Below are 72,089 nucleotides of genomic sequence, written 5' to 3' on the forward strand. Positions count from 1 at the left end.
CCGAAAACAACATTTAGAACTCATGAGGGTCATTATGAATTTTTGGTCATGCCTTTTGGCCTTACCAATGCACCTTCAACATTTCAAGGTTTGATGAATTCAATTTTCAAACCATTCCTTAGAAAATTTGTGTTAGTATTTTTTGATGATATACTAATCTACAGCAAGTCTTGGAAGGATCATGTTGAACATGTTGACAGGGTGCTACAACTATTGGAGGAGAAACAATTATATGCAAAAAGATCCAAATGTTTCTTTGGAGTACAAGAGGTGGAATATCTGGGTCATATTGTATCTCATGAAGGAGTTAAGGTAGACCCTAGCAAAATTAAAGCCATTAAGGAATGGAAAATCCCCACATCCATAAAGCATCTGCGAGGATTTCTCGGGTTGACAGGGTATTATCACAAGTTTGTTAAGAATTATGGGAGAATAGCAGCACCTCTAACAACATTATTGAAGAAAGATGCATTTTCATGGACTCCAGAAGCAACAAAGGCCTTCAAACATCTTAAAGAGGCAATGTGCCAAGCACCTGTCTTAGCTACACCGGACTTCACAAAAACCTTTATTGTGGAATGTGATGCTTCAGGAAATGGAATTGGTGTTGTTTTAATGCAAGATGAAAGACCCATTGCTTTTGAAAGTCGTCCAATCAAGGGAAAGTTTTTACACAAAGCTATTTATGAGAAGGAAATGTTGGCAATACTCCATGCACTTAAGAAATGGCGACCCTACCTAATGGGAAGACACTTCAAGGTAAAAACGGATCATGATAGCCTTAAATACTTTTTAGAACAAAGATTATCCTCTGAAGAGCAACAAAAGTGGGTCACAAAGATGTTGGGTTATGACTTTGAAATCATCTACAAAAAAGGGAAGCAAAATGTGGTGGCAGATGCACTCTCAAGAAAGGATGAGGATGTGGAAGCATTGTTGTGCACCATTTCTATTATCCAACCAGATTGGATAAACGAAGCAAGGGAGGAATGGAAGAATGACGAAGAAGTGTGGGCACTTATTCGAAAGTTACAACAAGATTCCAGTACGTCTGATACATTTAGCTGGAAAAATGATTCGTTATGGTACAAAGATCGCTTATACCTCTGTAAGAATTCCCAGCTAAAACAAAAGATTCTTATGGAATTGCACACTTCTCCCTTAGGAGGGCACTCAGGATTTTTAAAAACTTACCACAGGGTTAAGAAGGAATTTTTTTGGGATGGCCTTAAATCAGATATTCAAAAGTTTGTGGCGGAATGTTTGGTTTGCCAACAAAATAAAGTTGAAACAATTAAGACACTGGGTCTATTACAACCTTTATCCATTCCAAGCCAACGTTGGGAGGAGGTTTCAATGGATTTTATCACAGGTTTACCCAAGTCTGAGGGAAAGAGTGTCATCATGGTGGTAGTTGACAGACTTACCAAGTATGCACACTTTTGTGCATTATCACATCCATTTAAAGCCAGTACAGTTTCTACTGCATTTATGGAAACAATTCAAAAGCTACATGGAAACCCAAAGATTATTGTAAGTGACAGAGATCCCATTTTCACTGGAAATTTTTGGACAGAATTATTTTCTTGTCTTGGTACTCAGTTAGCTCATAGCTCATCTTATCATCCTCAATCTGATGGGCAAACTGAGATAGTAAACAAATGTTTGGAAGGATATCTTCGTTGCTTTGTATCTGATAAACAGACACAATGGGTCAAATGGTTGCCTCTGGCTGAATGGTGGTATAACACTTCCTTCCATATAGCAAAAAAAATGACCCCATTTATGGCACTTTATGGGTATCAGCCACCATCCATCACATCATATTTAAGAGAAAATTCTAAGGTTCAAGCAGTGGAACATCACATCGAACATCAACAACAAGTCCTCCAACTCTTAAAGGATAACCTCGTGTTGGCACAGAATAGAATGAAACAACAGGCAGATCAACATCGCAGCGAAAGAAGTTTTGATGTAGGTGATTGGGTATTCCTACGACTACAACCATATAAGCAAATGTCCCTCAAGCAAGCTAAGAAGGATAATAAATTATCACCAAAGTATTATGGTCCGTACAAGGTGTTGCAAAAGATTGGTACTATGGCATACAAATTGGAGCTTCCTGCAGCTTCTCGATTGCACCCAGTTTTCCATGTTTCATGTTTAAAGAAGGTTATAGGCGATAAGCTCCCAGTTCAAACAATATTGCTAGAACTTGACAAGGAAGGAAAAATTATATTGGAACCAGAAGCAGTCACAGAAACAAGAACTCGACAGCTACGAAATCGATCAATTTCAGAGTATCTTATCAAGTGGAAGAACTTATCTGCTGAAGATTCCACATGGGAGGATGAGAATTTTATACAGAAGCATCCAGAACTACTCAAGCGTTGAGGACAACACTTTTTTGAAGGAGAGGGGCATGTTGGGTCCCTATAATACTAATTATTACCCCATTACTATTGTAGTTTTACCCCTTATTAATATTGTTGTGCCCCTATTGTCCCCATATTGTTATTACTGTGCCCCATAGAATCCCTCTATTGTTATTTTTGTGGCTTTATATTATTATTGTTAGGTCCGCTGGGTTATATTGTGACTCCTTAGACTCCTATATATAGAAAGGAGGTTTTGTCATTTGAATCATCCAAGAATTGTTCATTTATGTAATGTAAAGGAGGTTGCCCCCTCGAAGAGGCTGAATTTTAAGGCATTGATCTATCTTTTCTATCTTTTTCTTGAGCTGGTTTCATAACAGAATCTCTTTCTAGGACTGAATTGCTTTAATCCAACAATGGATAAGATTGAGGGATTTCTATTAAATCAAGGCCAAAGTTACAATAAGACTCACATGCATGTTCATTGAGGAAATGATTATAGATTGTTCCCCTTATAAGCTATTCTTAGGTAAATGTCATTGAGTTCTTCAAGCAGCTACTGCTTTTCTTACATCTGTAGACTCATAAGAAAAAATGAGTATGTTGGTTGGCTTCTAGTATTTTTATTAGCCCCTACTTTGTTTCTTCCAATAAATGAACATCATTTAGCACAAATTTTCGAAACATGATACATGAAGTGAAGATGACATCCTTAGGTAACTTTAGCCTTTTCATTGTTTTTTTGTGTACACTTCCTTTCACATTGTTGCACACCCAAATGAGCGTCACTTTATTTAATTCCTTGAAAGAAATCACAGGTGGGTTTTAAAGAGGCACCTTTCCATCAGAGAATTTGTTCACTTAGTCGTTTTCACGTAAGCTTCCTTTGATTGAGATCGATTTTCCCTTTAATTCCTTTACAGAGCTAGAATGCTAAGTCTTGAAGACATAGAATCATAACCCTCCTTTCACGTAAGTGCATATCTTCCATTCTTTCAAGCAAGTGATTATATTATCTTTGTTTAAAGGTAGTGTTCTTATTTTCTATTGCCTCGCGAGAGCTGGGCTCTATACAAGGTGGGAACCAAAGCGAAATATCAATCTTATTATTGAGCCAAGTAGGGCTTGATTGAAATGCTTGAAAGTCATAGGTTCTAGAGATACACTCCTTCTTAGATAGAGAATTAATGAAAAAATTCTTTATTAGAGAAACTCTTCACTTCAAGCAAGTGAGCATCCTTCTGAAAGGCCAGTTCTCCTTCTCTTCTATTGCCTCGGAAGAAAGAGTTGGGTTCTTATTCAGTCAGATTCGAGTGGAGATCAGAGCAACACACATTTTTCTTTTCCTTCTTGAGTATTTATTTTTATTTCATCTTTGTTTACACATTAGTGTGTTCAAATAAAGAGGAAAACAATTTTTTCTTCCCTATTCGATGGTTGATCCCTTGTCCAATGGTCATAGGCCTTATTGTCACTACCTCATATTATCTGGTACATAGGGCTTTGCATGTTATTCCAATTATAAGTCATACTACTTTTGTTGATGGCCAACTTGAGCTAGAAGATCCCTTAAGAGAATAAGAAGGCCCCACTCCAAGTTCTACCTCCATTTAGATCCCATCCCACTCCATTATCTTGTGGACTACTCAAATTAGCTCGAAGGTGTAGCCCAATTTAGCAAAGAAAGAGAAAATACCACATAGAATCCCCTAATGAAGGAAAGGCCAAGTCTAACATAAAGGTAATGCGAAGGAAAGAGGATAGCCCGGGATCTTAATTTTTTCTCTATTATTTATATAATGCACAATGGTTGAGCTACTAACTCCAACATTGTAAACTTGGAGGAATACAACTCATCCAACATAGTAATTCAAAGGAGTACAACTCATAGGAGGACTTTTAAGCTTGTTTAATCATTCACACATTGTTTTTTGAGTTTGCCACATAATAGGATAAGATGCACTGCTAATCTATATAATTTCGAAAATGGTATTTAGTTAGCCACTAAACATGGTGTTGTAGCGGCTACAACATTCCTCCAAAAAATTTCCTTAGCTTTGTTTTGGAGCCTCCCTACCAACCATCCTTATTAGCATGTCTTGCACTACCCAGGTCCTTATGCTTTCAGTTGAGTTTCTTTGGCTTAACAACTTATGTTCGCTAACTTGTTTGTCTTTTGCCAGCACGCTGACCTCCCATGACTTGGTCTCAAACCAATTCTTGTGCTAACTTGGAAAACTGCATAGCACTGGAGGGTAACTAGCCTTGCTCTCCAGAATTGTGCAGTGCATCCTGGTAGCCAGCACTACTCTCCATAATTGTGTAGAGCAGACAGGTTGCCTTCCCCAAGAAAACTGCGCAGAGCAGCCCATCACTGGGCTTTCTCTTAGAATTTGCGCAGTTCTAACTGGTAGCCTTGGCTTCAGTCCAGAAACTGTGCAGAGCTTGACGGGCATCCAGAGCCACTCAACCCAGAAACTGCGCAGAAGTCATTTGATGGCTTGTTGACCATTGCATGTGCTCACAGGCTGACCGGTTCCCTCCAGGACTATGCAATCTTGTCTTGCATACATGCGCAATTTTTCCCGAAAAAGGAAAAAACAAAAAGAAAAAATCATCCCTAGATTTTAGGGATCCATTTTTGGCAGCGGGGAGTTACATACAAAATCCATTTTAGAAACCTCCCGCCAAGTGTTTTTTTCCTAGATTTGTGGCATGCACGTCATAAGCCTAGATCTTGACAAAACTATTTATTCCATGTCTCAAAGCTCATTCTTCACTTTCGATCTTGTAGCTCTGGCATTCCCAATGCATCTAGGAACCTTCGGCACACTCATCACAACTTTTTTCGGGTAAGTCTGCTTTTCATGTCTTTTGCTACTTTTCTGTCGCTTTTAACATTTCAGTTTGCGTGAATGTTATTTGCTTGCTTTTTTTCAACTCTTGTTGTCATTTCAATGCATGTTAGCTTGTAAAAACGTTGTTTTGAGTTTTGCATTGCATTTCCTTGTTGTCGCATGCATAACACTGTTTCTGCACTAACGTTTGTCGTTATGGCAACTCGCTTTACACACTTCATTGTTTTCCCTTTTCCCTGAATCTTGCACTGAATGTAATCACATGCATGTTCATTCACTCATATCTACACCACTTTTTCACATGCATTCATTCGTTAGTGATTTTCAGTCGCACGTCGGCAGGTCTGAGTTGCCTTGGCTCAGACCTTGCCTTGCCCGGCTTGCACTGCGCATTTCTAGGATGGAAGGCCTTGCCTTGCTCCCAGGAATTGCACATAGCTTGCCTCACACTGGTGTCCCACACTGTGCTCTGCGCAGTTTTGAGAGGAAGTGCCTCAGTTGGCCCCTGGGATTGCACAGTGCAATTTCCTGGGTAGCAATCATGCTGACTGAAATTACACATTGCGTAGTTCCAGTGCTCAACAGACCAAGCTGGAATGTGCTCTACACAGTTTCAGCAGTCAGTGATCTCACTCGCAGCCTGGACTGTGCTCTGCGCAATTTTAGTGGTCATTCAGCTCATTGGCAACCTGAACTATGCTCTGCGCAATTCCAGTATTCAGTCTCCCAACCTCTTCTAGATAAAACTGCGCAATTTTCCCAAGCAGTCACCCAGGTGTGTTGCATGTCAGACATCGAGTTGCCTTTGGCTTTCAACTGAGATTTTTCTTGCCATGAGAATTGCTCTGTCTCCAAGTAACACAGGTTTTAATCAGTCTCTCAATAATACAGGTACAATGGCTTCCAAGAGAGCAGGGTCAAAGGACACCATTGAGAGCACAACTGAAGATGTGGTCGAGCAAGTGTCTATGAGCTTGCCCATCTATGAAGACACTAAGTTCTTCATATACAAGGAGATCAAGATCACATGGCAAGACATCAATGACATCTTTATAGGCACCTTTGAGGAGAATCTGGAGGACCGCAGAGTCTATGTCAACATACACAAGTCTAGCTTGTACTGGGTTGCATGTAGGTATCTCGTGTTTCCATGTGCGAACATGATCCACTAGATTGTCTCGCATATTGATCCAGAGACAATGGTATTGAGCAGTGTCAGTGGAACAAAACTTGTTACCTTCAGGGCAGAGAACTTCCAGGAGATGTATCACTTGCCGCAGTCGGTGAAAAAAATGGATGCACTCTTCACCAATCCCAGCAGCAACACAAACTCAAGAGACATCTTGAAGAGTTGGGTGAGAGAGTTGTCTAAGTTTAGGACGACACCTAACCAGGTATACAAGACAAAGACGCTTTAGAAGGCTTATCAATTCTTGGTCATCTTCGCATGCTGCTTATACGGCCAGGAGAGTACAAAGACCTTCCCGCAAAGTTGGGTGATTGTGTTGGATCAGCTAGCGAACGAAGGAAGACCTTTCAATTGGTCCGACATGTTGGCTCTCTAGCTGAAGGGGCAAGTAACAAATGCCCAAAATTCGTCCAAGGGTCAACAAGAAAATCTCTTCATGTCCACCTACATTCTTGATGCAATCTGTGCCCGTCAACAGTTCCCTGGCTTGGGTTGGGCATGGACACCTTCATAACACTCTGTGCACATCTATTGCAAGTTGTTCTCTGAGTGCAGTTTCGATGGAGTTATACTACAGCTATCAGACCACTTCATCACCCCGGTGTATAGGATGACCTTTGAGCAGGATCTACCTTGCATGTCACAGGCAGTGATGGAGGCATTGGTTAATATAACAAATTGGTATGCTTCACCCCTTGGCACCTTCATGCGAATGTACAGTGTGGAGAAAGCTCCACATGTGTTACCGAAGTTTTCCATGGACAAATTGGTCATGTAAGAGGTTGCATACCCCATCTCGACAGAGTTGTCAGCGAGATTGCACATGAAGAAGGCACTTTGGCCCGCTCTTCCTTTGCAAATCAGGTTGTATGGGACCTAGAGTCTCAAGCATGCTGAGGCCGAGATGGAGGAATTCAAGAGATTCACCTTCAGCGCCAAAAGTTTCAATCCATACGACCCACATTGTGTAGTGAAGGACCACTGTACGAGAGTGTATCATCCTTGGATCCACGAGGCATGCCATTGGCCTGAGGAAAACCCATGGAGATACAGATATAACTACTCAAGGCTCAATGAACTAGTTAGAGTGGTTGTAGAATGGTTAGAAACACACAAGGCAGCAACACTTGAAAGAGCAACAACAACAGCAGCAGCAGAGAGCAGTGGACCTGCGCAAGACAAAGGTAAGAGGAAGATTGATGAAAGCGTAGAGGCAGAGCAAAGCTACAATTTTAAGGAAGATCCACTTGTAGAAAGAGTAGCTTTGGAGATTGAAGCAAAGAGGTGACAATGCAATAGAAGAATTGTGCAAAGACAAAGGGAGAAGCAAAGACTGTAGGAGGCGAGAAGAAGTTGCAGGGGGTGGAGAAACAACTAAGGGAAGAACAAGACTTGCATAGAAGGGAGAAGGAAGCGCAGAAAAAACAGGAACAACAAGAAGCGCAATGTGCACACGTTGAGGAAACTACATAGATACAGGTTAAAGAAGCAAAATAACTGGTAGATAGCAGACATGGTGATCAGTCACAGGGGCAGGACTTTTCTCAGGAGACTGAACAGATGTTGGAGCAGATGGACCCGAATATGTTTCAACCGAAACAAGATTAGGACAAAAACCTCATGCCCAAGGAGCAAGAGGTCACTGCATATGCTTCACCACATCTGGAAGCATAGCAACTCCCAAGTGATCAAGGAGACACCATCATCCTTGAGGACAATCCAGAAGCAAAGGTGCACAACATATCCTTTGACGAGTCACAACATAGATTTGTTCAATCGCGCAGATTGCCCACTCCGGATGTCCATGCATCTCCTGTGCATTTTCAAAAATGATTGATCGTGTCTGATGTGCATAGACATCCAACTGCATTCGCTGATGCTACAAAGGCATATGCTAAAGCCACCAACTCAAATGTGAGATTCTTGATAGCTGAGAATGAGTGCATGGCTAAGGAATTGCAAGCAACAAAGCAAAGAGAACAAGCTACAGCATCCGCCAAAGCAGAGTGGAAGAAAGTGATACTTCATGAAGTATCGTCTCTTAAGATAGTCATGCAGAAGTTGTACTTCAGGTTCGTCACGTGCATAAGTTAGTGGTCCATCTTAATGGTTGGCAGCGGCGCTATGATAGAAGGGCACACATCTTGACAGACATACACACTACTGTCAACCACATGAAGATACGGAGAATGAGGTACAAGGGAGCCCCGTTGTACTTGCCAAAGATGATGAAGCCAAAGGAAATGGAGTTGAAAGCACGCATCTGGAGTCAAATCCAAAACTATGAAGAACTCCCACAGCTCATCACTAGCTTACAAGTTTCACATGCACGAGTGTCCAAGAGTATGGATGTCATTGTGCGCATGCATGCGATCCCATCCATTGGCACACTCACCGAGGTGAATGCAAAGATCCAAGTCTGACTGGAGCTAGACATGTACTTCGAGTAGTTGATGCACATAGCCACCAACGAAAATTTGTAGATAAGAGCAAACACTATGCACAAGCATGTCGTTGGTTCGACTGCACTCAAGACCATGATGCGCATGCTACATGACGAGTTTGGTTTCAGAATAATGTCACCACATAGTACGTAGACACCATAGTAGACTACCAAGCTTGACATCAGTTCGCCACCAATGATCACCAAGAGGATGTCGACGAGTTAATCTTCTCACAGTTGTCTGAGTCTCAGGGATGTCTTGTATGGCCAACTCAAGCCCATTTTTGTCTCACATGGGTACATGTGTAGAATGTATTGTAAACATGTTGTAAAGTGAAAGACCAAGTGTCAATAGTGGAATGTAAACAGTCGTGTAAGTTGAAGAGTCATGAAGGTAGTTGAAGAGTCATAAAGGGGAATGTCAAGGGTCACCCCACCCTTTGCTATATATAGAACCTCATAAATCATTGTCGGGGCTTTTGGGAGCCAAGCTTCTAATAGGTATAACTTAGAGAAAGTTTAGGTGTATTGTAACGAGCCTTGACTTCTCCACAGTGCAGACCAAGTACATCTCTTTGAAGGAGCAGGCGACAGTGACTGTAACGTTCACATATTGGGGCTAGTGGTTGTGATCATGTAGCATAGCCAACATGTTTCATGCATATATTGTTATTGTAGTTCGACTATTCTGGTTACTCTAACAATGTATGTATTTGTAACTTACGCATGTATGTATGGACTATTCCGTATATATTTGTATGAATCTTATCGAAGCATGTTGTTGCTTTAACTCATCACTTTGGATTGTCGACTATTCTTCTTTCCATCTTGTGATGCTTTTCAGCTCGTGTGTTCCCTTTCAAGTTGTGTACGATTACAGGGTTCTAAGGGGCACACTCCTCTCAGCTTCTGTGTGTTAGAGCATTTCCATGCATCTTCCCTGGCTCGCTGCAAGGTCACACCCTTGGTTCCAACAAAGACATCTTGCTTACCTCTGCGCGCGATCGCAGTCAAGGCGATACCATACTACCCACTGCTGAGACTCCTACTCCAAACGCTCTGAGGTCTATTTGGGACTTCTTACTGAGGAGATCCCCTGACATGTTGGCAGGTCCAGCACCGCCAACACATGGTCATCTTGTTTCTCCACTATAATAAACATAACTTAAAATGCTTTAGAGCTAGCTAAATAGGGAAGAAAGCATTCATTGTCACAATTTGAAAACTTCTCAAAAATTACTCTTGCTGAAAATTTTGTATCATAATAATCAAGTATGAAATTATATATATTAAATCGGTTGAAAATGGAAGTCATGGTGAGTGCTTTAAGATAAGTTTGTTTTTGGATGTTCTAAATAGCAAATATGTCCCTCCTACTTGTGCTATCACTTCTGATGTTAATAAAACAAAGCTTGATAATTAATTTTATAATGAAATGGTATAATCGATTATAAAAAAATCTTCTCATTGTCTTTGAAAAGAGATGTCATTGCCTTTGCATTAAACTTAATTTCACCTTACTAATTGAATAATGATGACTGTAAATAAATTATTCTTAAATGAAAAAGCTATTTAAATATAATGGTGACTAATTGAATAATGATGACTATAAATAGATTATTCTTAAATGAAAAAGCTATTTAAATATAACCATACATAGTGTACATTATAAATCTTCATTGTTTGGTGGGTGGGAATAATGATCACTGTAAATAAATTATTCTTAAATGAAAAAGTCATTTAAATATAACCATACATAGTGTACATTATAAATCTTCATTGTTTGGTGGGTGGGTTTTGAGTGGGTTGGTCCGAGTGGAATTCAATCACCATTGGGTGGGTTGTTGAGTGGGTTGGTCCGAGTGGAATTCAATCACCATTAAATTATTTATTTGATTTTTGTGGATTTCTTATGACTTGGTAACCAATTAAACCCTATCATACATAGTGTACATTATAAATCTTCATTGTTTGGTGGGTGGGTTGTGAGTGGGTTGGTCTGAGTGGAATTCAATCACCATTGGGTGGGTTGTTGAGTGGGTTGGTCCGAGTGGAATTCAATCACCATTAAATTATTTATTTGATTTTTGTGGATTTCTTATGACTTGATAACCAATTAAACCCTATCACATGCACTATGTGGGAGCACATTTGGAAAACAATTATCCAATATGTACAAATTACCATCTTGTTGTTTTTAAAGCGAATCTGGGTAGTCTTGTCTTGTCACACATATTCACACTATTAGAAATCCATTTCACAAAAACAAGTCATGAAACTGTAAATTAGTAGGAAGATTTCTTAAAATTAAAAAAAAAAAATTGATCTGTAAGGACTTTCAAGGTTTTCATTCAGATAAACACTATTCTCATATGAGAAAGAATTTATAATCAAAGAACATTGGGATAACTTCGGTATTCTTTTTTTTGCTGAAGCAAGAGTCGTACCTTCTATTTCATTAAATCTTAAAACAACTTACATAATATACACCATTCCCAAAGGAACTGTGGGCCACAGAAAAAGCATCCGCTTATAGCCTATGGCCTCGAGCTAAAGGCTTAAACTACAAAGTTCACAAAACTGCTAAGTCCACAAAATGCAAACAAATCAAACCATAAAATTTGGAGTCGGACCCGGTGATGAATTAGATAAACCACTAAACGGATTTTAGGTCCGGTAGGGGGGATAACTCTCGAGCATGTGGAGCGCGCGAAAGCCACTGATTTCCATCAAGACATGTAACCTGCCCGGAAGATATTTTTCCTGATCCGCGCCATTATCCTTGACCGTTGATCCTCCATGCCAGATCCTACGACGGAGGATAATATCGCACTGCCAAGTAGCCTGTCGGTTACTCACGCAATAGCCAACCTAGACCCACAAACAAGCTCGCTTGTTCCTGACCGTAGATCTGTCCTGCATGATCCGATGGCTGAGGATCATATCGCATGGGCCTAACACATCGAAGAATAGCGTGCGATGAGGGCGGTATTCCTTCCCCGTACTATGCCACGTGTTGCTTGGTGAGTGGAATCGCTCCCAACTCCACAAAACCACTTCCTACGTGAAGGGCGTGCGATGGACGCCAAACCACCTCCCGAGCAGTATTGAAGCCGCCGAAAGGAAAACAAGGGTATCAGGCTGTCAGAAAGCCGGAAATCCGACCCCTTTCAACAACCCTTCTCCATGGTCAAATGAACCCATGCATAATGAAAATCCATCTAGTTGGCCGACCATTCGCAGAACTGTATCTACTCAACAACTCCCATCTGAAACTTCTGTGATTGTACTGTGGAGGGTTGGGGAGGCCGACAGTAACCTGCATCCCTAGAATGATCTGACTTCGGAGAAAATACTGCGTGAAGAGACCAAATCAACTAGACACCGCCCCTGTGTCTTTGTTTCGAAACACCATTATATCCTCGTCCGCCTGGTCGTGACATTGCGTCTTTAATCTATTCAGAGGCATCTCAGGCCAACTCAGTGCAACCCTGCTTTTAGTACTGAGTACTCCTTGATTTGCCAATATGTCTGCCAATTTGTTAGCTGTTCTTCTCACATGGTTAAAACTCACAGTGCGTAATCCCCAGAGATGAAGCTGGATCCTCTGAAAGACCTGGAGCAATCTCCATTGTTTAAAGACTTTTTCCAGCTCCGTGCCATAGCTTATTCTTTTGACTGAGTTTAAGATTAACTCAGAGTCAGCGTCGACCATAACATTCTGGAGATTATCCTTCTTTAGAAATTCCAAACATTGCTCAAGAGCCATTAATTCTGCCATATTGTTAGTGGCTCTTCCCAAATGGCAATGGAAAATGAAAAGGAGACTGCCATTTTCATCCCTTAGCACCCCGCCACAGCGAGCAATACTTGGGTTATCTTTGGAAGCCCCATCAATGTTGAATTTCAAAAAACCCTGAGGGGGAGGATGCCAATGATCCTGTTTAAAATCCATCCTCAAAACCTCCCTGTCCAGGCCCTGTGGAATAAGCCCCTGCATACCTAGCTTAAGAAGTATCTGCGATTCAGCTTCTGAAGGTGGATTCTTAGGGAAAGTTCGCACTATGGTGCTTACCGTCTCCTTAAGTTGTCTTAAGATTTGCTCGAGAAGGCGTTAGGAGGAACTTTTTTCATTCTTAAAGATTCTGTTGTTCCTTTCTTTCCAAACAGTCCATATTATGAAACTTAGCGTTAAAGCCTAGGCTGAGCCTAGAAGTTCAAAATCAGAGAAGTTGCGTCTCCAATTGATTAGGGTATTGATAATGCTTCCTTTGTCCCTATCTGTCTGCTGGAAGATAGTGGCAAAAGTATCCCACAACCAAGAGGTGAAAATACAATTATTGAGAAGGTGCTCCATTGTTTCCTCTTGGGCTTCACATAGCTGGCATTTGGAAGGGCCCAAAACACCCCTCTTCCGAATGTTATCCCAAGTCAGAATTTTCCTATGATGCACCAACCACATGAAGAGTTTAATCTTCATCCATCCTTGATGTCTCCATATGTTTTGCCAAACCCTGTCCGGTTCATTGGAATCCAGCTCAAGGAGTATGTGTTTTGCCTCCTTGAGATTGAAGGTTCCTGCAGAATTGTTGCCCCATCTAAGTTGGTCTTGCCCCCCTGTCACTAATATTTTCCTTTGTTCCAACATTGCCAGAAGTGCCTTAGCTTTGGCTTTCAGTGGACTATCTTCCCTGTAATCCATCTTCTTCCAGGTTCTCCATTTTCCTTCACTGTTGGTTTGATCCCAAAAATCTTTTACCTTAAATAATCTTTTGGTATCTGTTTCTTTCTTGAGGTCCAAAAGGTTCTCGCTTAACATTGTAGGTTCTTGTTGCCATTTGTCTTCCCAAAACAAAGCAAGATCACCATCTTTGATTTCCCAGAAGTTGTTTTTTCTATACTAATCCTCTATTTCCCCAGGCCTTATTCCAGATGTGTGAGCCCTTTATGATGCCAGACATTCTTATTAGATCATTATCTTGCCAATTGCTAGCATATTTTTCTTTCCAGATTCTAGCCCACTGTGCCTCTGGTTCTTTTACCCAGCGCCACCATAATTTCGCCCCTAAAACTTTACTCAGTGCTTCTGGATCATCCAGTCCAAGACCCCCATAATTTTTAGGTTTGCAGATCTTCTCCCAGGCTACCAAGGCCCATTTCTTTCTTTCCTCCCCCTTTCCCCAAAGAAAGTCTCTTTGAATGGTTCTAAAATGTTGCAGAACTCCTTTTGGAGTTGGAAGGGCTGATAGCATGAAGACAGGAATTGATTGGAGAACAGCTTTTGTAAGCACTAACCGACCAGCCAAGTTTAAAGATCTAAAGGTCCATTTCCTGATTTTATCCTGCATCTTATTGATCACCGGCTCCCAGATGCCCTTGTGCAAAGGCTTATTAGTAAGAGGAACTCCCAAATATTTGGAGGGAAGGACATCCCTTTGAAAGCCTAGAATCCTGGAGATATTTTTCTGAATAGCAATATTGGTATTAAAGAAAAAAATCTTAGATTTGGAGAGATTAACTTCCATACCTGTAGCCATGGCAAAGTCAGACAGGATATGCTTGTACGCTAAAGCTTCTTTGACCGTGGGGATTCCTTGCAGCATAGTATCATCAACAAATTGTTGATGGGTCAAAGCCTGACCATTCTCTGAAAGTTGGAGGCCTTTGATATTACCAACTTCTTTAGCATGCTTGATATACCGACCCAGTCCTTCCATCATGAGGATGAAGAGAAAGGGTGAGAGCGGATCACCTTGCCTGAGGCCTCTGGAAGGAGTAAAGGTCTTGGAAGGAGAACCATTAACCAGAATTGAGAAGCTGGAAGAAGTTACCAGGGCCATGACCCATCTAACCCAGTTATGATCAAACCCAAAAGCAATAAGGACCTTCCTTATATAGGTCTAATTTAGCTTATCATAAGCTTTGGCTAGGTCCAATTGCATAATCATACCAGCCTTCCTATTGCTTATCAAAGAGTGCACCACCTCATGCGCTTGAATGATGTTATTGAGAATTTGTCTGCCCTCCACATAACTAGATTGCTCCACAGAAACTAGAGTAGGAAGAAGTGGTTTGAGTCTGTTAGCAACAACCTTGGATATTATCTTATAAACCACATTGCACAAGGCTATGGGTCTAAACCTGTCTGGAGTCTGAGCATTATCCTGTTTGGGGATCAGGGCGATGAAGGAAGTATTGAGTACCTTCAAAATAGTTCTATTCAACCTGGAATCTTCCACTACGTTCAGAATATCATGTTTAACTATATTCCAGCATGCTTTAAAGAAATCCACATTGAAACCATCAGGGCCTGGCGCTTTACCATTCTGCATTTCTTTGATGACCTCACTAACCTCCTCTTCTGTCACTGGCCTATTGAGATTAAAATTATCCTCTCTTATAACTAGTCTAGGAATATGCCCTATTAAATCCCTGATAAAATGCTCTCTGTCTGAAATAGTTTCCTATGCTATTCCATGAAAGTGTTGAACTAGCACTTCTTCTATTTCTTCATGGGAATTATGAAGATGACCGCCCTCATCCTTGATCAAAGAGATTCTATTATGAGATCTGTTCACTATGGTAGATCTGTGGAAAAATCTAGTGTTACGCTCCCCTTCTTTTAGCCATTGAACTCTGGATTTTTGTCGCCAAAATATTTCCTCTTGTTGACATAAATTCTCCCATTCTTGATGGTGTTTGGTGACTTGGTCATTTCTATCTTTATCAAAGCCATCTGTGATAAGGGTTTGATTGAGTTCCCGCATTTTATCTTCCACAGCTTTTTTTGCTGTAAAAATATTGCCAAATTCATTCTTGTTCCAATCTTTAAGTCTGAGCTTGATGTGCCTAAGTCTTTTGTGTAGCAGGAACATACTTGTACCCTGAATATGCAGGTCTTCTGTCCACCATTTTGAAATGTTGTTGATGAAGTCCGGGTGGGTGAGCCAGATATTCTCAAATCTGAAAGGTCTGTTCTTGGGGGTACCAATGCCCTGAACCTCAAGTTGAACAGGCCAATGGTCCGAGCCTCCAAAGGGTAGAATTCTCGCTATCATTTCCTTGTTGGTGAGCATAAGATCCTCTGAGATTATGAATCTGTCTAACTTTGAGGCTACTTGAGACTCTCCTCCTCTTTTATTGTTCCAAGTAAAGCGACCATTACTCATGTCAGTGTCAACAAGCTTCATATTATCTATAAAAGTTTGAAAAGTTGTAGAGTCTCTGCTTAAAGTTCTGGTTCCCCCTTTTTTCTCTGAAAGTGATTTGATCATGTTGAAGTCCCCACACAAGATCCATGGTACATCAACATGTCTGTCTCTGAGCTCCATAAGAGAATCTAGAAACCTGAGTTTGTCATCCATTCTTTGAGGGCCATATACATTCGTGACCAGATAGGTCTCCCTATCTCCCACCGGCTGTATAACCACTGATAAATAATTTCTAGATGCCTCAGCATCTATTATACCAATCTTTTGGGGGTTCCAAAGAGTAAGTATGCCCCCTGCTGTGTTATCTGCTTTAACTTCTAGAAACTCAAATCGATTGAGCCATTTGTTGTGAATTTCTTTTACTTTTTGAATGGAACATTTAGTTTCCTGGATAAAGATCATATCTGGAGCTTCTTGTTTCATTCTATTACTAAGAATTCTTTGTTTTCTTTTGCTACCTAGACCTCTGATATTCCAAGATGTAAACTTCATAATTAAAGATTCGTAAAAGAGTCACTAGTTAGATCTTTCATCTTCCCTGAATCTATCATTAGTTTTCCACATTCCATCAATAACTCATTCTGCTTTTTCCTACCTCTTTTCTTTCTTGAATTTCTAGGTGCTAGTCCCGGTGTGATTTTCATCGTTTTCACACCTTCGTTGCCCTGCGTTTCATTTTTTCTGTCTGTCCAACCCTTTAGCCTAAGTTTTCCATAGAAACAGCTATTGTACCCTATTGAACTCTTTTGGCAGTAATGAGTCTACCCCACTCATGGTCCCCTGTTTCAAGAACCCTTCCAGATCTAGGTTTTCCCTGTCAAGAATCTCCTGCAGTTCATGATCCTCCATTTCCATTTCACTCTAGGTCATTTCTTGGTCCATCTCCGGTTCTGCATCGCTTAGCATAGTCTCTTTCTGTTTGTTAATATCCTATGCTTGTACTGTGTCTTCCTCTTTCTCCTTCTCCTCTGGGCTTCCTTCCATTACCTGATCTACTTTTGTTATCTCTTCTTCTTCTTCGAGAACTTGGAACCTATTCAGATTAGTTTGTGGCCCTTCTGTTTGATGTTGCTTTGGCCCCCTCTTGCCCCCTTTTCCTCTATGTACCACTTTGTGAAAGCCTTCAGTATCTTTCATTGTGTTCACATTACTTCTGTTCTCTATTTTATTGAGAGGGCAATCTCTAAATAGGTGCCCATGCTCATGACATTTCCGGCATCTGAAAGGAATATGTTCATAGTCTACTGTTTGCACCCATTCTTCATCAAAAACTTCCAAGATGACCTCATCCGGTAGAGCTCCAGAGAGATCCATCTCCACACATATTCTTGCAAAGGAAGTGTACTTACCCCTTTTGGTGGCCTCAGAAGTGACAAAACGCCCTAATTTGTTTCCTATGGTAGATAATGATTCTGTTTCCTAGTAATCAAGAGGTAGCGAGTAGAGTCTTACCCAGAGCGGGACAAAAGTGAATGTTTCTCTTTCAGGGACAAAATTCATCATCCACGACCGCATGTAAAGGCCTGCTGCTGTATAGAAGTAGGGCCCTCCTTCAAACACCCTTTCTTTGTCCTCAATATCTGTGAAGACTACAGTAAAGAAACCCTTAGACCCAAGATGTAGGTCAATGCTTCCTTTTGGTTTCCAATTATATTTAATCCATGTATGTAAAGTTTTTTCAGTGGGCCATAATCCCATGAATTTACAAATGATAGCATATGTCCGCATGTGGTCCCTGTGCGCCTGCAGAGCAAGATCATTTAAAACTACTCTGGGTGTGACCTCAGTTTTGGGTTTGCATGGCCCCTTTTGTGCTTTTCTTTTTGCTTCCTGTTCCTCGTCTTCTTCCTCACTTTATTTATTGTTGTTATTCTCCCTTGACTTGTTTAGTCCTTCAATCAATATAGTGTAGTCTTTAAATAGGAATAGATAAACAGCGGAAATTTTCCTAATCATAAAAAGCCCATTGGGCTAGGATCTTAAATAGGAATGGATAAACAGCCGAAAATTTCCTAATCATAAAAAGCCCTCTGGGCTGGGATCTTGCATGCAGGATGGTGCATTACTCCAGGCAGCGGTCAAAGCTACAGGGATTAGGGTTGGTTAGAAAACATTGGTTGTTTGTAGAAAGTGAGCAAGGCTTTGGACAGAAACGATTAGCCCCCCTACTAATGAAATGTTCTGCTGAATCGACTGTAAGATGAGGGACTCATTCCCCAGGGTGTACATACCCTACCCCTTCTAATTGTGTGTACATATTTTACCACCACTTCTAATTGGAAGGAAGGCTATCCCTTGACGAAATATGCTTTCCCAACATATACATACCCTGACCCTACCTCTTCTAATTAGAACCTGTGACCCTCAATGAAGAGACATTCTTCTCATAATGTACATACTGTACCCCTTCTAACAGGAATATAACCCATTTTTAACCTATAACCTTTAGGAAAAAAAAGACATTCTTCCCGAAAGTATTCACACCCTACCCCTTTTAATCCAAGCTCATTCGAACCTGTAAGTTTAAGGAAAAGAAGACACATTCTTAACTATCAAGCTATATCTACAATATAGCCACCCACAAATATAATGAAAATAAGAGCAGCAATATAGTGAAATAAATGGAAGGATTAGATGCAAAACAGCTGAGACGGATTTATAGCCAGTATTGAAGAAACTAGCCGTCAAAATAACAAAAGCAATGCACTGAATTAAGTGGAAGGATTAGATACAAAGCTCTGAAGTGCTACATGGTGACTTGGACAGATAAAACTGAATGACATAACAAATCTGATTGAACACTAAACTAGATTGTTGCAATCCAGAAAACTGCCCAATAAAACAAATCCAATTCGACCAGATCATTTCCATTCCACCGCCAATCCCACAGCATAATTATAATATACATGCATGTTGTATAACCAGGACGTGTTCCTCCTCCTTTTAACATTATATCATTGGTAGTGTACCAAAGAAAAAACAGTTTTCATTCTGTTATATTCAAAGATCGCAACGTTGGGGATTTCATTTCAAAAATATCTACACAGAAAAAAACATAGAAGCTACATCAAAATGTAAAAATATAAAAGGTCGAGCTTTCAAACAGAGACAATTGAGCAAAGAAAATATATATAAATAAACATTGTGAAAATTTATATGTTTGAACATACATAACTGTACAAAAAACTATACTCTTATCTCCGATAAAGTCAAAAACACACATTAATCACGCCAGCAAACGCTCCAAATTTTCTGATATCGCTTTTACAATTTTGTCTGACCTTGAAATGTATCTTGATTCTCTATCTAAAGATTAAGGACATTTCAATATTTAATCTGTCAGAGGACTTCTGTGAATTGTTCACTGCAAAAGTAAGACCAAAATATATGATTCCAGAAAGAAGATCATATCTAAAAATCTACGATTTAATCAGACTGCTCGTGGTGCTCGTGGTTTTCCAGAAACAAGTTCTTTCGTTTTATTATCAAATTCTTTCTTTAAACGTTCCCGTTTCTCACGGACACGACAGATTTGTTTCTCCAACATCTCTTTTTCTTCCTTCTTCTTTGCAATTTTTTCTTCAATATCAACTCGCAGATAAAAGCGCGACGGCATTGCTTTTGCTGAGGTAAAGGGCGATGTTTTCGCTGAAGTAGTCGGAAAGCTCACAGCAACTTCGTCCCTGCTCGACAGTAAGATGTCTGTTGTGAGCATGCACAAAATAAAATCAAAGCATAAAAGTAATTATTATCTAAACATGTAGAAAGCCAAATCAGGAAATAGAACACGGCACGAGTAGTATAATCTCCCAAATAAAAATTATTTCAGAGAATTAAACTAGGAGAATTAGAAAGTAATTCAGTCAAAGTAGGAAGACGAGCTTTTTCACCAAAGACAGACAAGAAAGTACCGTTACAGTAGAGAGTCAATCTGCCCTAAAGATGTCATCTAAAATTTGAAGAAATGATCATCTACTCAGGAATCATCCCTACACAATTCCATAACCTACTAAGTACTAACCCCTATTCTAAATTCCTAGCATGCAAATGAGGAATAAGTATGGCAGATTAATTACATAGATCTATAAACGCTCGACGTAGGAAAAAATTGCATGAATTGTGACGGGGATTCCTTTCCCACAACCCGGGGAGTATGCATTCTATGTTCGATGACCTACATGTTTGACACTTCTTTCAATCGTAAAGAATAGTTCAAGGTTCCTAAAAAGTATGCAATGTTGCGTAAGAAAACTTATTTGAAAGCATTTATGTGGATCTCAAAAGACTAGTACTGCCATAGAATAGAGGAATTCTTTGTCAAAAAGTATGAGAGTACTCTAACAAGGCCACAATTCTGCCTTGAAAATAGTGGAAATTCAGGCACCCAAATCTGGTAGAAGTTTTAGGGAATCTGCGTTACAGCTGTCAAGTTTCAGGTTTTGGATGTCTCATGGGTTTTTGATTGTGTCTCATTTTTTATGATGCTGAATCCATTTCTACTTCAAAAAAAACAATTTAAACACTCCTATAATTGAATTTTTTGAAAAAAATGACTGGATTCCGGGGAAAAATAACTTTCAGGGCAAAATTGTCGGAGACAGCGCCAAAAGTATGTAGCTACTTGATTGTAGGTATGGATTTGTTATTTCCGTTTGAGAAGGCTGTTCATGTCCCATTATACATGAAAATCCTGCTACCAATCTACGATAAAAGTTTGAGTGTTGACCAGTGGTATATAGCATGGATCTTCGTACGATTGACATATACTTAGAGCTCAACCATAAGGAAGCCCAAGCGGAATACTAGTTATGGAAAATGAGCATTTATCAATCCTGGCTTGCAACTTGTTGCTCCAGAGTTTGTAGAACTTGCTTGACGTGCTCCAAGTGTTCCTGTCTTATGCAAACAAAGATAAGACTATTAAGGGTATATAGCCAACCATTTAAACAGATCTCGGTTCATCTTGAATGTTCTCCAAACATCTTTCAAGTTAAACATTCTTTGTTTTTAATTAGCATGTTATTGAGTCAAGAGGCTCATTCTACAACCCAGTGTAAGGAAGGTGTGTAAGTTTGTCAGTCCCTTCCCCTTTAAAATAAAAATAAAAAATAAAAATTATTTTCTAAATAGAAAAATAATGTTGGGTATAATAAAAAGAATGAATAGAAATTAAAAAAATGTATTTAAATCTTATATTTTCAAAAATATTTCAACAAGAGATTTAACTAAAACTATTTGAAGATCTATGTTAACTAATTTATATCGATATCAACTTCATATATATCTATATATATAGAAAAAAAAATGTTAAAATAAAAAAATTCAACATTGTATATAAAAAATATTCAATGTGGGTTTTTAATAAAATATTTTAATAAAAATTAATATTAAAATATACTTCAAAATATATTAATAATAAAAAACAATTTTAATTTGTGTGATAGAGTGTCTCGATGTACATGCCATGTAAATACTTTAATGTAAATTAAGTATATATTATATATCATTTAAAAACAATTATGTATATAAGATGAAAAAATTAAGTTTTTTTATGGTTAAAACTTTTATTTGTTCCTATATATACTCTATTGCATTCAAAAATAGAGTGTAAACAATGAAAAATAACCAATTGTATTTTGCACTCTAAAGGAGTTTGCACGTGAAGAAATTTGATCCCTCTCGGCTACTTTTAGATCTGTATTTAAGATGGATCTATGTTGGTGGTACCTCAATTAAAGAGATATCATGTTAAATAATTTTTCTCCTCTAGAACCACTGACTAGAACAATGTGAGGCACATGGTATCAACTCTTCGCTAACATTTTGTTTAGGACCCCATAGTCAATGTGCATGTGCCATGTGCCAACCTTCTCTAAAACCAACATAATTGACTACAAAATGGCAAAGAACAATGCCAAATATGACCTTTTTTAAAGAGTTGTTCAACTTGATGTAAGATCTCATTTACTATAGGTGACTGACTCACAAAAGTGGTTGGGAGGTAGTTATGAACCTATTGTTTATTTTTTCAATGAAAATTTTGATAGGGAACTAGCAACCTCCCCAGATATATGCAACAACCTGCAAGCCACATATGTCAAGAATTCATAGTTCAACCTGGGATCGAGATGTCTAGAGACCACCTGTACTGGAGCTAGGATCCTAGACTCCAACGGGACGTCTATCCCTCCAGCCTTACCACGATGGACAACGTCTCAGGGGACTTGAACCTAGATGGATGGGATGGAAAACCACCATCCCAACACCTCAAGCTAAGCACCCATTGAAATTATTTTTTTTTCAACAAAACAATTATGGGACTACCCAGTAGAACTCGTTTATACGATTTTTTTCCACAATTTTCACCACGTAGAACATGTCTCCAAAGATTTAAACCCGCCAAGGCTAGAAACACAATATGTGCCTCTACCGCTTGAGCTAAACTCCTTCGACATGAACCTATTGTTTATTTACCAACAATGGGTTTATTGAGTTTGTGTCAATTCCTTACATTCTCACACTCCACCTGATTGCACTAACATATTTTTCTTTGCCCTATGTTCCATGTTATCATTCATGGGTAAACAATGGACATGACATCAATTCCCTATTTTGTTTCACAAACAGTTTGATTGTGAGATGAGATTTGCAAGTGTTGACGATGGTGTAATCTTCACATGGCTATAAACATCAAATATTGTGTCATTAATGCCTTTGTTAGGCATAAACTATAGCTTAAGGCCATCATTTATTCTAATGTTAAGTTATGGTTAAGGTTGGGCTAGTCAACTTTAATATGCATTCTCAATAACCCTCTCAAGGAGTGCTCCCTCCCTAGTTATGTAAGCCCATAAACCCTCTTCAAAGGATACCTAGGTGTTCTAAAAAATGGTCAAACCGAAATGGAAACAGCCTAGTTGACCAAGCCGAGCCCCTGCCTGGGCCGGCTCAATCACGTTTTTCATGTATTTTTCATTTTTCATGTAGTGGGGTCCATCGAAAGTATGCAACATGGGTACTCCTTGGATGAGGAATCAAATTATGCATCCAACAAGTGTTTCCGTTCGTAATTTGAGTAAATCCATAGGGAGATAAGTTGAAAAAAATAAATATTTAATGTATTTTTTGCAAAAACGGAGTCATTGCAATCAACTAGGCCGAGTTGATACTGAGTCGGAGTCAACCCTCGGCCAATTCAAAGTCAGAGTCAAAGTTTTAGAACTATGGATACCATAATTCACTCGCATGCAAATACAGAACTTAAACCTCATTTCCAATATCATCTCGTTCGATCATGAGACCTTATCATCATTATTTTGCTTATAGGCATAATTCTTTGCTTCAAGTGATTAATCTTCTACTTTTGATGTTCTCTTGTTTTATGATTCTGTTTTTCTCTCTCTCTTGCATCTTTTAGGCAACTCTACCACACTTATTTGGTGTTCATTTCTCTTTATTCTTGCAAGTTTTTGGGTGGGCTAGTTGGATCCATTTGATCCCCTCATTCTCTTGTGAAGTATGTCACCACAACATTCAGCAAATTTCAAGCTTGAAATTCAAAATTCACTGAATCTCAAGATGAGGCGAATTAATTCAAATAAAATTTGGCAAACTCAAATTTTGAATTCAAACCTAAAGCAAATAAATTCAAATTTGAACCCAAAGCAAATAAATTCAAATTCAGGCTTCATGAAAAAGGATTCAATTATTTTTTCAAGTTGGACCCTAAAGAATTTGACTGGAGATTAAAACTCAGGAAAACAAAAAAACCCTAAGCTAATTCCATGTGTGTTTTTGTTGTTTGTGCCCATGGTTTTCATAACAATTTGTCTGTGCTCATGGTTGTAATCTCTTTCTTGTTTGTGCCAATGCCCCCGCCCACGTGTCAACTTGATTTCTCACCACGCAGTTGTAACAGTCCCAATGGATCCTTTCTGTGAGTTGACTCATCACTGCTCGACAGACTACAGACTTGAGCTAAGAGTTGAGACTATAGACTATTGTGTAGTGCATGGTGCACCTGCTATGTAGCTCTTGTTACCCACCACCTGTGGGTAGTGTATATAGGAGAAATGTTTTCTCATAGATGGTCCTCAGCTGGCAACCAACAGCTCCTTATAACCACCAGATAGCTCAATGTACCATTGTTTCCGCCACCTAAGCCAACCATGCGGTCCCTCGACCACTTGTCATGATCGTATGTTTGAAGGTGGGCCTTCTGACCCCCAAGGTATGACTTTTCATTGGTTTGGTTGAGTAATTTTGTTTACTTTTCATGGGCACATGGACTGATGGGTGGATTTGGGGGAAAGAGTGGGTTAGGTCTGTACTCTTGTTTCCACTACCCGATTCTCTGGTTACCCTTGTATCCCAGTCCTGTGGGATCCCCATTATTGGCCATTGGCTTCAAGGTTGGCACTACATGGGAAACCCCGATTTTGGTTGCATGGTCCCGCTTCTCGATACCATGTACATCACTTCACTTCCACTCATTTTAGCTCCAATCATCTATTTTCCCATCTGGGTCCACATGTCTCCACTGGGTCCGCATAGGGTTAGCCTCCTCTTCCCCTTGTCCACACCTTAGGTCGGGCCTGAAATGATGCATTGGAGGTTGATGTAGCTATAAAGAAAAGAAAAAGCATAATTTGGCCACTCTCAACAGGAAATGTACCACAGAATGCAAAGTATGGTTGGGACATACAAATTTAGCACGTGAGTGAAAGCCAAACATGAGCTCTATCCCTTTACCCATGGCCATCACCCTGGTTGCTATGGGCCCTAAATGAGCCCCCTTCATCATTAAGGAACCCATGATCGTCCCAACCCCTGGTAGGCAATGAAATGCCCCACCTTAAGGGGGTGTCCACTGCTACATATTACACATCATGCTCTCATCCCTTGGAGCCCCGAGCAGTTATGAAAAAAATAAGTCAAAGGCAAAAGGCATATGAACAAGGGTGGAAAAACAAAGGTCGGGGTAACTCATGTACCATGATTTTCTCCCTCCTACACTCAAATGCCTAGGTGTGGGCTTCCCCCATTATAGCTACCCTTTGTCCCACCACATGTCCTCCAAGGCAGATATAGATACAAGATTGTTTTTCAATCCCAACACATACAAAATATCTTGTAGATGTATAGTTTGACCAAAATCCAAATGAATGGAAACAGACCCAGTCCCCTTAATAGGATATGTAGCATTATCTCCAAGAATAATCTCCAAATTGGACTCCCTCTCAACCAAGTTTGAGAGGGCTTCACGATAACTAGTGAAGTGTCTAGAAGCCCCACTATCTACTAACCAGCTATCAAAAGAATCTGGAGGAGAGGAACTCAAAAGAGCAGAGATAAGAAAGTATTGAGATTGAGTTTCAGCTACATTATCATCATACCTTGGGTTCCTTGATGAGGCAACAAGAGCTTCTCTTCGTCTTCTATTGTTAGACCTGTTGTTGTTGCCACGGTTGTTGTTGTTGGACCTTGGAGCATTTCTATTTTCTAGACAGTCTCGGGGATAATGACAATGCTTGTGGCAATTATAGCATTGAATTTTTGTTAAGTCCCTTCTAAATCTTTTATTGGAGTTCTTGGATGCTAGAGCAGGCTTTCTTGAATTAGATGGCCCTCCTATTTCTTTCCTCTTCTTGGTTTGGGCAGGAAAGGCAGCGGGTTCTCCTTCTTCATGCTTTGGAATTCTTCCTAGACATCATCCTGGACTCTCTTGAGTGCATTTTCCTAATAGAAAATCAAATGTGAGGACCTTGTCATTGTTGCTAATAGTTGTGGTAAACGTTTCCCAATACATAGGAAGGCCTCCAAGTGTGACCAACACCAACTCTTTATCAAGTATAATTTCACTAATAGACAAAGGTTGATCCTTGACTTTAGATATCCTCAAAGTATGCTTAAATGGTCTCACCTTTGTTCATCTTGATGTCCCTGAGTTGATTCTTCAAAGTAATAATATGGCTCAAGTTGTTGACTTCATGCATCCCGATCAACTTGTCATACATTTCCTTGGACTTCTTCATCTTGGATACATATGTGATCAAATTATCTTCCAAAGAATTGATAATGATTTTCTTAGCTTTGATCTCACCATTCTTGTACTTGGACTTGACAATAGCGGTTGCATTTTCTAGTTTTCCTTCAACATATTCCATAACATCATTCTCTTCCAAAGTCAAATCCAACCTAGCCCTCCAAGTAGCAAAGTTGGAGTTGTTCAGCTTCTCCTCAATCTTTAAGTATGAGGTAGACATCTTGACTTAGTCAATTGACCTTCAAATAAGATATCTTCAAGGGGTGACTGCTCTAGTTTCCTTGGGCTTGTCTTCACCTCAACTCTGATTCCATGTCAATTTTTCACAATGTTCTATGTTGTAACAGTCACTTAAACAATTTTTTCTTTAGAGCATTCACTTTTTCAATTTATTTCCAATCACCCAATAACAATAAGCAATTGTAGATAGAACATTAAATAGTATGTATAATAGAAGACAACAAAGATCAACAAGACACAAAGATTTAGGTCAAAGACTAGGGAAAAACCCCACAAGGGGGAAAACCCAACCAAATTCCTTTGCTATTAGATAATCAAATGTTCAACAAATAATACATGCATCAAAAAGTCAAAGGTCAATGCCTTGACATTCCAAGTCATCAATCCAATAATCAATGGTGAGACATAAGGTCAAATTTGGTCTAAGTACCAGTCTGTAATTTTTGGAATGTATAGTCAACAGTAGTCAACGACAACCCTAACCAGTTAAAGTCAACGGTCAACAGTGCTCAGAAAATTTTGGTCAACCCAACAAAGAATGTGGCCTTCTTTCCTCAAACAAACCCAATCAAAACAAATCAAAAATCCTTCCTACAATTCGGTCAAAGTCCATAGTCAACCTTCAGTCAAACCCTAGCTCAAATTTGCACTCAAAGATGGTCAAAGTGCCTAGAACAATTCGATGAACACCTTCGTCAATGAGGTCTTCCAAAATAGATCAAAATTTGGTCAAACCAAGTCAACGCTAGTTAAAGAATGCCCAAAACAAAAAGTCAACACCAGTCAGAACTCCTCTCTCTCTCCTTCACACGTGTGAACCTGACCCTGTAATTTCAGAAGCATACGAATCAATGAATGAATGATGTGATGTGTGGAATGGTCTCCAAGTGAGGTCAATGAACTTGTATTTATATGGGAGTTAGGAGGTCGAATTTCTCTCTCTAAGCCAACTTGTCAAAATCACGTTGGCTTGGACCAACATTAATAATAATAATTTTCCATGTGCAAATTTATTTTTTCTCGAGTAGAAGAGGGGCCTCCTTAGGGATTGTTGGGCTTCTTCAATGGGGAAATTCATCCCTCAACAACCAATTTCCAGCACGCTCCACTATCTATATACCAAATGTGGAAAAATCTAGGGCAAACAAAATTAAAGTGATTCTTCTTAACATGATAACAATTTGTGAAGTGTTTTTACACTTTATCTTAGCTTGATCTTCTTTGCATTATTAGTGTGTGTGTTTACTTCATCAAAATGCTACCAAAAACAAAAGAGACAAGAACACAAGATGTTTGGCATTATGCCAGGGCCAAAACCTCTCTTTCTTGGAGAGGAAAACCCGCACGAAATTCTTCTTATAGAGATTCCAATTAGCGAATACCAAGACCATGACCCTTGACACATTCTGCCTCTCCAAGACCAAGACATCAATCCTCTGCTCTGTCACTGCTGAGGTCATCCTCATTGCTACACCATTGAAGCCATCACTACAACATCACTGAGATCTTCATTACTGCTTCTTCATCATGTCACTGAGATCTCTTAACTTCATTGAGATCTTTACTGTGACCTTGATTCTATGTCTTCATTATGACAATCATCATGATGACTGTTGCACCATGTCTCCATCTGTATTTGGATCATCATTGTACCCTTTGATAAGATCATCATCATGTTGAGTGTGTTCTATGATAAATATGTTGAGACTAAGATTGCAACAATAGGATCATTGTGATCTCTCTTAAGCCGAGACAATGAGACTTGAGATTATGCAAAGACAGTAAGGGTTTCGAGGTTCTTTCCATCACATACATACATTAACTGCTATGAGGTAGGTCTACCGAGATTGTGATACTGAGATCCTTACCTTCCACATAGGCCAAGACTGTAATGGTCACTGCTTCTCATTATCCTGAGAGTGTTACCCACTTTCACTGTCATCACTGCTTCTCATGATTCCGAGACTGATCATCTTTGTCACTGTTGTTACTACAACTCTTCATTATGCCAAGACTATACCTCTGTGGTACTATCCGAAAGAGCAGAGACATCTAGGATTAGCGAAGTCCTGAGACCATTTTTATGCCGAGACTGTCTTACTATTCTTTCCATCCGAAGTCCTTTCTGCTCCTTCTATCCATCGAGATCTAGCCTACCTGCACCTTATACCCATTTGTATACTTCATGTTTTGGCTTTCCTCTCAGACATATAATATATAAATCTTTTAGGTATTTAACCCCAAAGAAAGAAGGATTGGGTTTTCGTAGATAATCAGATTCGAAGGAAGTGCATCTAGCGGTCGGTTATATCTAGGAGCTCGAGATGCAGTCAAGCCCTTTAACCAATTATCTTCTCATAATGCAGATTTGCTCCTTTATAAATGCGAAATTTCAGAGAGAGAGAAACGAGTTCTGTACCTTTGATTTGCGAATACCCTAGACGAGTATTTATAGTGGTTTGTGCTCCAAAAATGAGTCGACTTGAACTTGTGAACCGACATGTCTTTTATCCAAGCCGACATGTCATTTAATTATGTATTTAATTCATTTTGGAGCCGACATGATATCCTTCTTAACATTTTTCTTACAGTGTTCTTGTGCTTGCTAATGGAGGATTGTTCTTGGTCTTGGAGGGTTGCTTTGACTTGTATACATTTTACATAGGCTCTTAAAGAGCTCCTTCATACATGACTTGACTCATTGACTTTATTAATAAATCCTAAAGACATCAAGAAGAAGTCTGTTACCTAATGACACTTCTTGCTCATGAAACCAATGTTGCATTAATAGTTATCGGGATAATATCGGCGCGAGGAAAAAATCGGAAAAAATCGTAATTATCGGGAAAAAATCATTTGGTACAAAAATATTCATTTTTTTCAATTTTTTTAATATATAAACCATCTACAACATAAAATAAATACATTGACACATAAATATGATAAAAGAACTAATATATAAGATGTTTAATATCATTTCTAGTGCTAAAATCACACATAACATTGAATCATGTCCTGAATAGTAAGTCCTGACTCCTGAGTCCCAACTCAGCCTCAAAATATCAACAAAAAATATAATAATGTATCTCATCATGTCATAATGTCATATACAATAAAATGAAGAAAATAACTAAAGTCTAATCCTATTGATTTCCTCTGCCCCTCTTGCGAGAAAATGCCACAGCTTTCCCTTTCCCTCTAGATGTAGATGTTGGCGCTGGTGGAGTTGGCAGTGGAGTCTGCTATGCTCTAGAAGCTAAAGAACTAGAAGCAGGAGCTATAGGAGGTAGAACATGTGCTCTACTGGTGGCAGGGGTAGCCCGGGTAGGTGGTGTCACCTGGAAACATTACAACCTCCCAATCCTGAAAAACTGATAAGTCTGCTGGATTTTGAATGAAATCTAAAATTCTACTTTCTCCATATGAAATCCAATGAGGTCGGAACCACTCTCAAACATCCTGAGTCATTTCATGGTAATGTTAAGAATTTAAGTAAAAGGATGAAAATGAAGATTAAGGAGAATGCCACTTTTACTTTAAGAATTTAACATTACCATGAATAGCATATCAATACTAGGGCCTAGACTTGATCATTAAGCTGCCCCACTCAAAAATTATTTGTTTTTTTAAAAAAAAATTGCATTTTGAACATTTAGCCTCCCTTATAAAACCTCACTACCCCGATTGCCCGCGATAAAATCGGAAAAATCACGATTTTTTCAAAAAATCGGGTGTAAAAAAAACACTGGCGATAATTTCGGATATTACTCGCGATAATATCGGCAGCGGGAATTATCGCGATAAAACGATAATATCGTGATATTACCGCGATTGTAACAACACTGCATGAAACTCATGTAGCAAGTCATACAAAATAATTTAATCTCTTTTATTACATCATTTACAAAGATCATGTCATTATGAAAATCGAACCTAGTTACACTTTCTTCAACACTCCCTCTTAACTAGGGAGGTATTCATAATGGTACTTGGTCATTCTCAATATGAAGAATTTCTCATAAGAAGAATCGGATTTGCAATCCATCTGTTATAGCATCATTTCAACCAACATTGTTTTCATTTAGCAAGGCCTTCACTAACAGCTCTATCTCTCACTTAGATCAGAGCACACAATGTAGCTGAGACCAATCACTGGTAGACACGCATCATCATTGTCTCTCCTAGGGTCATACCCACCCTGGTGTTCTCCGAGCATGCCTTACTAGGACTATTCTTATCTTGGGTTCTCAGCCCTCAAGAATATCGGTCCTCTTGCCCACTCTTATCTTGGATGCCCCACCACATCCTCAAAAATTGTCGGATGTCAGATGATTACAAAATCCTCCATTCTTTCTTCCAAACTGAAGACAAGAATGTTGTGTCTAGCTCTCCCTCTCAACCAGGGATGAGTTCCAAGTTTCTCTTAACTCAGAAACTTACTCGAGTTCCTTTACTCATAGGAACCTCCCAGAGCTCCCTCTTACCCAGGGACTCTATCATCAGTACTTTATATGGTCTTCTAGTTCACTGACGATCCAAGACTTCGATGTCATCAATTTCTTCACATGTAGGGTTCAACCATCCATCACTTTCCTTCATCATGTCATTCATTCTTTTCCCGGAAAGTATCCTCCTTGGCTTTACATCTGGGGCTTCCTTCAGAGGGCCATCTTTTCTTCAACGGTGATTGCTCTAGATCATGAGGTACATAGTTGTGACATCCTTCACAACTCTTCTTACCATGGCCCTGCACACATACCTAGACTTTCTCCAAGAGGTCAGGAACCAAAAGCAAATCACATATTACCTTTTTGGTGATGGCCTTTTCCAGTGACATCTTCTTGTAGGTATCAACACCCTGCATACACGTTGACATATCTCCCAAAGATATATGTTGTCAAGGGCCTTCATCTTTTCAGACTTCCATCGGAGTCTTCATATCTTTCTGGAAGATTTCCTAGTCAAATCTTCATGATTCTTTGCATGTTGATTGCCTTCATCATGGTTGCATTTTTCACGATCTCTTCCATCCTCACACCTTCCATTCCCAGGAGCTTCAAATCAGAGTTCTTTAGTTGTAGTCAACCACCCCATACCTCATATGAGGACATATATGTTGATTTCATCTAGTATGACTTATGCTTTTATGCATCCTTTCAGAGGAGGAGATCCTTTTTCCTTTTGATCATGCCTGATCCATGCTACCTGCAACCATATGTCATGACATCACAATATTAAATACAAGTACAAGCATACATACCTCATTCTTCCTTCAGGCTTCTTCCAACAGCTTTCTTGATTGAAAAGATCTTCAATGTCCTGAACTATTTCATTTCTCATGACATTAGTTCTTCATTTCATGAATTCCATAAGTTGGATTTCCTGATGAAACACTTGTTGCCTTCCCAGACTAGGGGATCTTTCATTTGAGGTTTCTATCAGAGAACCTTCAGGATCTTGCATATCCCCATCTGGCAAATGTTTCCTTTGACCTGGATGACTTCTTCCTTTCCTTTAATGAGATTCCCAAGAGCTATGTCTTTCATGTTCGACTGCCATGGATTTTTGTCCTTCATGATTCCCATGGTGATATTACGAGCTCTTGTTTCCAATGCTTCCATGATGCCACAATGCATCTTATTATCATGGTCATATCTGCAAGGGATTTTGAAGCCTATGATAGGATCCTTTTATGAGGGACACCATCTCACTTATAGTAGAGGTTTGTTACTCCCTCTTTCCTTGGTCCTTTTCTTCAGCTTCCTCCACCCTTCTAGCGATATGAGCTCCTCTTCCATAGTACTATTATGTCTTGTCAACCTACCTTTTCTTTTCTGCACATATTTGAGTCCTTTCAACTTGTCTTTCTCTATCTGGCATAGAGACCACAAACTATTGATTGAAGTAGCCTTCTTGTTCATGGACAATTGTTACCTTGCTTATCAATATCAATATCAATGATGATTATCCTTTCATCATTTTTCCCAGATCTCACAATTGAGATTTTATGAAGATATTTCTTCATTCTTTGATACCTTCTTCACTACATTTCAGAGAGTACCTCTTCTAGCATTTCATGTATTTCTTATCTGTCTCCTTTCTTGCTACATAGAGATGAGAGAACCTTCAAGAGTTCCTTCTCATGAACTCAAAGGAGACCTGTTCATTGACTTCTCTTCTTCATAAGGATTCTGTCAATCCTTCTTATTCTATGCGATGACCTTAGATAACCCATATATCCTATAGATATCCTTGCAATCATGAAGTCATTGAACCAAACTTGATTATAGAATGAAAAGATACTTACTTGATTATGAAGATGAAGTCTTCACCTTGATTGCTTTGATGCTGGTAGAAGAAGATGTATGAGGACTTCTTCTTGAATACTTTGCTGCTTCTCTTGACTGTTTTCCTTCTAGGGTAAGGAAATGATCCTCCGAAAATGTTCATGCTTTATTACCTTCAATTGTAGTTCAAATCAAGACTACTTCTAGGACCTTCTTTGAGTTGATGTAGACTTTGATTTGAGGTCCTTTGAGCTTCATTTGATGAGAATCTTAGAGGCTTTAAAAAAGTTCTTGTTGTTGTATATTGTCTCCTTGATTGTATAGATAGTAACCCTTGTTATTGAATACTATTGTTGAAGATTGATCCTTTGATCTAGGATTTGATCATGATTAGGGTTTGATTCTACAATGTAGATCTTGATATCCTTTAGCTTGCTTTGATGTCTTGTAGAAACTTGATCCTTGAATGTCTCTTTTCTGCCCTTCCTTTGACTTCTGAACCCAATCACTCTGATACCATGTTGAAAAATCTAGGGCAAACAAAATTAAAGTGATTCTTCTTAATATGATAACAATTTGTGAAGTGTTTTTACACTTTATCTTAGCTTGATCTTCTTTCCATTATTAGTGTGTGTGTTTACTTCATCAAACTGCTACCAAAAACAAAAGAGACGAGAACACAAGATGTTTGGCATTATGCCAAGGCCAAAACCTCTCCCTCTTGGAGAGGGAAACCTGCATGAAATTCTTCTTATAGAGATTCCAATTGACGAATACCAAGACCATGACCCTTGAGACATTCTGCCTCTCCAAGACCAAGACATCAATCCTTTACTCTGTCACTGCTGATGTCATCCTCATTGCTGCACCATTGAAGCCATCACTACAACATCACTGACATCTTCATTACTGCTTCTTCATCATGTCACTAAGATCTCTTAACTTCATTGAGATCTTTACTGTGACCTTGATTCTATGTCTTCATTATGACAATCATCATGATGACTGTTGCACCATGTCTCCCTCTGTATTTCGATCATCATTGTACCCTTTGATAAGATCATAATCATGTTGAGTGTGTTCTATGATAAATATGTTGAGACGGAGATTGCAATGATAGGATCATTGTGATCTCTCTTAAGCCGAGAGAGTGAAACTTGAGATTATGGAAAGACAGTAAGGGTTTCAAGGTTCTTTCCATCACATACATACATTGGCTGCTATGAGGTAGGTCTACCGAGATTGCAATACTGAGATCCTTACCTTCCATATAGGCTGAGACTGTAATGGTTGATGCTTCTCATTATGCCGAGAGTGTAACCCTCTTTCGATGTCATTACTGCTTCTTCTCATGATTCTGAGACTGATCATCTTTGTCATTGTTGTTACTGCGGCTCTTCATTACGCCAAGACTATACCTTTGTGGTACTATCCGAAAGACCAGAGACATCTAGGACTAGTGAAGACTTGAGACCATTTTTATCCTGAGACTGTCTTACTGTTCTTTCCATCCAAAGTCCTTTCTGCTCCTTCTATCCATCGAGATCTAGCTTGCCTACACCTTATACCCATCCGAGGTGCAGTCAAGCCCATTGACCAATTATCTTCTCATAATGCGGATCTGCTCCTTTATACATGCGAAATTTTAGAGAGAGAAAAACAAGTTTTGTACCTTAGATTTGTGAATACCCTAGACAGGTACAAATTTACAATCGCGTCCCACACCTACTTTACTGTGTCTTTCTCTACAATATGCAGAACAATATGGTCCTTGACTCCATCAAGGATAATCCTCTTGGCTTTGGCAATCTCCTTTTTATAGGTTGTCAACTGTTGTGGACCTATCAATATGGGAATGACAATCTCCACATATTCCTTCAATCCGTACTCATCCAATAGGAATGTCATTCAAGCTTTTCCAAATGCCAAAGTTGGAGGCTCCATCCAATCTATCCAGATCTCTCAAACCAGTGGCGACCATTTCTGAAAATCAACAAGTATAGCAAAACCCAAATAAACGGGAGAATATAAATTACATTCAGAAACCCTCAAACTTTCTCTTCTTGTGCCTGCATAGATCCTGCTAACCTCAGATCTACGTTGATACCATGTGAAATTTTAATTATTGTCACAGTTAACTAGTTATTATTTACCTATCACTTGATTATTTATCGTCTGCAATTAATTGCAACAAACACTGAACAAAACAGTACCGCAACTTCATTGAATAATAAATAACCACAAGAACTAAGAAAATTATTGCACACACACAAAATAATGGACACCAATATTTTTGGACAAATGTCCTTGCGACCCTTAAAAAACCCTAAAGGGAAAACTAGTTCTGCGGGTGAGTCTGTGATGGAGAAATTACAATCGTTTGTTGTAAATTAGCAAACCTCTGGAAAATTATTTCTACCACTTCTACAAGTTGATCTACCCTGCTGGAAGCAATTCGACCTCCCTCTAGCTCTTGATCTACTCACACGTGTGGCCCTGGCTCTGGCAAACTCACACTGTTGAGGAAATAACTTGACCTCCCTCTGGATTTTGACCTCAACTTGAAAAATCGACTTTCCTTTGCAAATCAATCTCTCCTGCAATCTATCTCCTTGCTCCAGTGATTCGCACCCTTCTCTGGAGCAATTCACACCATTGCAAAATCGACCTCTCTTTGCATAGAAAAATTGATCTCCAAATATCTCTAAAAATCACTATGATAGATGCCTCCAACACTTTTATCTCCAAACACTGTTGATCTTTCTCTGCTGATGCCCCTACGCTGCCTCTGCACCCTTACTATCACTACAAAACTATGTCTTGATGTGTTCTCCAAATTCCCATTGATTTCCTCTTATAATCTTTCGTTGATGAATCAAGGGCCATGATCTAATCTCAATCGATGGCTAAGATCATATTGACCCCTTCTCATGACTTTTCTAGAAGTGACGAGAGGAAAATTGATTTACCTCAATTAATATTGTTTAATTAAGCCATTTTCCCGAGTCAGACTTGGGAAAATTAATAAACTAGCTAATTAACTCTAATAAAGGCATTTTCCTTGGAAACTTTTTATGGATAATGGATAAAATGTGTTCCTTAGCTTCATAGGCACCATCTGAGACTAGAACACCTGTTCGAGCTACATAAACTAACAATTGACAGGCTAAATCCATATCGGCAATTGCAACTTTGATTACATCACACCTTCAGGGATACTAGTTAGAAGAAGGGATACTCTGAAAAAAGGCAGCGAATATGATAATGTTAAAAGTGCTCTGGAAGTATGGTGGGATTTTTATGCATTGGAGACCCCAAAATTGCAAAATTTTACAATTCGTGTCTAGAGCTAAGGATCAAGAGCATCATCATGTGAAAGGAATTAGAGTGCCTTTGACCATATTCATTCTAAGAAAGAAATAGATTTCCATATCGAAAACTAGAAGATGTTGTTTATGTTCGCAATAATCTGTAGTTGGGTTTAACCAATGTAGATAAAGTCATCAAATTCTTTTACTCCTAGTTTGAAGGCTGTTCTAGTTGCATAAGGAGAAGAAGATGATTTTGGCATTGGGAGTGATAGAGCTTGTGATGAATCCACTGATGAAACTTCTAATGGTTTCACTGCTACAAGAGTTCTTGATGATATAGATCTTTTTGAAGTAACAAGCAAACCATAGGAACATCAACAACAACACTTGTGTTGCCATATCTAATTTCCAGTTAGATAGAAGGGTCATGTATCCTTGGCGTTTGTGATTCATTTTTCTTCTTTAGGTGAACCACTTGCAACCAAAACCATATTCTTGCACCCATGTCATTAAACACTCACATGAAAATTAAACATAAATAAATCAAAGGTCAATTCTTCAATAGACAATGGGAGAGGAAATCACTCTTCACAAGGCATTTGCACTTATGCACACATTTTACAAGCCAAGAAAAGTAACCTTTTTTTTTCCCACAATTAAAGTGAGTCAATTGCAACTCAAAATCACATTTCTAGCCTGTCTTTAAAGAGTATTGGCAATCACTATTTGTGAGGCTTTTCCACATGACTTCCCATTTTACAACCCAAGTACATTTATTCTACTATTAGAGTTAGTCAATTGCAACTTAAAAGCACATTTCTAGCCCCAAGTCCTTAAAGAGGATACGAAATAATTATTTATGAGGCTTTTGCACACAAGGTTGCTTGGAAGCGGGAGCCGAGAGTGACAATTTTCAGAAGCTTCTAGGTTGGGAGTGATTTTGGGAGCATTTTTTATATAATATATATTTTTATATTTTTTGATGCATATATGTCTATAAAACCATGTAGAATGATGAATTAGTTATAAAAAGCATAAAAGCATGGTTTAAACCATATAACATCAATCATCTAGTTGTGATAATCTTCACCAACCACAGGTCCACAAGTCACTACATATTAGTTCTCATCATGTTGGGTGTGGAGCCTAATTATCTTCCCAATTGATAGATCATGTTTCAGTCATGTTTGGATCCCGTTGACCACATTTTTGTCAACATTCCAAGGAAGCAAGATCCAAAGACATGAAGGAATTTTTACAAAATTCAGATTCATCAGCCAGCACATTGTATCATTGTAAACCCAATTTCTGCAAGTTTTAATGTAAATGATGCTAGTATGACCATTTAATTTTGTAACAATTAGGTAAGCCTTCGATTTTGGCGACAAATTTTATCCTAGGAGGTTTTTTAACCTCACCAGATTATGTGTGTTTCTAAACATGGATAATCGACAGAGTTTTTCCTCCAACGTAAACCCCAAACTTAGGGTGGAATTCATCGACAAGGTCCTAGGTGAGTCATAGTGTTATATCAAGTCTTTGTAGAAGTGGTTTGAGAATAATTTAAGCTATTTGGCTAAATTATTTTATTACAGATCACTTGGTTTATACTAGATCATATTGTCTCGCAAAATTGGGTAATGTCATGATGGTCTATAACAAATGTGGATTCCCCCTTTGAGGTTTGAATTATTTGTAATACTTGATGTAAAAAATATTTTAGTGCATGGTACCTCATATTTAGACACCATGGCTAAAGTATTCAAGGGTGGAACAAAAAAATATTAATCTCTTCTTATGTCAATCAATTAATTTTTCTAGCTGAATTAAAATTAAATCCTAAGCCAAAAGACTAATTAATTTAGAGTCAAAAATAATTATAGAGATTAAATTTCTCCAAATGAAAAATAATCAAAATATTCGTGGGTCAAAGAAAAGTGAAATTTTGGATGCCCCCACTAAGGCAAAAATGGATATTTTAGGAAAAATTAAGCGCTTGGACATTGGTTGTTAAGTCAAAGACAAAGTTTTGAGGAAATTAATCCAAAATATTAATTTTTTGATTAATAAAAAATGGGTTTTAAGTGAAATTCGAAATTTTCCTCCAAATAAATATTTTTTACGGCAGAGATTAAAAAATTATTAAATTATTATCAACAGTCGAGATTATTTTGATGAAGATCAAGCCAACTAGCTATTATTTTACACTTGGAGGATTTCTTTATAAATAGAAGCCATTTTGCTTCTCAAATCAGATTCTGATTTTGCGCTATCTCTGGATGATGTAAATTTGTAATGCTGGTATTGAGCCATTGCTCTACTGGTAACATTTTAATATCCTAATAAAAAGACTTTGGGGTTCAATTCATGGTGTTCTTGTTCCATTGATCTGTGGTACGTGCTAGTTATGTGTTAATCCTATATTGTGCTTCATTGTTATATAAATTGTTATTTCATTTGTTGGTGATAGGACATTCTATTCGTAAAAAATTATTTTTATCTTAGGTGATCTGATTCATCATATGATCTAACAATTTGGTTTGAGAAAAATTATAGAGTTCTGCAAGTACACTAGCCCTAGGGATTATATGATCTAACCTTCTTTGGGCTCTAGGAATTTTTATATGGTATTCTAACTTTGCAAAAGGGTGTGGCCAATATTCTAATTTTCGAAAAATACATTTATCCATTGCCATTATTCAGAATTTATTTCTCAAAAAAATTATTTTACAAGCATTTTATATTTGTAAATATCTTGTATATAATTTTTTGTAAATTATTTCTAATCCTTGTTTGCAACAGTTGAGGATTCTTGGGTTTATTTCAAATTTTGTATATATTGGGGTTTCGAGAAATTTTGTTTCATTTGTGCAGGTGAATTCTCAAGCCATTTCAAAATTTTGTGAGAGTTTTTCTCACCCAAGTGAGACGTCTAGCCCTTTCGAAGGAAGTCGTTGGGGTTTTGAGGCAGATCTAGGTCTAGGAAGGCAAGATCTTGCCTCTAGCTACCCTCCAAGCTAGACGCTCAACTAAGAAGAGAACTCGCTAGCCCTTGGAGGTAAATTCTTGGCCTTTTTGAGGCGAAATTTTGGTTTTGTAGGGGTCTGATTAGTTTTGAGGCCTCTTGAGCCTTGTGGAAATCTCCATAGGCCAAGCCGCAATCCCATTTTTCATTTTGTGATGGGTCGTAGGTCTAGATAAGCCCTCTAGGCCTTGTCGTGACCCTATCCTCCCTTGTCGCAGGCTCCTTAACCTCTCGATCGTCCTCTGTAAGCCTCTTCCTACCTTCATTTCTCCCTCCGTGGCCTCCTTACCTCTGTCGCTGCCTATTTCCTTTAAGTCGTAGGCCTGTTGGCCTTGATTCGTCCCCTCAACAACCCTAATCCCCCTTGCAGCAGCCTCTAAGAGGCCTACCCTAGGGGCTGCAGCCCCTCCTTGACCTTGACGACAAGCCTATTGGCCTTTTCCCTCATTGTCGTGGGCCAAATTGGCCTCTTCCCTTAGTCACAACCCTTTCTTGGGCTTCTAGCCTTCATCGCTGCCCTTTGCAAGCCCTATTTGCCTCACTTTAGTCATTACTTGGGTTATCATTGAGGTTTTTGCTTCTAATACTTTGTGGTTGTAGGGAATTTCAAGAGATTTTGGGCTAACCATTGTGGTTGCATGAGATTACCTCATTGGAGGAATTTTGGGCAAGCACGCTAGTTATTTTCAAGGCCTAAAAGGCCTAATGGTTTGCCTCCTCAAACCCTCATTTCATCTTTGTTTTACTAACATCCTTCGATCACTTTGTTTATAGTGGTAAAAAACTCATTTAAGTGACATAACTCTAATTCATAAGACACCTAAATACATTAACAAGTCATTGCATCAATTGGGTAATAGGTGTTTGGCTTATGTCATGAATTTTGATGATTGTCATATTGTCTAAAGTAACATAACAAGGTCTAATCATAACAGTGACATTGGCATTTAGAAATATTATAAGCTCACCAAGCATTCATCTCTTATTTCCCTTGCATCATTGTTTAGAATCTTGTGTTGGAAAAATGGTTTAATAAGCGTTTCATTTAGTGGTTGCATTTTTGCACTAATAAGCATTTCACTTGTTGCATTCTAAGTGCTCTCATTGAATTTAGCTTACTATTGTCATAAAATTTGGGCATAAGAGCATAAAGGTTCCTAATATTGGTTAATGCTCCATTGATAAGCATAGAAAATTGTGAAAAGGATTGTTTACATTGATAGCATTGGATTGTTAAAGAGATTGATAAATTGGCTAAGTTGTTTTAATGCTCTCTAATAAGAATACTAACACATTGCTTTCTTGTGAGTTTCATAGTCTAAGAGGTTATAATTTTGAACTGAATAACTCACTCATAAAAGCACTTGACTACTCAATCTCAAGAGTTGAATATCTTATTGAATGGTTGATATTGCTTGAGTTGGTAATTCAAAGGATATTCGACTTGGGCATATTAATGTTTAGTCACTTGTTCCTTCTGGGGATCTAATTGTTTTAATCATCATTGTGGAAATCTCTTTAAATTGAATATCTATTGTGGATGATAATTTTATCTTTGACATATTGGTGAATTGTTATAAAGAGCACTAATATTGTCTTTTATTAATACTTGAGCAATTATCTCTTCGTCATATTGGATACATCTTTTCGGGAACTATTGAAATTGAGCACTTTATCTTGTGGTTGAGATTGTCCTTCATTTGTTAATTAGGTACTCTTTTGTCATTACTAAAGATCAATTATAACTAAGTATTTAAGGTCATAACCAATCTTAACTCAAGAGCACTCGATCTTGCATTCTAGGCCTAGGCCTAGCCTCTGTAAGACATAATGCAGATGTCTCACATGCTCCTCCCTGGATCTGCTGTATACTAATATATCGTCCAGATATACTATTACAAACTTACCAATAAATTCCTTTAAAACTTCATTCATAAGTCTCATAAATGTACTAGGTGCATTTGACAATCCAAAAGGCATTACCATCCACTCAAATAATCCTTCATTGGTTTTGAAAGCAATTTTCCACTCATCTCCCTCTCTAATTCTGATTTGATGATAACCACTTTTTAAATCTAACTTTGTAAAATATCTAGCTCCACTCAAACAATCCATCAAATCTTCAATTCTAGGTAAAGGAAATCTGTACCTGATTGTTATCTTATTAATTGCTCTCAAATCAGTGCACATTCTCCAACCTCCATCTTTCTTTGGGCTCAACACTGTTGGCACTGCGCAAGGACTCAAGCTCTCTCTAACCAGTCCCTTGTCTAACAATTCCTGAGCCTGTTTCCTGATCTCTTCATTCTCTGTGGGAGTCATCCTATAAGCTGCTTTATTAGGTAGATTTGTTCTTGGAATCAAATCTATGTGATGACTGATTTTTCTAATGGGTGGTAACTCATCAGGAAATCATCTACAATGATATCACAATATTTATCCAGCATCTCTTGAATTTCAATTGGTAAATCAGAAACTTTTGTGGAAGTAAATATTACCTTGGGTTTGCAAACCAATGCATAACTTACCTCATCTTCCTCCATCTGCTGTAAGTACTCCTTTCCACTCAGCAAAAGGGTTTTTGAATCAGGTTTCTTTGATGTATCCTCTTCCTCTAGTGGCAACAATGTATGATTGACACCATCTTTGTTGAATTTGTATGTATTCTTCTTTCCATCGTGCATAGCTGCCCTGTCATACTGCCATGGTCTACCCAACAGTATATGACACACATCCATAGGCATCACATCGCACATGATTTTGTCTCTGTATTTTCCCAACTACAACTCCACTTCACACTGTTCATTTACTATCAACTGATATCCCTTTTGAAGCCATGACACCTTATAAGGTGTTGGATGTTTCTTTGTTTTCAACTTCAACTTCTCCACCACTTCTGTGGAGACCAAGTTGTCTGTACTACCACCATCTATTATCATCTGACAACACTTCCCTTGAACTTTGCACACAGTCCTGAACAAGGTTTTCCTTTGTGCTGGTTCAACAATTTCCTTAGCTAGTTTCAACAAAACTTTGTTGACTACCAAAGATTCCCCTTTCTCTGGTACATTCTCTTCATCAATTACCTTTGTTGCTTCCTCTTCAGTTTTTGCAACAATTGCATTCCTCTGATTCGTTCCCACATTTTCTGGGCACTCATAGGCTCTGTGTCCCAGTTTGTTACATCTGTAACATCTTACTTCTCTTCCTCTGCCTCTGCCTCCTCTTCCTCTAGAAAAACTCCCTCTGCCACTTGCATCACCTCTTGTGGGTGCATGCTGACTTGAGCTGCTACTAGCTCCATCTCCAGGTGTTGTAGATCTTCCTCTACCACCTTGTCTTCCCCTTCCTCGGAAAGTACCTCTATTTCTGGCAGACTACTTCCTCAAGAGTTTTTCTTCAACCTTCAGTACCATCTGATAAGCCTCTTCTACTGTTTTAGGAGACAGTACACTTATCTCATCTTGAATGTCCATTCTAAGACCATTCACATATCTGGCAACCTTCTCATTTGTATCTTGAATTTGTCCTGCTCTTATGCTTACTTTATAGAATTCCTTTGTGTATTCTTTTACTGTCATAGACCTCTGTCTAAGATTCTGCATCTGTCTAAATAATGTTTGCTGATAGTCACTTGGTAGAAACTTACCTCTCAGTTTTGCCACCATCCTGTTCCAATTCTTAATTGGTTGTTTGCCAAGTCTTCTCCTTTCTGCCTGTACTCCATCCCACCAAAGTGCTGCATGTCCTTTCAGTTTCATGACAACAAACTTTACCTTTTTCCCTTCATCTGTTTCTTCATAATCGAAGAATTTCTCCATATCATTTATCCAATCAATCAATTCCTCAGGGCTTAAGCTTCCTGTGTAGATTGAGACTTCTAATCTAGGCTTGGATGTTGATCTCAATACAGACTTAAAAAATCTCATTTCAGGAGTTACCTCTGCAGGTTCTTCATCTTCTGCAGCTCCAGCTTCAGGTTCACTGACATCTCCAGCATCTGCATCTCTTCCCATCTCCACAGCTTCCAATCTGGCTTGCATCTGTTGCACAGCTTCTAACACTTCAGCATTTGCAACTGGTCGTCCTCTTCTTCGACCACCACCTCTTCCTCCAACTCTGAAAGCCATGTTGGATTTCTTCTTCTGCTCCTTGAGATCTTGCTCAATGTCAATAATCTACTCTGATACCACAAATGGTGGCCTGGGTGCAGGCGTGATTGATAACCGTTCAAAACCCAATACGATTTCCTCTAATTCAGGCGGAATCCCTTCATCAATTGCAGGCGGAGTATCAGTCATTTATTGTAAACACTGTCTGTTCTTTTAGTTTAGCAGGGTCGCCAAATATCGCCCCCAACCATAGCGGTTCCACTATACACTATATCATTTCATATCGCAACCACCAGTGAATATCAAACCTTTAAACGATGCGACGCAACCTCCACCGTCCGATCAAGTCCCTAATCCGACGGTCAGCTCCTCGCCCGATCAATAAAGTTGCTCGGCGTTCCTCCATCGTAGATCAAACCTCCAATTGATCCGACGACCAATAGCGATTTCGGGCGCACAAACTGCACGACCCTTAATCAAATTCCAGACCCAATGGAAATTATAAATTGCCAATCTAAAAAAGTTCAGGTCCAATCTCTCGCTTAACACCCGTTCACTTTTTAAACCCGAAATGTGTTAGATAATGAGGCCCGAGTGTTCTATGGCTTGTGGAATTACACTAGCGCGCAGGTTAATTAAAGAAATAAACAGTGTAGGATGACTATGGTAAGTCGCTATTGCCTTACGGACCCGATAAGGTTATAGGCCACCGTTTATAGAATTTCAGGTCCGGATTTCGGATCCGGTTCTGTGTTATGCGCCGATTTCCAATAGAAATTGGATTTATGCTTGCGGGACTTAATCAGTGTATAAATTGAAAACACAGGCCAACGCCGATATCAATTAACATTAAATCTCTGTTTGCGGACTTCCATTAATACATTGGATGAAAACCAGGCCAATCGTGTTGTTAACAAAGACTTATGGAAACAAAAATGCGAAATATGCCAAGTCTGACAAAACTCTGAAATTTAAAGACAAACTGTATTTAAACGATGCATAGGAAGATTTCGGAGGTCGCAGTCCCTCCGGGATTGACCAATACACAGAGATATATTTCTTCTTTCCTTAATCAAAACAATACAAATCCAATCGGTCAAAATCCACTTTACATCATTCGAAACTTTCCTTAATACAACTCCACTCTAACTATCAGATCCTCAAATAATGGATCAAATCTACCTATTTTAAACAAAAATCAAATCCGAGCAATATCCTCCTCAAGGCTCTCAACTAAATCAAAACTATTCTAATTAATTACAGAATCATTCAATCCTAAATTCTAGTTCAAAATCCTATCTAGAAAGCTGGTAAATTGATGGCTAAAGGATCCCACTCCTTTGCTTGTAGATTTTTTTGTATTTTTGGAATAAGTTTGAAGCCTTTTTCCTCCAAGCCTCATGCTCCTGCATCAATAGACCCTCTCTAGTGGTTAACACGGTGACCTTGCAGTCGTCAAAGCCACGGTCTCTGCAGTGTCGGAGGCACCAGGTGGTTAGGTTTCAAGGGGAGGTATCGTTAACCAAGTCTTTGCTTGCATCACCTTGACTTCTCTCTACAACCTACTTTATAGGCTGGCCTGAAAACAACTGAGGATTAAGGAATACACCCAGTTACGCATTTAATTAAAATAAACCAAGACTTTGCATCTCACCTAGATTATAGGACGTGCATCTCATATAGGAGAGCAAAGCATATCTTAAGAAACGATTGTTCATTTGAACATTTGGTACTTAATCGATATAAAGCAAGTAATTGACTCCATAAGGCATTGGTCTCACATAATAATCTAATCTAGTCCTTAAACTTGCTAAATCAACCATGTGGCTAGGCCATTCAATCGTGTCCCCAGACTCGTTAGTTGCCAACAAGCCTTGCATTATCACATTCCATAGGGACTACCCCCCCATTGCCTGTTGTTGAGAGACAACTAGAACGAAGAGGGTAGGGATCAAAGTGACAGCCCCTGCCCTGAGTCATTGCCACATTATGCTTGTACAATTTGAGCAACAAAAGGTCCCAATCCCTAACGGGGGAGGGGGGGCTTTCCCACCAATAGTGTTGCCTTATCCTTTTGTTCATCACTTCAAGTCTTCCATGAGTGATTCCCTCACCCCTTTTCAAATGATCTCGAGTGACCATGAGCCCTTCCCCCTTCTGAATATGGTGTCAAGGAAGAACCCCTCATTGACTATACTTTATCTCCTTTGGCACACCCTCAAGATCATGATCAATTTATAATCCCCCCTTTTCGGTATGATCATCATGGGCAACCTACTTGTGTTTTTCCATCTCATTAGTGTCCCTTGCCTACTAATCATAATCCTATAGAGGCCATAAAATATGACATAAATGATAAGGACCATAATGGAAATAATATGCCCGAGGTTGCCATCTATCAAACGTTTATGAGCCTAACCATTGACATCTCTATATTTTGGCTTGAAGAGAGGATCTCATGGACTAGATTACATCATTTTCTTTCCTCTTCTCATGTGGTCATCCATGTGTGAGAATTCTATTTTCCTATCTCCAACTAGCCTTATTATCCATGTGATTCTGCCCACATTCGCTTTGGGATTTGCTACATGAGTAATCATATAGGCCGACATATTTATATTGATTTGATGATATGTTGGTTGCCCTGGCTTTATGATTACACTTAATATTAGTTTTATACCATATGAGTGTTAGGGTAGGATGCATCACATAATGATTTTTGCATTAGAATTAACTTCATATGATATTTCTCATGGTAGATAGATGCATATTTGCATATTTTATTTTATTTTTATTTTATGGCCTAACATATAGCATGTGTGATCATGAGACGCTGCGAAAGCATGCTGCCCCGTGTTTTTCATCAATTATATGTGCAGGAAACAAGTCTAAGGTAACCAAGAGATTGTTGGAGTTCTCGTGACCTCCCATTCAAGTAGCTTCACCCACTTCTTCAAGAGACCACGTCCCAGTTGGAGCCAGATGTTACCCACCATTTTGTGGGTGATATCCCTAGGAGATTTTTTTTTCTCCAAGATGGTCCTCAGTGGGCAACCCCTTCCAGCCACCAACTAACTCATTGTGCCATTTCTCCGCCACCTGAGCTAGCCATGTGATCCCTCACCCATCTTCCATGATCGTACGTTTGAAGGTGGGCCTCTCAAACCTAAAGGTATGCCTTGTCATTTGATAATTGAGTATTGTAGTTTGCTTATCATGGACACTTCTAGGCATGTATTAATGGGGGGATTCAGCGGAAAGAATGGGCTAGGTTTGTCCTCCTGTCCCCTAGCCCCCTTTTGGGTATTAACCATGCATTCTAGTCCCGTGGGATCTCTTTTACTGACCATTTGGCTTTAGGGATGGTATTTCAGGAGAAACCTCGATTTTGGTTGCATTGTCTGACCCCCTTATCCGCTTATATTACCCCCTTTCCACTCATTATTACCCCATTCATCATTTCTCCCATCTGGGTCCACATTCCTCCACTAGGTCCACAAAGGGTTAGCTCGCCCCTTCCCCTTGCCCTCACCTTGGGTCAGACCTAGAATGATGCCCCGGAGGTTGATGCGGCTAAAAAGAAAGACAAAAGCATATTTGGCTACATTCAACATGAAAATGTACCACAAAATGCAAAAGATGGTTGGGACAAACACATTTAGCACATGGGAAAGAGCCAATACATGAGCTCTACCCCATCATCATGGCCATCATCCTAGTTCCTATAGGTTCGATGAGCCTCCATCTTATAGGAACCCATGATTGTCCCAACACCTGGTGGGCAATGAAACACCCTACCCTAAAAGGGGGTATTCACTGCTATATCTTATGCGTCATGCCAAATGATGAATTTAGAAGGAACATTGCATAATGTCAAAGGATGGATTCAATTTAACAATTTACTTTTAGATTTACAATGCAGAAATGTCAAATGATAATTCATAAATGATAATAGTCTAATAAGTAATGATGATCATATTTAGTCTTTAGATGTACATTTCATAATTATCAAGATTTTCTATTTAGTTATTGACATATTTTTGAGATTTTGTTTTTTTAATTTTATATATTAAATTTTTAATAATTTATAGTTTTATAATTTTTATGACTTTGACATCCCCACATTTCCCCAAAAATTCCCTAAATTTTAGGGTTGCTTATATACGTCCCCCTTGTCTGTATCCCTGCTCCCGCATTTCCCCGTCCCAGAAACTCTGTGGAACATCACAAAATATACATTATGAAAACCAACCATAGTTACAAAATTCAAAAATGATGTCATCCTCCGTAAGTGTTCAAAATGCCAAAAGCAAGTGAAATGGGTCATGAGTACTCCATAGTCCATGGAATAGCACAAGGTACATGGGTATGCCTCCAAAAGTGCCTCAAAAACCATGACATCATCACCAAGGTGCCCTATGTCACCCTTCTAAGGGTACAAAGGGGTGACGTGGCACCAATATGCTCAAGCTTTGGGGCCTACTAGTGATGCACAAATCCTCCCCTGTCATCTCAAGGATAACCATTATCACTCAAGCTCTGGAACAAGCAACACCCATTAAACAATATTAATCTCATCCTGGGAGCGTCCTACGTCCATCTGGGCACATGATCAATAAATCCAACACCAAGCCACCGTGGCTCACTATTTCAGCGTCTGGGGATACTCAAGTGAGTCAAGTACCATGTGGAACCATCTCATAGACCAACGCTCTCCTTTGGAGGGGAAATGTTGCACCATCAAGGTCAGAACTACTCACTAGAATGGATAAAAAAACCTTTGTAGTGCCACTTTATCAGCTTTGAAGAGGCATCCACAGCTATGATAATACCACCTAACAAAACCCTATCAAGATCAAGTGAAATTAACAATCATTACGGACAATAGCCATAAATGCATCATAATGGGCCATACCTAATGTTAGGGGAACAAGAATACTTCACACAAAGCTCATCTTCAAATGTCTAGCTAGATCAAGTCATGTAAACAAGTTACCTCCCTTTTTTTAGGGATAGTAAGGTCAACAATATTATTAGGTGTTCCTCGCCCCCAAGAAGTGACATGCCCAGAGTTGCGGGGGAGCGCTGCCCCCCCCGGTCTCGCTCCCAATCCGCGCTCTGGGCGAGAGCGGCTTAGGAGCGCGTTCCCAATAAAAAAATTTCTGCTCCCTGCCAAAATCGGGAGCGTTGCTCCCGTCGCTCCCGGAGCGAAAATTACAGCTCGCTCCCGAGCTTTAAATTTTCACTCCGGGAGCGAATCGGCCAACGACGGGAACGATCCGGCAGAAAAAAATTCGGGACGCCAAAAAAAAAATCAAATTAAAAAAAAAAATATTATGTTTTAAAAACACAATGGGGCCAAAAATATTTCATTATCACTTGAATGAGAGCAAGAGCAAAGGAGAGCAAGAGCAAAGGAGCGAGGAGAAGCGAGGAGCAAGCGCCGAGGAGCAAGGAGCAAGCGTGCAAAGAGGTAAGTAACTTAGTAATTTAGTTAGTTTAGTTAGTTTAATTTAGTTAGGTAGTAATTTAGTTAGTTTAATTTAGTTTATTTAGTTTATTAACTATATTTAGTAAAAAATCATAAATCTAAATTAAATTAATTAATCTAAATAAATTAAATTAATTTGCAGATTCAAAAGCCTACAAATATCAAACATCATGGACTTGGCTATATTTCTTGGCATTTTCCTCTTCTTGGTCCCTTTTATGGTTATTATGGTGCTGGAGAGTAGGAAACGGAGGGGCCAAAATGAAGAGGGGGATGAAGAAGCTGGAGAAAGTGGATTTGATGAAAACCCCGGTGAGGAGGAGCTGGAGGAGGGTGAACATGACTCTCAAAAAACTAAACAAGACCAAACCCCATTGTGGAAATATGTTAACAGGCCTGAAGCAAGGAGAGGGGGTGGAACCACTAAATTTCATTGCCCCCATTGCAACAATGATTACACAGGTTCATACACCCGCGCCAGAAAACACCTCTACGGGAAAAGGCCATGGGATGGAGACAAACAAATAGGAATCAAAACTTGTCCAGCGGTGTCAGTAGTGGATAGAGCCAAATACATAAGGGAAGAGGAGGAAGCCCAATACAAATCAAAAAAATCAAGGGTTTCTTTGAACCAAACTCACAATCACAAGCACAAAGAACTCCTTCAGCATCCTCCCAAGGCAATGGATATGGAGGCACAGGGTCATCAGGTTTAAGGCGTAGAACCATATCAGATTTCCTTGATGAGGGGTGTAGGAATGATGTGGATTCAAAGGTTTACAGGTTTCTCTATGCATGTGGGATACCATTCAATGTTCTTCACTCACCTTATTGGCATGTAATGGTTTCTGCCATAAATGATGCCCCTAAAGGATACAAGAGCCCTAGGTATGACAAGGCAAGAACCGTTGGACTTGATCATGAAAAAGCAAAAATATCACATTCTTTGAATAGAATGACAAGTTCTTGGACTGACCATGGGGTGTCCATTGTATCTGATGGATGGACAAATGCAAAAGGCAAGCCATTGATAAGTGTTCTTGCTGTGTCTGTTAGTGGTGCCATCTTTCTAACTGCACATGATTACTCAGACAAGTTCAAGACCGCCATCAACATTGCAGAAGCATTACTTGAAACAATTGACTGTATTGGGCCATACAATGTCATCCAAGTCATCACTAATAATGCTCCTAATTGTAAGGCAGCGAGAGCAATTACTGAGAATAAATACCCCAACATATTTTGGTCTGGATGTTTGGTTCACACATTGAACCTTCTGATGCATGATGTTGTCAAGAACAAAAATGCACAATACAAATGGATTGGTGATTTATACAAGAAAGGCAAACAAATGATAAAATTTATTACAAATCATAGCAATACCCATGGCCTTTTCCCAGTCACTCGAGATTGGAGTTGTTGAAGATTGCGAAGACCAGATTTGGTAGCTATTACCTCACCTTCAGGCGCCTTTTGAAGGTAAAAGAGTCATTGGATAGCATGGTATCAAATCCACATTGGCAGGGATTAAAGGAAAGGGCTACAAATGCAGCTGACAGGCAAGGTTTTGAACTGGTGGAGGAGGCCGCTCTTGATGGTCAGTTTTGGACAAGTGTGAGGCAAGTATTGGATTTCACCAAGCCCATTTATCACATGATTCGGTTTGCAGATACAGACAAACCAGTGATTGGCAAGGTGTATGAGCAAATGGATACCATGTTGGGGCAAATAAAAGATATTGTTCATAACAGAGATCTCGACTTGTACAAACTAATTCACAATTGTGTGTGTGAACGGTGGAATAAACTTAATCTTCCACTACATTGCTTGGCGTATATCCTTACACCAAAATACTACTCTACATCTTGGTTGGGCCAACCTGCACCAGGGGGTGGGATTAGGACCAAACCCCATTTAGATGCAGAGGTAACTAGTGGATATTTGCAAGCATTAGAAAATTTGATACCTGACAGGGAGGAATGTGCAGCTGTGCGCCTTGAAATAGGCAAATACTTCAGTGGCACTGGTTTGTTTGGTACCTTCGTAGCAATGGAAGACAGAGACAGATTTGATACTCTCACATGGTGGGAAACTCTCACATGGTGGAAAACATATGGCAGTCATGGACTTTTGCCAAAATTGGCAAAAAAAGTTCTATCACAGGTTGTGAATACTTCTTCTGTAGAGAGGTGTTGGAGCACCTACAGCTTCATACACAATGTGAAAAGAAACAGACTCAATGAAAACTGAGCAGAAAGCTTGGTTTATGTGCACTACAACTTGAGGTTGTTGAGTCATTACTGTGATCGGGCTTATGAGGATCCCACATATAAAATTTGGGACAATCACCCAGAGGATGACAATTTGGAGGATGGTATAGTGCATCTTGAAGAACTGGAAGAGGAACTTATAAGGGATGAAGATGAAGCAGCTGCAGCTGCAGCAGCCATGCCACCTCCACCTCCACCATCCAGTAGCAGTGCTCGAGGTCCGAGTCTTGTTCCTTTGTTGTCGCCACCTCCATCTACACCCTCACGTGGAGGGCATGTGCCTTCTAGTTCTGGTCGTCGGTCTGTACGGGAGACTCCTAGAAAATCACCACGACCTGCTTATACTCCTGGAGACTCTCGTGGCAAGGGCCACATGTAGATTTACAGTTTACTTGTCTTTTCTAGTTTCTATTAGTTTTCATAACTGTTGAGTCTTGAGTCCTTGACTCTTGACTCTTGACTCTTTCATATCATAATGATATTTTTTGTAAACAATATATGATTGTGACAATGAAAATTTGAAGTTTGAAGTTCGCAATTATAACTCATTGGTAATGATTGTGAATTATGAATATGATGCTTCGTGAAAGACTAAAGTTGTTTCATTTTATAACATTTCATTTCATGTTAACAGTTAGAAGTTAGGACTTAGAAATATCTAAGATATTATTTCTTGTAATGGTTAAACTTAGCTTACAAGTACAACTTTGTTGATCAATGATGATAAATGTTATATATTGAATTTTCAATTTTGAAAGCTTGAACTTGAAACTTTAAGATTGAATTTGATGAATCATGATTCACGAGACTCAACATGTTGCAGTTGTAATATGTATTTTACTAACTTGTGGACATGGTTAATGAAGATTATAACTTCTAGATGATTGATGTGATATGGTTCAATGATCAATTTATGTTTTTTTATGTTTTTTTATATCTAATTCATCATTCTACATGTTTTTGTTGACATTTATGTATCAAAAATTAAAAAATATATATATTTTTAAAAAATCGCTCCGGGATTCGCTCCCAAACCGGGAGCTTCTGAAAATGGTCACTCCCACTCCCGTTTTCGCTCCCGCTCCCGCTCCCAAGTAACATTGGACATGCCCCATGTTAGCCCATCAAACAAACATATCCAATCAAACTTCTTTATCATTTCTATCACTTCATTCACCAATAAATCAATTCCACCTCCCACCATGTTATGTCGCAAATTCTTGTAGGATTGATCTTTTTTGTAAGCATTGTATAGAATCTACATCTCTCTTTCACTATGTTTCTGTGGGATTCGAGGACACAATGATGAATACGAGAGATGTGCTTTCATGATGGCTAGTGGGTACCACTTTCTATTGGATGAGTTGAAGATTAGAAATAACAAACTTTTCTACTAGTTTTTACACAATTGTCACCATTAAGCTACCCCAAATGTGACATAGCAAAAGAAAACATCCTCCCCCTGACCATGAATGAATTTTTAGTTATGTTTTATAGATGATGCTATGATAAACATATTTATGGAACACAACTTGCATTAGCTATTCCATTCAATTAATACCCTTTAAAATTCAGCCCTTAACACCAATGTCCCCTCACACCACCAACCCATGAAACCAAAACCACTTAGGTGTCATTCCAAAATGGAATGCTTAAAGATATCTAGGACAGTACAGGAACAGCAAAACATTCCCAAGGAAGTTAGGAATGTCCCCAGGTCTCAGGGAATGTCCTTAAGAATGAGGAAATTCCCTGCCATAGTCATGCCTCCTAGCAATCTATCCTGACTGCAATATAGGTTTCCAAAAACGTAGATTACAACTCACAGTTTTAGGTTACAACTTCATTTCCATCCACTATTTCATTGCAGGTAAGAGGTCTGCACTCCATGCAAAAGCAGGTTTCAAGATCTTCATTGTCGTAATTGGGGGTTGGGAAGCTTTACCTCTTGCAATAATTATGTTATTAAAAAGTTACTGCTCTCACAACAAAGAAATGCAAGGACCTCCCTATTTGCAAATAGGGTTATATCTCAAGCAACAATTATGTGACAAGGTCTGTCTTCATTTTCCCCAAAATTGGTTGTAGTTAAGCGGCCTTAATTCCACACAACAGTAGGTTACAAGATCTTCATTATTCTTAACTAGGCATTGGAGATTATGTGAGATCACAACAATTATGTGAGACTACAAACCTGCACTTCACAAAAGAGAAAGGAAACGAATTAACTATCCATAGTGAGTTCAAGGATATCTCTCCTGCAATAATTAGATGTGCTTGTGGAGTCCTTTCTCCTCGCAGTTAAGCATTGCATGGCCATCCCTACTCACAATCGGGGTTGTGAGATCACTCCTTCCCACAACATAGAAAACAATCTTCCATTATAAGCTCTTCCTTTTATTTACAGAAACTAAGATTCAAAACTTTCCAAAATTAAAGGAAAAATGAAGAGATTTATTCAATTTCATTGTTAATCTCTGATCTAGCGAAATACCTCCTCTGATCTAGTGGTTGAAATATTAAGATCCTAAACTAGTGGCCTCTATACCGAAAAAGTCATTTGTCAAGCCTACGGAAGAGAATCAAACATCTTAAAGTCAAGCCACTGCCATGTTGTGTACTAAAGAAGATGATGCAAAATAAGTACTTATATGAAAAATATTTTCTAGCCAACAACATTCAAAAATTAGCTCTTATGAAATGACACAAAAAACCAATAGGATTTCATCTAGACCATTGAGTATCTGTATCAGCAGTTACCTATTTCCACATTCAATAACACCTTTTCTCCTCAGCATGCCTCCATCCAATGAGATAGCCCCGTCTCTTATATAAGATATGGCTTGATTCATGTGCTTTCTTGTTTTGTAGACTTGCAGATATGAGAACAGATTAAAAAATAATGTTCCTCTCAATTCAATCCCTGACGAAGTTGAAGGGTATAGATCCTCGTGATCCAACTTTATCATATTTACAGCATATCCCATATATCCTTCAGGGAGGATTCCATCTGATGATTTTGGATCCTCCATAATCAGTTTCTTTTGTGGATCACCAACATTGAATCCCCCCTCATAAGACCTGCATTCAACCATCAGCCAATCATATTTGCATGTGCATAATGTCGAGTGTACTCGGAATATTGTGGCAGATTGTATACAAAGTTTACTCAATAAAAATCAAAGGGAAATTCTCCATAATGTATTTTATATGGAAATGTTACTATCATGAATGTATAACCTGCCCATTTAGCATTATTTTCAATGCAATAATTCTCCCTTTATTCCCAACATTCTGTCTTTTCATTTCAATTTGAGTGTATTTTGATAATCAATACGTGAATCTTCCTTTACCTTAAGTCCTCAAGGCAAATCACACGGAACCTTCCATTAATTTTTGCTTTTTGGGCACTTGCTAGCCCATGAAGACCTCTTTCTGTCCTTATGCTACCACAGCAATCATACAGTTCAAGTGCTTCAACCCCTCCACGAGACTTGCAGACAATTGCGAGCATATTCTCCTTTCCCACATACTCAGATAGTGCCCTGCAAAATGAAAGTGTACACAATAAAAACTAGAAAATGTTACAACCATCTGCTTTCCTATAAGATAGGAATATCATTAAAAATCTTACCGACTGACGGCATAATCCTCTACTTTCCCTAACAAGGCAACAACTCCAACCACTTCCTGTATGATAGGGAGTTTTCTTGATTGAACATCCACCCTACTTAAGTGAAGCCAGAGGGAAGCTGCAGTTATTCCCTGTCTTTTGATTTCTTCTAAAGTATCTTCAACACTGTGTGAATATGGATTTGAATTTGCCTTCCCATCACTTTTTGAAGAAAAGGTACATTTGTTGAGCTCTCCTATATCACATAACCCAGATGCATATTGATATAGCTACAATACTCAGCAAAATAGTGAATTTTAGGAAGAAATGAAGCAATAAAGGAAGCTTTTAAGATGTTAGGATAAAAACATTGCAGAACTGTTCTCACTAGACTAGTAAACTGAGAAAAGTTAAAGAGAACCTACTTTCCAAGTCACTCAGAGAACTATTCACTTCACTTAAAATGGTTTCTAATTTCCTCAGTTCATCCTCACACTTTTTAACTTTGGTCCCAATTTGCTTCAAATCATTCTCCCATTTCTGCATCAAAAACATAAAAATCAGGTGTTATTTCCACTGAGTTTTACTTGTGAGGGGCAACTCGAAACCTTTCCTAACTTAGGCCACCACTCAAACTAAACTCCTCTAAAATGAATAAATAAAAGCTTTGTTGAACATCAAGTAATTACTCCATTAGTCAAATAATTCCCTCCAAACCAGCCTATAACAGTGATTGATGAAGATAAAGTCATTTAATTAATGATATTTTTTGGGCTGTTTGACCTGCATTGATCGCAGGCCTGTTTGACCACAGGGTCGACTTCAGGTTGACCAAGTTTGACCACTGATTTCAGGACTGTTTTGGGCTGACTTTGACCACTTATGAAGGCCGAGTTTGACTGCCTTTGACCGAGCTTCAAAGAGGATGTTTTGCTGCTGCATTTACCATCTTTGACTTTCTGGTTCGGGCAAAATTGGACTGTTGTTGACTGCAGATTTGACAGGGCTGTTTTGAATGTGATTTGGCAAGTCAATTTTGACTTTTGTACTCTCTCTCTGCTGAACATTTGATATAATAATAAGAATAATTGATCAAAGGGTTTTCCCCATCTTGGGGTTTTTCCCTGGCATTCGGAAAATCTGGTGTCCTCTTGTCTTGGCTTGTCTTCTGCACTTTATTATTCATGTTCTATCTACAGTTACTATCAATCTGATTTATGGTTAATGTGATTGCTATTGGAAACTAAATTGGAAATTGTCATTGGGTTGCTAAAAGGATATTGAAGTAATTGTGCTAAGCATAGAACATACCATTGTTAACTAAAATCAACATGGTATTAGCGCCCAAGTGAAGACAAAAACCCAGCATGAGAGAGAAAAGCAATCACCAAGAGAGATTTATTGGACAAGTTTCAATGGCTTCTACATCTTACTTCAAGGCTGAGGACAAGCTCAATGACAAATCTGACTATCATGCACGGAAGATGACTTTGGACTTGACTTTGGAGGAGCATGAAGTATTGGACTATGTGCAGGGAAAAGTGTTGGGGCCTCCTTCAAATGCACTTGCTGCTGCTAAGACGAAGTATAGAAAAGGTGAGGTCAAAGCAAAGAAAACATTGATCGACTCTATTCAAAAGCATTTGGTTGCCTATATTTCTCATTTGGGAACTTCTAATGAGATATATGATAAGCTGGATGGGATGTTCAAAGTGAGCAATGCAAATCAAATCCTCTCTCTCAAAAACAAGTTGAAGGATATCAAGATGGATAAAGGGAAGTCTATTCAATCCTACTTCACGAGAATAACACAAATCAAGAATGACTTGCTATCTATTGCAGAAGTTATCTCTGACAGGGAGCTCTCGCTCATTGCTCTTAGAGGTCTTCCAAGACCATGGGATGTATTTGTCATTACCATTCTCAATAATGATTAGATACTTGGTTTCGATGAATTATTGGCTAGAAGCACTCAAGAGGAGACTAGGACAATGGAGAGAGACAAGCCTTCAAATGGAAATGAACCTACTACCTTCTCAGCTCTTGCAAAGAGGAAGAATAATGTTGGTCCAAGGAGACAGGGTCAAGGATTCAAGAAGGGATTCAAAGAAGGAACAAAAGGAAGGTGCTACAAATGCAACAGGTTCAGCCACTACGCTAGAGTGTCCTCACAACAACAATTCTCCAAGAAATGACAACAATAACAACAACCATAATTTCAAAGGCAATGGCAATGGCTTTTGCCCATGTGCTAATTATTTTTTTCTTGACTATCTTTTGCATTTTGTGGTACAATTTCTTGTTAAATGTGGCCATTTATGCTTTTCAGTGTTTCTTTGAATTGCTTTAACCTCTGGGGCATCATTTTAGGCCTGATCCAAGGTGGGGGCAAGGGAGTAGGGAGGCTAGCCCTATGTGGACCTAGGTGGGAGAAAAGATGAATGGGGGTATAGTGAGTGGAAAGGGAGTGATATGTGCGGATAAAGGAGCGAGACCACGCACCCAAAATTGGGGTTTTCCAAGTAGTACCACCGTACAACCAAATGGTCAATAAAGAAGATCCCACGGGACTAAGATGCAAGGGTAACAACCCAAAAGAGATCAAGGGGGCAGGAGAACAAACTAGGCCCGCTATTTCCGCCAAATCCCCCCATCAATCCATACATAGAAGTATCGATGATAAGTAAACCCAATACTCAGCTATCAAATGACAAGACATACCTTTAGATTCGGGAGGCCCACCTTCAAACATACGATCAATACAAGTGGGTGGGGGACCACATGGCTGTCTCAGGTGGCAAAGAAATGGCACAACGAGCTAGTAGGAGGCATCAAGGGGCTGTTGGCTGCCAGATGAGGCTCATCATGGAGAAAAAATTCTCCTGGGGATATCACCCACAAGGTGGTAGGTAACGGGACCCTTCCTCACTTTCCCTTTACTTACAAGGGCTACATTTTCCTCTTCCTCTTTCTCAACCTTCAATCCTCTGTTGTTGTTGCTACTATTACCTTCGACTAGATTGAACCTGATCTCCTCTTGCATGAACTCACTCCAAAGGCGTTCCCAATCTTGTAGCTAATCTCGTCTAGTGATCCCCTGAACAAAGGTCCTTCATTCTTTGGAAAACACATTTATAGCAACCCACACAAGTTCTTTGTCGTCAAGCTTCTCACCCACTATTGCTAACTCATCATAGACATCCTGAATTCTGGTGAGATAGGGAGTCACACCTTCACCCTTCTACATTTGTGTGGTCCTTAGCGTCTCCTTGAGAATAATTTTCCGATTCTTAGATGGATCCTGGTAGAGGTTCATAACGGCAACCCACATGTCCTTTGTTGTTTCTTTTTCCGCAATATGCAAGATGATATGATCTCGAACTCCATCAAAGACCATCCTCTTCATCTTGGCCATCTCTTTCTTGAAGGTATCCAGTTGTCATGGATCTGTTGGTTTTACCATGACATTTGTGACGAAATCCTTCAAGCCATGCTCATCTAATGGAAACTGCATTCTGGCTTTCCAGATGCCAAAATTTGAGGCTTCGTCAAGTCTATCCTAATCTCTAAAATCCGATGTGACCATCCCTGCGAAAACTCAGAAAAGCTGGAGAATAAATTGAAATCTCCTTTCTTTCATGTGGCCCTGCTTCTGCTACTCGAACTTCCTTAGGAAATGTGTAGATTTGCTATTACTTGCCTTTGAATGTCCTATGCGACACTCGCATTGTCTACTACCTCAACTAGGCAACTCCCTCTACCTTCTAGAAGTCCTCCTCCAGAAACTGGCACACATATTGCTGCTACTGAAGCTCGCACTGGCTGACTAGCAAAACCGCTATGACCTACTCCAACTGGAAATCTCAGATCTCCTCCTCAAAACTAGATCTAGAAACCATCTGAGAAATTCAGGAAATTTCTTTTTAGTGTGCTTCTTTCTTCCTGAACCTGCACAAATCTGCTACCAAAACCCTTGCTGCAAAACTTCTGCGCCCAAATCTGCTCAACGATCTAACTGATTTGCTAACTAGAATCCTCTATCTAGCAAATCTACTGCTTGCTAGAATTCTACTATGGGAAAATCAAGATTTTCCTGCACTCTACCTCCGGAAATCGATTTTTACCCAGCAATCCGCACTGTCTGGCTTCCCTACGCAGTGTTGATTTGGGGTAGCATCGGATGTGCTCTGTGAAAATTCTATCACTGCAGCAACTGATTTACTTTTCCTACTTATTTCATCATAAGTTATTCATGAAATTACTTCAACAAACATTAAAATAAATACTGTTGCAGATATCACATCGTAATACAGAAACAAAATATGCACACATTGACACAATTATTTTGGACTAATGTCCCTGGGAAAACCCAATGTGGGAAAACTAGTGCAGCAAGGGAGGATTTTATTATTCAGCAATTTTCTTGTACAACAGGGTGCCAAACTGGCTTACCCACAGATAGACAAACTTCCAGCACTTTCCTAAACCCAGCATAGGCCCTACTGACCTCTGCTACAACCTGAAACCCTCTGCATGAGTATACTGAGGCTCTGTGTAGCCTCTTTGGGCTTTTGCGTCACTCCTGCAGCCTCTACGTCGATGACACCGGGCCTTCTGGCTCTGCGCAGTCTCTGCTGCCTCTGCGTGGCTTCCTCTGGCTCTGCGTCTGCCTCTTCTGCGTTGATCTCCCGTCTCTCTGTTTCGTACTTGCTGCCTCCTGACTGCTCTCTAGACCACTGGTTCAATTTCTCAGCAAGCCCTGCTCTAGAAATTGAACTGACTGGTCTCCCTCAGTGTGTTCTCCAAGTGCCCCTCAAGCCTCCTCTTATACTTTTTCTGTTGACATCTCAACAGTAGAGATTAAGTCCCTAATCAACGACTAAGATTAGATCTGTCTTGATCCATGTCTTTTGGACCATTCTAACACAAATTCATATTAATACACATTAATATTTTATTTTCCCTAAGTTTAGACTTAGGGACTCCATTAAAAATATTAAATATTTTAATATCTCTTGATCTGTTTAGAATCTGCCCAAACCCTTTCTGGGTATTGGAGATCTCATGTGCGCCAACCTCTCCACCAAATTTCGTGGCTAGAGCACATCCGATGCTACCCCAAATCAGCACTCCCTCTTAGCAAGGACTATGCTCTAGCAATACTCCTCACTGAGTATTATTGTGATCATCCAACATCGGTACCTATGCTGATGCTAAGCATCCCCGCCCAACATCTTCTGCAATGTTGCATCCTGTACTGTTGCCCATGGTTCTGCCACTGCTGCATCTGTACGACAGCTCCCTTTGCATCCGTGCTGCTGCTGGTCCTTTCTCCCAGCACTGCATCCACTCTGCACCTTCCTCTACATATGTGCTGCTGTTGGTCCTTTCTCCCAACACTGCATCTGCACTGCAACTCCCTCTGCATCTGTGCTATTATTGTTCCTTTCTCCCAACACTGCAACTCCCTCTACATTCGTGCTGCTAACACACTACTTCTGAAAGAGGTTCTTTACAAAGATTCATATTAATACACATTAATATTTTATTTTCCCTAAGTTTAGACTTAGGGACTCCATTAAAAATATCAATTATTTTAGTATCTCCTGATTTGTTTAGAATCTGCCCAAACCCTTTCTGGGTATTGGAGATCTCATGTGCCCCAACCTCTCCACCAAATTTCGTGTCTAGAGCACATCTGATGCTACCCCAAATCAACATGCTCTAGCCATGAAAATTGGTGGAGAGGCTAAAGCACATGAGATCTCCAAGGCCCAAAAATGGTTTGGGCAGATTGTACCCGGTTTGGGAGATATTAAAATAATTAATATTTTTAATGAAGTTCCTAAGTCTAAACTTAGGAAAAATAAAATATTAATGGGTATTAATATAAAAGTAGGTTAGAAGGTTCCAAAAGTCATGGATCAAGCGAAATCTAATCTTAGCCATTGATTAGAGATGTAATCTCGGCCGTTGAATGACCAACATGAAAAGTATAAGAAGAGACTAGAGGGTCAGTTGGAGAACACACCAAAGTGATCGGTCATTCGATTTGCTAGAGCGAGATTGCTAAGCAAAGTCGAATCAGTGATCAACAGCGAGGGGCAGTGAGTACTGCGCAGAGAGGCAGAGATAGTGCCGAGAGACCAACGCAGAGGTAGAGAGCGAGAAGCAGTAGCCAAATCAGGCCACACAGAGCCTAGCAGAGACAGCGCAAAGGCCAGAGGGACTGCATCATCCACACAGAGGATAGCTGGAGTGACGTAGAGGGTCCCAGAGGCTGCGCAGTGCCTCAAAGGGCTGACGCAAAGGGGTTTGAGGTTGTCCCAGAGGCCAGAAGGGCCAACGCAGTGCTTCAGAGCTGTTGGAGAGGGTTTCGTGGGACAAGTTTTCTAAATACCTGTTTCCGAATAGAGAGGTATTACTACCGATTATTTTTCTCTGTCGGGTGAGCTAGTTTGGCACCCAGTTGTACTCAAGGAAATACTGCATAATAATAAACCCTCATAATAGCTGCAACAGTTTTCCCGCATTGGGTTTTTCCGGGGACATTTGTCCAAAAATAACGGTGTCACTTGTGTTTGTTTTCTTTCAGCTGTTGATCTGTAGATGTTGAGATTGTATTGTGTTTATTTCATTATTTATATGTTTTAAATAACTTATTCAGAATTAACAAGTAGAAGAAATAAACCAAAAGAATACAGGTTAAATTTCTAACGGATAGAATTAGAAATTTCAACATGGTATCAGATCGTGATTGCAGATCACAGGAGAGCTGAAGGCATCAGCTAAGCAGAACATTTGCAGTAGAATCAGTTGTCCCGAGTGACAGAAGTCGATCCTTGCAGAAAGCAACAGAGGAAGGGTTGACGCAAAGGGATTGCATCATCAGTTCGGGCCTGAGAGAGGCCAACGCAAAGGCTGAGGAGGGCAGAAAAGGCTCACGCAGAGCCAAATAGAGAACAGGAGGGTTGACGCAGTTGGTTGAGTGAGTTGTTTTGCCAGTGCCTGGATTGCGCAGAGTCAAGAGGCATAGTCCTTCAGTTGCTGGGACATAGGAAGCTATGGGCAAGTTGCGAGAGTGAAGCTGGTGGGGCACTGTGGGTAGAACAATACCTAACAGGGCAAAACCAAGGTAGAGGGAGTTGCTACCGAGGCGGATTTCTAGCCAAGGAATCGAGATCAGTCTTGCGGATGCACAAAAGATCGGAGAGGTGCAACTTAACGATTGGTAGGAGGATTTCCAAAAGGGAAATCGAGACTCAAAGGGAGTCTAGCAGAGAACTTTCAAGTAGGAAGTAGAGAGACTCATCTGGAGTCGAAAGGAGAACTTCCAGGCGGGAAGTCGAGAGACTCAGCAGGAGTCGAAAGAAGAACTTCTAGAGGGAAGTAGAGAGACTCGAAGGAGTCGACAGAAAGAGCAGAGAGATGACCATGAATGAGTTGAGGGATCAGGACAGGCTGGACGGGGCATTCAACTTTGTGGTCTGGAAGGCCAGGATCCTGTCCACTCTAGATAGACATCGCATCAAGGCCTTCGCCTTCAAAACAGTGGCAATCCCAGTTGACCCAGCTAAAAATGAAAAGTACGAGGAGGCAATGGCCAGGGCAAAGTGCATCATCCTTGATGGGGTCAAGGATCATGTGGTCCAACATATTGCCGAGGAGAACAAGGCAAATGAAATGTGGGAAGCCCTGAAGAAATTGTACCAACATACTTCCATGCAAAGGAAGATGTTACTTGAGAATCAGCTGCGGTCATACCATAGATAGACATTGCATCAAGGCCTTCGCGTTCAAAACAATGGCGATCTCAGTTGACCCAGCTGAAAATGAAAAGTACGAGGAGGCAATGCCCAGGGCGAAGTACATCATCCTTGATGGGGTCAAGGATCATGTGGTCCAACATATTGCCGAGGAGAACAAGGCAAATGAAATGTGGGAAGCCCTGAAGAAATTGTACCAACATACTTCCATGCAGAGGAAGATGTTACTTGAGAATCAGCTACGGTCATACCAGATGCAAAAGGGGAGCAGATAGATCACTTCCTTGGTCGGTTGAAGGAGATCCGGGACCAACTGACTTCCATAGGGGCCACGCAATCTCCGCGGAGTGGGAGACATTTGTCCAGAGCATACTGGGCAAGGCGGATCTTCCAGATTGGGAAGAATTGTGGGCAGCTCTTCGCCAAGAGGAGATCAAGCGATTGAGCAAGACAAGAAGTAGCAATAAAGGAGTTTGGATCAAGAAGGAAGAGGAAGAGGATGCAGCTCTAGCATCTGCGGGAAAGCAGGAGAAAAGGAAGAAAAAGGACCTCTCCAAGGTCAAGTGCTTCCACTGTGGGGAACTGGGTCATTATGCGAACCAGTGTCCGAGGAAGAAAAACAAGGGAGAGGCGTCTGACTCTAAGGCGGTCCTAGCAAAGACAGAGAAGGAAGTCGAGGAGGATGACGATTGTGCCATGAGTGCTCATGTACTTCTAGAGAAGAGGTGGGGAGACATCAAGCTGTAGTCAGGAAGACTACAAGCGATGAGGCGCAGGATCCTTGAGATACCCAACCTCTTGGATTATACCTTGCTACGAGAGCCCCGAAGAGAGAGAAGCAGGATTGGTGATGACAGTAAAGACAAATGTGGATGAAGCGACGGAGAGTGCTACAGTGCAGGAGTCCCCGGAAGCGTGAGGCTAGCAGGCTGCAACAGTGCGAGAGGCACAGAGAGTGTTGCAACGGTGCAGGATGGCATAGAGAGGTTTGCAACGGTGCGAGATGCAGGGAGTTGTTGCAGTAGCGCAGAGGTCAGTAAAGGGAGCACTTGTTAGCGGCAAAGAGAGCTTCAGCATCGGGAGTGTTTCTAGCCTAACAGGGATGTCAGAAGTTGGGTGGATCAGTTACTTAATTCTCAGTAACTGAGTTGTAGTTCAGTAGCAGTATGCAGTAGCACGATGCAGCATGATGAGAGGGGGATGCAGTGCAAATGCAGTGTTGGGAGGATGGACCAACATCAGCACAGATGCAGAGGGAGTTGTCATACGGATGCAGCAGTGGCAGTGGCAGGGCCATGGGCAGCAGTACAAGATGTAGCAGTGCACAGGATGTTGGGCGGTGAGGCCTAGCATCAGCACAGGTACTGGTGTCGTCTAATCAGAGTCCTCACTAAGAGGGAGTGTTGATTTGGGGTAACACCAGATGTGCTCTAGCCATGAAAATTGGTGGAGAGGCTAAAGCACATGAGATCTCCAAGAACCAGAAATGGTTTGGGCAGATTGTACCCGGTTTGGGAGATATTAAAATAATTAAGATTTTTAATGGAGTTCCTAAGTCTAAACTTAAGAAAAATAAAATATTAATGGGTATTAATATAAAACAGGGTTAGAAGGTTCCAAAAGTCATGGATCAAGCCAAATCTAATCTTAGTCATTGATTAGAGATGTAATCTCGGTCGTTGAAGGAACAACATGAAAAGTATAAGAAGAGGCTTGAGGGTCAGTTGGAGAACACACCAAAGTGATCAGTGATTCGATTTGCTAGAGCGAGGTTGCTAAGCAAAGTCGAATCAGTGATCAACAACGAGGGGAAGTGAGTACTGGGCAGAGAGGCAGAGATAGTGCCGAGAGACCAGCGCAGAGGCAAAGAGAAAAAAGCAGCAGCTAGATCAGGCCACGCAGAGCCAACAGAGACAGCGCAGAGGCTAGAGGTGTTTGAGGCCGTCGCAAAGGCCAGCACAGTGCTTCAGAGCTGTTGGAGAGGGTTCGTGGGACAGGTTTTCTAAAAACATGTTTCTGAATGGGGAGGTATTACTACCGGTTGTTTTTCTCTGTCGGGTGAACCAGTTTGGCACCCAGTTGTACTCAAAGAAATACTGCATAATAATAAACCCTCATAATAGCTGCAACGGTTTTCCCGCATTGGGTTTTTTCCGGAGACATTTGTCCAAAAATAACGGTGTCACTTGTGTGTTTGTTTTCTTTCAGCTATTGATCTGTAGATGTTGAGACTGTATTGTGTTTATTTCATTATCTATATGTTTTAAATAGCTTGTTAAGAATTAACAAGTAGAAGAAATAAACCAAACAAATACAAATTAAATTTCTAACGGGTAGACTTAGAAATTTCAACACTCAGATCTGGAGAAATTGTGCTTAGATCTCCCTCCGAAACTACAAAATCCTGCTCCTCTGGCTTTTGAGCATCTGATCTGATCTTCAATGCTCTGATACCATGTGAAAATTCCTTGATTGCAATTATTGGATATTAATCTCCTAACTATTAGTAGTTTAATTGTTTACGACCAGAGTTGCGGGGGAGCGCTCCCCCCCCGCTCGCTCCCGCTCCCAATCCGTGCTCCAAGCCAGAGCAGGTCGGGAGCGCGCTCCCGATAAAAAAAATTCCGCTCCCTACCAAAATTGGGAGCTATATCAGGAGCGTCGCTCCCGTCGCTCCAGGAGCGAAAATTACAGCTCGGGAGCGATCGGGAAGCGATTTCCGCTCCCTACCAAAATCAGGAGCGATATCGAGAGCGTCGCTCTCGTCGCTCCAGGAGCGAAAATTACAGCTCGGGAGCGATCAGTCCCGAGCTTTAAATTTTCGCTCCGGGAGCGAATCAGCCGACGACGAGAGTGATCCGGCGGAAGAGAAAGAAACAATTAAACAAAAACAACAACAAACAATTAAAAAAATAAAAATAAAAATCGTGGACGCCAAAAAAAAATTATGTTTTAAAAACACAATGGGGCCAAAAATATTTCATTATCACTTGAAAGAGAGCTAGAGCAAAGGAGCGAGGAGAAGCAAGGAGCAAGCGCCAAGGAACAAGGAGCGAGGAGAAGCAAGGAGCAAGCGCCGAGGAGCAAGGAGCAAGCGTGCAAAGAGGTAAGTAACTTAGTAATTTAGTTAGTTTAGTTAGTTTAATTTAGTTAGGTAGTAATTTAGTTAGTTTAATTTAGTTTATTTAGTTTATTAACTATATTTAGTAAAAAAATCATAAATCTAAATTAAATTAATTTGCAGATTCAAAAGCCTACAAATATCAAACATCATGGACCTTGCTATATTTCTTGGCATTTTCCTCTTTTTGGTCTCTTTTATGGTTATTATGGTGCTAGAGAGTAGGAAACGGAGGGGCCAAAATGAAGAGGGGGATGAAGAAGCTAGAGAAAGTGGATTTGATGAAAACCCTGGTGAGGAGGAGCTGGAGGAGGGTGAACATGACTCTCAAAAAACTAAACAAGACCAAACCCCAATGTGGAAATATGTTAACAGGTCTGAAGCAGGAAGAGGGGGTGGAACCACTAAATTTCATTGCCCCCATTGCAACAATGATTACACAGGTTCATACACCCATGCCAGAAAACACCTCTGCGGGAAAAGGCCATGGGATGGAGACAAACAAATAGGAATCAAAACTTGTCTAGCGGTGTTAGCAACGGATAGAGCCAAATACATAAGGGAAGAGGAGGAAGCCCAATACAAATCAAAAAAATCAAGGGGTTTCTTTGAACCAAGCTCACAATCACAAGCACAAAGAACTCCTTCAGCATCCTCCCAAGGCAGTGGATATGGAGGCACAGGGTCATCAGGTTTAAGGCGTAGAACCATATCAGATTTCCTTGATGAGAGGTGTAGGAATGATGTGGATTCAAAGGTTTACAGGTTTCTCTATGCATGTGGGATACCATTCAATGTTCTTCGCTCACCTTATTGGCACGAAATGGTTTCTGCCATAAATGATGCCCCTAAAGGATACAAGAGCCCTAGGTATGACAAGGCAAGAACCGTTGGACTTGATCATGAAAAAGCAAAAATATCACATTCTTTGAATAGAATGACAAGTTCTTGGACTGACCATGGGGTGTCCATTGTATCTGATGGATGGACAAATGTAAAAGGCAAGCCATTGATAAGTGTTCTTGCTGTGTCTGTTAGTGGTGCCATCTTTCTAACTGCACATGATTACTCAGACAAGTTCAAGACCGCCATCAACATTGCAGAAGCATTACTTGAAACAATTGACCGTATTGGGCCATACAATGTCATCCAAGTCATCACTGATAATGCTCCTAATTGTAAGGCAGCGGGAGCAATTATTGAGGATAAATACCCCAACATATTTTGGTCTGGATGTTTGGTTCAAACATTGAACCCTCTGATGCATGATGTTGTCAAGAACAAAAATGCACAATACAAGTGGATTGGTGATTTGTACAAGAAAGGCAAACAAATGATAAAATTTATTACAAATCATAGCAATACCCACGGCCTTTTCCGCAGTCACTCGAGATTGGAGTTGTTGAAGATTGCGAAGACCAGATTTGGTAGCTATTACCTCACCTTCAAGCGCCTTTTGAAGGTAAGAGAGTCATTGGCTAGCATGGTATCAAGTCCACATTGGCAGGTATTAAAGGAAAGGGCTACAAATGCAGCTGACAGGCAAGGTTTTGAACTGGTGGAGGAGGCCGCTCTTGATGGTCAGTTTTGGACAAGTGTGAGGCAAGTATTGGATTTCACCAAGCCCATTTATCACATGATTCGGTTTGCAGATACAGAGAAACTAGTGATTGGCGAGGTGTATGAGCAAATGGATACCATGTTGGGGCAAATAAAAGATATTGTTCATAACGGAGATCCCGACTTGTACAAACTGATTCACAATTGTGTGTGTGCACGGTGGAATAAACTTAATCTTCCACTACATTGCTTGGCGTATATCCTTACGCCAAAATACTACTCTACATCTTGGTTGGGCCAACCTGCACCAGGGGGTGGGATTAGGACCAAACCCCATTCAGATGCAGAGGTAACTAGTGGATATTTGCAAGCATTAGAAAAGTTGATACCTGACATGGAGGAATGTGTAGTTGTGCGCCTTGAAATAGGCAAATAATTCAGTGGCACTGGTTTGTTTGGTACCTTCGCAGCAATGGAAGACAGAGACAGATTTGATACTCTCACATGGTGGGAAACATATGGCGGCCATGGACATTTGCCAAAATTGGCAAAAAAAGTTCTATCACAGGTTGTGAATACTTCTTCTGCAAAGAGGTGTTGGAGCACCTACAGCTTCATACACAATGTGAAAAGAAACAGACTCAATGAAAATCGAGCAGAAAGCTTGGTTTATGTGCACTACAACTTGAGGTTGTTGAGTCATTACTGTGATCGGGCTTATGAGGATCCCACATATAAAATTTGGGACAATCACCCAGAGGATGACAATTTGGAGGATGGTATAGTGCATCTTGAAGAACTGGAAGAGGAACTTATAAGGGATGAAGATGAAGCAGCTGCAGCTGCAGCAGCCATGCCACCTCCACCTCCACCATCCAGTAGCAGTGCTCGAGGTCCGAGTCTTGTTCCTTTGCTGTCGCCACCTCCATCTACACCCTCACGTGGAGGGCATGTGCCTTCTAGTTCTGGTCGTCAGTCTGTGCGGGAGACTCCTAGAAGACCACCATGACCTGCTTATACTCCTGGAGACTCTCGTGGCAAGGGCCACATGTAGATTTATAGTTTACTTGTCTTTTCTAGTTTCTATTAGTTTTCATAACTGTTGAGTCTTGAGTCCTTGACTCTTGACTCTTTCATATCATAATGATATTTTTTGTAAACAATATATGACTGTGACAATGAAAATTTGAAGTTTGAAGTTGGCAATTATAACTCATTGGTAATGATTGTGAATTATGAATATGATGCTTCGTGAAAGACTAAAGTTGTTTCATTTCATTTCATTATTCATGTTTCATTTTATAACATTTCATTTCATGTTAACAGTTAGAAGTTAGGACTTAGAAATATCTAAGATATTATTTCTTGTAATGGTTAAACTTAGCTTACAAGTACAACTTTGGTGATCAATGATGATAAATGTTATATATTGAATTTTCAATTTTGAAAGCTTGAAGTTGAAACTTTAAGATTGAATTTGATGAATCATGATTCACGAGACTCAACATGTTGCAGTTGTAATATGTATTTTACTAACTTGTGGACATGGTTAATGAAGATTATAACTTCTAGATGATTGATGTGATATGGTTCAATGATCAATTTATGTTTTTTTATGTTTTTTATATCTAATTCATCATTCTACATGTTTTTGTTGACATATATGTATCAAAAATTAAAAAATATAAAAATATATATATTTTTAAAAAATCGCTCCGGGATTCGCTCCCAAACCGGAAGCTTCTGAAAATGTTCACTCCCGCTCTCGTTTTTGCTCCCGCTCTCGCTCCCAAGTAACATTGTTTACGACAATTAAAAAATAATTCACAATTGTAATCTTAACCATAAAATACGTTGCAGAAAATAAGATCTGGAACTAATGCACACACATAAAAAAATCGAAACAATAATTTTTGGACTAACGTCACCGGAAAAACCCTAAAGGGAAAACACATGCAGCAGATGAAGGTTTATTTTATTATGCAACAAAATAAAGGATTACAACTATTGACCTTCCTGGCTCAACTCCAAAATTTTTATCTCAACTGCAAAAATTATTTTTCCCTCTCCCCAACTCAATCTAGCCCTCACTGGGCAACTCGTACTCCCTGGAAAATTCGCTCAGCCAAACTGGAAATATGCATTGTTGCCCCTGAGTAAATCGATCTATCGTGGAAGCCCCTCTAGTTGAGTCGTCTTGCCTGTTTCTACCTGCGAAAACAGTTCTCTAGGCCTCCCGGTGCTAGATCTGGTCACTAGCAGTTGAATCGAACATCTTTGGGCAACTCACTCTCGCAAGGACAACTCGCTCTGCGGAACTCAACCTCTCTACCGGAAATTTCGGCCTTCCTTCCCTGCTGTTGGAAACTGGAAAACCACTAGAGAATTTCTCTGGAAATTCTCCCCCGCTGCTCCCTCAATCACTGATGCTTCTACCTCTAGCTTTAACTCTTCTCTCATTGAATCTCAGCACACTAGGTAGCTTGATCTACCTTGCTCTTTCTCTTGCAACTATGTCGATCTCCATCCCATTGACTTGCTCTTATAATCTCTCGTTGGAGCTTCAATGGCCATGATTACATCCTCATCAACGGTTAAGATCATCTTAGGCTCAATCTGTCTATCTCTAGAGCATTCTCGGTCGTCTTTTATTAATTCCCATTAATTAATCAGTTTTTCTAAGTTAGACTTAGGCATATTTTTATTATTGATCAATTGATTTAATCAAGTTGTTTGGCAAGCTTATCTCGCAAAATCTTTTCTGGGTTTTGGAGATCTTGTGGTCCTTAGTTTCCTAGGCACAAATCGAGACTAGAACACATGTTTGATGCTACCAAACTCTAACAATACGATCTTGACAGATGGGTGAGGGTAAATATGACTGGCTCATGGAGTGGAAACATCTGGCACGATATCAGCTACACTGGTTGCTGTCAGGGGCTGCTAGCTTCCAGATGAAGACAAATCTATGAGAAAAAATCTCCTATAGGGTCACCCACTGGTGGTGGGTAACATCTGACTCCAACTAGGACATGAGCTCTTTGTGGAGTGCATGAACCATGTACTCGAACGGGGAGGTCATGAGAACACCAACAATCCTTTGGGACTACAAACCTATTATCCCGCACATCACAAACAAACATTAGAAGCATCTGTTTTGGGCATACTTTCATCGCCCATGCATTCATCAAATAATAAAATCATACAGGGAATAAAATTTATTCTAAACACATCTAATCTAGCATGAGAACATAATATCATGATTATAACTATGCAAGAATCAATATACAATGGCATCCTAATCTACCATGCATATAATATACAATATCAAGTATCAAGGAAAGGAGTGATATGACTAGCTTTGACTGGGTATGGCCAAAGTTCATCATCAAGTCTAACAATATTGTAATATCCCTGACCAACCTTACCATGGATCTTGAAGCGCATAGACTTCTTGTATACCAACACTACATCCCCAACCTCAAATTCCTTCGTAAGCTTTTGCACCAACTTCTTTTTATGCTTATGGTTCCTGGGATCAGGTCTCTTAAGGATGTGAATTTCTTGGGAGGGAAGAATGGGACTAGGGTCCTTAGTCTTCGGCAACCTATTGTGATATGGGACAAGACCAGGCTTTACCACATGAGTTGGATATAAAGGCTCTCCATAAAGAATGAATGGGGTTCCATTAGGTTGCGGGATAGTGGCATAGGAAAAATCCATTTGGAATTCACCTCCCACAGTAACACCCCATTTTCTAGACAATAACTCTTGTTTTTCCACAACACTGGATTATCTAGGTTAGGGTCTTAGAATCTCTGACACAACCAACTCAAATGGCACAACAGACTACTTTGCACAGTGAAATAAATACAATAGTAAATCAACTAGTGCACAAATAGACAACCTTTTACAATTTTTCAACAACCCAACTTCGTTATATTATCAATCTATAATACAATTGTCTTGGGCTCTTGTACCAGGGATGATGGCCCTCATACAATCACTAATACAAGTATACAAACTAGGGTTTGGTGTCAACATCTATGACCACCAATCTATCCTCAACAAGATTCCAATTGACCTACTAGTTGATGTAGTGCACTTCAAAGCTCCACTTGGTTGTACCTGAACACATGTTGGTCCTACTCCCAATCTGTAGCAACACCAATCTGCCTCTATCAATGAATCTTGCTCCTATAGGTCATTGAACATGGCTCATCAATCTGCCCTCTAGCTGATCATTACTCCATCAACGAATCATCACATAGGGTCGTCTTGCGAGTTGTTCACAACTTCGTTTGTGAACAACTCCTAGGCTGCCCACTGCTGCTCCTCAACACTTTGGGACTTCTTCCCACTATTTCCTTCCTGTGCTGCTCCAATGAAGACAAACTTAGGGCATGGAGGTTGCTCGCTATCATTGTCAAAAGTCCTCCAACAGTCAACATACGGCTGGTCAAACTGCTCCCTTGGCTGCTTTCTTTTGTCCTTCAAGGATCAGCCCTTGAGCACCAAACCACTGCTACTTCTAGCAGACCTAATAGTCCTTCAAGGTCTGCACTGACGACACCCTTTGGACACCTACTTGCTGCCCTCCAATCAGCCACACGATGCCCAAACAACTGTCCAAACTTTGACTCTCAACTCCCTAGCAAAACCCCCTTGAGAGAAATACTAAATATTTTTGTAATATTCAAGAATTAAAATATGTTTAAGTCTCCAACTTGTGGATGACTAGAAATATTCTATTCAAGGAGTGTTGCACTAGCCATTACAAATTTTTATATGAAGGCTAAGTTCTCCTAATTTGTAATGATCTCGTTGTCAATTGAGACAAATGCTATCATAATATAGAGCTCATATTTTCTGAAACCCTTGTGTAATTTGTTTTGTACATTGCTGGAGTAGCTTTTTCTTCTTACTTTTATTCTTTATATATTTGTGCATAATAATTCTATCTTGTTTTTGGTGATTAATAAAGCAATTTCAAGACTAAGAATTTTTGCAATTGAGGGACTACCTAGACACGTGGAGAAAGTCAATCAGAGGGCAACACCACTTGAGTTTCTTGGTTCTGTAGGTAGGTCAATCCAAGAGTTTGAATCATCTCATTGGGGGAGCTTCATTTTGTCTTAAGAATTTCATACTCTATCGCGCACAGAAATT

At 39.8% G+C, this 72,089-nt stretch overlaps 1 protein-coding gene across 1 annotated transcript; it reads right to left on the reverse strand.

Annotated features, from left to right (window-relative positions):
* Positions 1–19,509: 19,509 nt before the first annotated feature.
* LOC149206586 (protein DEFECTIVE IN MERISTEM SILENCING 3-like) lies at positions 19,510–54,507 on the reverse strand. The gene is made up of 4 exons (XM_089397737.1): positions 54,503–54,507; positions 54,214–54,405; positions 53,621–53,941; positions 19,510–19,762 (listed from the first exon to the last, which is right to left on the reverse strand). The coding sequence occupies exons 1-4, from the start codon at positions 54,505–54,507 to the stop codon at positions 19,510–19,512; spliced, it is 771 nt and encodes a 256-aa protein (XP_089253863.1).
* Positions 54,508–72,089: the final 17,582 nt, after the last annotated feature.

The sequence above is a fragment of the Pinus tabuliformis genome, chromosome 1_2 (assembly GCF_031772625.1).
Source record: "Pinus tabuliformis cultivar Carrire ecotype Pingquan chromosome 1_2, CPIR1, whole genome shotgun sequence".
Taxonomy (NCBI): domain Eukaryota; kingdom Viridiplantae; phylum Streptophyta; class Pinopsida; order Pinales; family Pinaceae; genus Pinus; species Pinus tabuliformis.

What these genes read in the sequence shown, in the direction of transcription:
- LOC149206586 (XM_089397737.1), bottom strand. An exon ending in ATTTGCCTTGAGGACTTAAG is followed by an intron (nt 53,942 to 54,213) that starts GTAAAGGAAGAT and finishes GGTTGAATGCAG; the next exon opens with GTCTTATGAGGGGGGATTCA. An exon ending in GTTATTGAATGTGGAAATAG is followed by an intron (nt 19,763 to 53,620) that starts GTAACTGCTGAT and finishes ACTGTCGAGCAG; the next exon opens with GGACGAAGTTGCTGTGAGCT.